This window comes from Hetaerina americana, unplaced genomic scaffold (genome assembly GCF_022747635.1).
Source record: "Hetaerina americana unplaced genomic scaffold, ioHetAmer1.1.p SCAF_4, whole genome shotgun sequence".
Lineage (NCBI taxonomy): Eukaryota > Metazoa > Arthropoda > Insecta > Odonata > Calopterygidae > Hetaerina > Hetaerina americana.
The window spans coordinates 29,519,991-29,592,079 of NW_027286985.1; positions in this window are offsets into that span (position 1 = coordinate 29,519,991).

Here is a 72,089-nt window from a genome sequence, read left to right on the forward strand (position 1 = left end):
GGAATGAAATAAAAAAAAGAGGAACGAGTCAGCGCATTTCAGCGGGGAGAGGAGGGGGGAATGGGGGGGTTTTGAGAAGAAAGATGCGTTGAGGGAGGAATTCTTTTCAGTCTCCGTTAGGTTTCCCTATCTTCCCCACCCCCCCCCTCTCTCTCTCTCTCATCTCCCCATCTTAAAAATCCTAGCTCCACCTCATCGTCCCCCGCCGGCGAACACTTGTCTCTAAATGTCACGCCCGCTGCCTTCCCAGGTCCAAACCCATTCCATAATCATAAACTTTAACACTCAATGTGATTTTGCTTCACATTTTGATCGCTTGTCAGTAACTTTTGATTTTGAGTTGATTAATACTGATTCTACTCGTAGTACAGAGAAAGGTGCGATTGGTCTATTATCCTTCCTGTTACTACCAGCTGCTCTTTTATGCATAGGGAAGCGTATATTACTTAGTTACAATAGTACATTTGCCTGAAGTTACAATGATCCTCATTACATGATTTATTTCATTTACGTTTTGTAACTAAAAATTTGGAAAAACTTAATTTTAAATATTGCATGCCTGGCATTGTACCACCCACGGTTCCATACACTAGAGATGGCTTGCATTGTACCATGTGTAAGAAGTAGAAGATGTCGCATTCAGAATATTTTTGTACGTTCATCTACATATACCTAATACCCCGCTAGCCACCATAAGGGTGTGTAGCGGGCGGTGTTAGGGCACCACTCGTAATTAAGAAAATAAACCGCATGCAAAAACCACAAATTTATCAAGTTCCTTTGAAAACATGGCATAAATTCTCCATAAGAGATTGTGTACTTTTCCACAGACTTATATTATAAGGTACAACGGGTTTCACCGACTTGTGGCATCATCAGGAGCAAATTTTTTTAACAAGCAGTGCAAGAGATATACCTTCAGGACAGAGTGGGGGTGGGGAGGGGTGGAAGGGCTTGAGAGGGGTGGAGGCGATCAGGTGTGTTGAAGGGTTGGTTTTTCCATTTCCAGGCTAGTTTCTCGGAAAAGAGTTGGAAGTGAAGTCTCTTCTCGCAAATATGTAACCCAGAGGAAGAACCTTCCTCGTCAATATTAGGAAAACCTCATCAATATTTCACCTCAAAATTACCAGTGTACTACTTATGAAAATAGTCCCCACACAGCATATAATTTCGTTCCGGCCGCAAGAGTTGTCAACCTAAGTCACCATACGTTAACCGAGGTGGAGACTAATATCTTAAAGAAAGGTTCTTTCTATCTAAATAATACCCCGCATAAGTTAGGTCCAGTTACAATATAAATTAATCTTCATCAAACTCTTGATCAATTCTGCCAGTTATCAAGAGATTTTAGAGCTTCATCGAACAGCCGCTCTATGCGTTCTACATCTTAGATAAAGGAAAATTTAAAATTATAATCTACAAGCATTTTTTGCCATTCAATCGATTCCCGTTTCAGTTCTCCTCCTTATTTCTTGGTAAATTCTTACAACCCATCTTTATTTTGCCCTCTCGTCCGCATATTATACCCTTGTTCGATCAGCGTAAGTTATCCAAATACAGTTGCGTTGGAATAATTTACTTGCACAATTACGTTCATGCGTATTCATCTCATTAAAAAATCATTAGTCGAAGATTTTATCCTATGAAGGCTTTCATTTTGATTTAATTATTCTGAAGGTTCACTGAAACAAAAAATGCGTATGTTTAGTTAGGAGATACCGAGAAAAAAAATATTAAACTTTCAGAGATTAGAGAACTTTATCACATGAAATATGAAGAGGTTTTTCTTGGCCTCTCTACGGTACTTTATGTTAATTTCAAAGTTGTTTAGGGTAGGAAACATTCTCGTTGTGAAAACATATCCTTATTATTTTGTGGGAGTAAATTAAACTTATTTGGAACACTTATGTAATTATACATAAAGAATATTACAAATATTATTTTGTACCCCACAAACAAACTCAAAGGAAAAAATTATTTAAAACATTTTCCATTCATCATGATAATTCCTACGCAGAGTGTACTATCCGTAAAATCCATTTAATATAAGATTTAATTGTATCCCTAATAAGCTCGTATTTAATTACTATTAAATTACTATTAATTTACTTTACTATTATTTGTTGCTTCAAACGTGTATGCATTTATTTTCACAGTCATATTTTATTACATATTATAAAAATCCCCTCATGTTGGATTGGGTTTTCTTTGTTCTTAGTTCCGCTAACTATCTCGTTACACAGCACAAATCGTTAGACATTCATCGACTCACATAATCATTGGAAGTCCTCGGTTAGGAGCCAGTGTAAGCTCGAATACACGATAAATGTACTTCCCGATTATTGTAAATAGTTTGTGTAATGCTGACCAATGCCAATATTATGAGCCCCTTTCCTCTCAAAAGTCTTGAACACAACAGTAGAAAACATCACTTGCGACAATGCTAACTATCCGAAATTATAGGGGGATCGAGATGGTGCGGGGGCTAACGTACTGGCTTTCCACCCACCGCGGGTTCAAATCCCGGCGGTGTTGAATATTTTTCAAAGGTATCTCGATCTCTACTTGAGGTGCTTTGTGGAGGGCACTTTGAGTGAGTACGCCGTCCGTCGGATGGGACGTTAAACTGCGGACCCCTTGGCGCCTTTCGTAAAGAGTAGGCCAATGCCGACGCCGGGTTTCTCTCCACCCTTTATCCTTCCCTGTCCATCCCCTATGGCGCAAATGACCTTAGCTGTCGGTCGCCTCCCCTAAAAACTACTAATACCCGAAACTATAAAGATGCGATAATACCAGTAATGACCAATTATCCTTACGATTGTATACCGAGCAACCCCTGCCGCACGGACTTGTAGACGATTCCAGGATAAGCTGTGAATGAGAAATACTCCTTAATCGAGTATTCGGAAAAATATGTTCTCAGTAATGTTTCCCATTTAAAAACATATTGCTTTATTGCTCCTCTTACCTTCTCTGCTAGAATTATGAAACGCTCCTCGTAATATCCGTCACCCTGTCGTCCTCGTGACGAGATGATGAATTGTAAACCTGCAGGTTTCGTTGCTTAGCAATGTTCGTAGTGCGTAAATGTTCGTAGTGCGTACTGTTAATACATGCACCCTAAGTTCGCGTTATTTAACGTATTACCGACGCTACATCTTTGCGTTCTGAAGCAATTTCCTCAACATGCCAAAGTATAGGGCAGGGCCTTCGTTTAAGACATCGCTGTTTAACGTACTTTACTTGATTACCGAGTAGCTTTTGGTTGCACCGGGCTCTGCTATAAGTCCCATATTCCCCGTTCTTTAGTCGTTTGAAACCTGTTTTCTCCCTGAAGCCTCCGCCCACAATATCCCTCATGCACCTCGTAACAATCCCCCTCCCATTGTTTCATATATGAAAACATTATCCTTCCTACCGTGCTTAATAAGCCCCTCCTCTATTATTTCCCTAATACCAACGCTATTAGCGACCCGACGCCCCTCATTTCATAAGAAACGCACCCTCAGGCCTCCTTCGACTTATTACCCTCTGGGGGCCATTAATGAATTCGTAGTTCCACGCTAATGTTTCCGAGCCCCCAAGTTTTGTTCTTCAAATATTCCCCTCCCCTCTTTCTCTCGAGCCTTTTAAGCTTCCGCGCTTCCAACGAAAACATTAAATTTTCTTCCCAATCACGGAGTGATTTAAAGCCCTTGAATCCCAGAAATTCACTCCTCTCCCTAAGAGCTCGTTTGCTTTGTATCGCCACCTTTCTTCTGTTTCTCCAGGTTAACGTGATTTATGCTCCGGGAAGGGGGACTAATGACGAGAACTCTTGCATGACGTTTTTAAACATTTTACCGTAAACCTGAATGTTTCTAGTGGTCTTTAATATCGGTGTTTAAGCAGTATAATTCGATGGTTGACCATATGTCAATAGATTTGGAGTCATGATTAGACCTACTTCTCAAGTATTATTCGTCTAAGCATATCTTTGAGCTGATTGTATGATATCATCTAGAGTAAAATGCTTAATAATCATTATTTATGTTAATTTATTGTGTGGAGACAGTTATTGGGTTTTCTCTTAGCTCATTAGTGATGTACTGTAGTAAGAATCATAAATATTTTAAGGCAATACCACCACTTTCTCTTTCATTATTATCGGCCTGAATTCCGAAGCACGTAATTTGGTGACATACCTGATGTTCCATATGTATTATGGGAAGAATCAACCCCAGCCGTGCCTTAATAGTGAGCAAAAGATATGGTGAGGGAAATTATAGAGGAAAAATAAATAAACAAAAATAAATTAAAAAATAAAATGATTTAGGGTGCCTCCCTCACTTTTATTAAAGTGCAAGTTACAGGGCTAACGTCGGAAGAGATTCCACGCAAAACCTGCTTGGGTGAGTGACATTTGCAAGGGTTAAGTTCACGTATACCCAAGCGAGTGATTGGCGGGCCAGTGGCGTAGGAGATATCTCTCGTAAGCCCTGGGTGTGTGAGTGCATAGCATATAGACTAGCATAAATCAATGCTATTTCGTACATCCAATCTAGAGAGTGCGTGATTAATTTCCATTTATTTTATTACGTGCGATTGGTGGGCCGCTGGCGTAGGGAGAAATCTCTCGTAAGCCCTGTCTGGGTGAGTGCTTGATAGGGGCGAGGGTCAATGCTATCTAGTACACCTTGTCAGAGCATTTTCGCTATCATATTTCGGTTTAATCGTTTGTTCTGTTCTAATCCTCCTTATATAATTTTATTTTTTAATTTATTTATTTATTTTTCCTCTACTCTAGTAAATGAATTCTATCCAGCTCAAAATTGTTTAAAATACGAAAACGAATTATATGGTATAAAATTATCAAATACTTAACGCAAAGGAAAATTTAACAAATAATTAATGTTTAAAAGTCTGATTGAAGTTGAAATTTAAAAAAAATCACCACAAAAAAATTGAAAAAATATCATTTTTAAATAGTTCGAAAAGATTGTAGCTATTTTAATATCATATAGCCTTTCTAAATTCCATCACTGGCATGTAAATTTCCAGGGTCCAGAGATGTATGGAAAGACGAGGCAAATGTTTTGAAATAGATGCTTGTTCTACTTTTCATGCTGTGCGTATCATCAAAGGACTGCTTCTTCCAGCTTTTTATTTTCCGGTTAAATATCACTGTTTTCCGACTCTTCGAGATTCTTTGCATTTAAATCAAGCTAGAGAGTTAATATCTTGTTTAGATTCGTCTTTTTTTCAAGTCAGACCCAGTCTGTTTAGCTATACCGAACTCATCGACCAAACAAGCGACATGGAACCCTGATTTCCACTTCTCAAGAAGCTTCACCTCGTCTACAATGTTCCAAGTTTTGTTTTCTTTTAGCAACACACTCTTTGTTTCATTTTTGTAGTGCAGTTTTACTGCCATAAAAACTTGAATTACGTTGGTATATGCTCCGGAAGTTATTAAAGCAAATGGAAATAAAATGGTCATCTATCGTACAAAACTGTGTCGCGACCGCGTAACGTGCGGCGTTTTGTTGAACAGGTATTTGCTTCATAGTATAGCTCTGGTAATTCACAATTTACAATACGATTGGAAAAAATGATGAATTATTTAAATAAAGTTTTCACTCATGCCCAGAGAAATCTTCATACTAAACGTATATACGGCAAAGTACTACAATACAGCCATCTCGTGACCCCGTAAGAAAAAACTGGCATTAAATGGCCGGTCTCCGTCCGGATTAAACGGATCTGGATTAGCGAGGGTTTATGCTGCATTGAGATAAAATATAATGCAGTTAATAGTATTTCTGCATGGAATTGTACGTAAATATGTTTCTCAACTTTTAAACGAAACAACTCTCCCTTAGCATGACACAAATTCCCCTAAAAATTCACCAAATCACTTGGCTCTACTTTTGAGACGACTAATATCATTCGAATTAGCTCAAAGTTAATCCCTAAAGACGCTTGAGTTATCTCTGCAGCAATGCAACCTTGGCAAGATTAATCCGCCCGGACATCTCGGCTTAATAATTTAAGGACCAAGAAAAAAAAAGAGGCCCAAAGGCCAGGAGCCAGAAGGAGGAGCAGACCTCTCGTTAGGATTAGCAATTATTCGGCGAACCGAGAAGAGCAGAATCCACTTTATCCCCGAAACACATAACCATCCAGAGCCTCAAGGAAAAAAAACACACGAAAGTTTGCAGGGGTAGGGAACGGGGAACCCTTCCCAGGACAATTAATTTGATTCCCATTACACCGTGAATTCCCATTCTTTGTTTTTTATCATTATTTTCTCCTCTGGATCCGGATCCAAGAGAGAGAGAGATAGGGGAAGAAAAAGAGAGGGAGATAAATATATTTCTTTAAGAAGTAAGAATGACATTTGGAACTGGAAGGTCGGGGATATAAGATATCCCCCACTCCGTTTTAGCATCCCTCATGATCCCCTCTTTTTCATTCCGTCTTTCTCCCTTTCTTTCTCTCCCTCTCCATATATTTTTTCCTATTATCTCCTTCCCCTCTCTTTTTACTATGCTATTATAATCCCCTCCCCCATTCTCTCATCCCCCTCTCCTCAGAACGTTCATAATTTCGACCCTAAGCATTTTTTTCTCCGTGAATATACCCAGCAATTCCTCCTCGGAAGTTGCAAGCCAAAAAAAATAAAACATAAGTCCCCCCGAAGAAGGAGACTTTAACACATCTCAAAATCTCATCATGCCTCATAACCCACGGCCTAATCTTACACTCCAAACCCCTCTCTCATCCCCCTTCCGTCCCTTCTCTCTCTTTCAGCCCCTCTCTTCGACTGCCGCCAGTGCTCGACTCGGCTCCATCTTGTGTTCTGTCCACCTCCCTTCTAACAGATAGACCTCATCTGGAATGCGTCTTGAAAATTCGGGACCAAGCTAAGAAAGATTAATTTTTTATCAAACATTAAACTAGGGTCTATGCTACTTACCTACCAGTTTAAACATTAGTTCACACTTGCTTGCGCTATTGTCTTCCTTCAATAGAACCTTTTGTAACTCATTTATATCCTTCGTCTCTATCTCTTATCATTAATATATATCCTCCATTCGTTAAGAGTTTAGATTTGGCCGCAAAAACGATCCAATCAGTTCCTCCTTCTCCTATTTAGTGTCGTCTATGGACTTATATTTTCACTCACTCTGCAAAATAACCCTCATTCATCACTCAGCCAATTATTTGATCTACATCATACTTCTCCTACACTTGCATTTCTTTCGGCACTAACCTTCTAATTCCTGCAGCTCCTACTGTATGCGCCTGAGCCATAGAAAAATATATTCCATAAATGTGTGTTTCTGACTTTATTACTGAAATATTTAGGCTTTTATGATTTTAGTCACTGATCGTGGTTTTCTTTTCTGATATAACGGCTTCCTATTTGCTTACTATTTCCCTATTGATTCATCTATCACCGGTCATCATAACGGGTATTAAAATACCAACTAGTAAAATCTTCCAATTACCCTAGTATGCCTTCTCCTAGTTCTAGTACATACATTGAATTACTTGTATTAGTTCCCTTGCCTTCAGTTTTCATTCCGTTGTGATCACTTTTTCGTTCCCTTCTCCGTGGATATTATCCTCTCCATACTTCTTCCTCAGCAGTAAGTCTAATTCCGCTTTCAGCAGTATGAATTTTCTCTCAAAGTGTCAGCACTCCACCTTTCACCTTTTCCTTTTATCATTAATTACCTTCTTCGTGTAAAGATTAAATGGGGGAATATTAGAAACCATTTTTCTACTTTCATTGTTTTTGTATATGTACGTATGTACTTTACCTTATTTGATTGCTCTTCTGTTCTCTAAATAAGTGTGTATCAATTTTTGGTTGGTTTAATTCATTACAGATTTTCTTCAGAATACGTGAAATTACGTATATGTTGTTCTAGTCCATGTCATAAATACTGCCTCTGAATCGACAGAGTCAATGAAAGACGGTTGATCTTTCGTAATATCCTCTTATCTTTGATAATTCTGAGGGCAGCCATTAGTTCTTTGATTTTCTTGAAAATCAAAATGATACTCACGGAAATACACGTAGTCTTTTATTTTCTCCTCCGTTTTTTGAAAACGTTTTTATGCCATTCCTTACATACATATGTGTAGATAATCTCACATTTGTCCCAAGTTTCAGTGCTCATTTACTCTAATCCCCATTATACACCACCAAGGTGAAGAGAATAAGACTCAATAATAGGAATACATGGAATCACTTTTCCCGCGCATTGCTTGTAAGTTTACTATTAGAAAAAATTGACATAAGCATTCCAACCGAACTAATAAAACTAATTTCTATTGAATGATGTCACCAAATCACCAAATTGGCTTTCGTGACTATCATCTTAATATCTTTTTTCAATACTTGTGAGGAGGCTTGCTGGTTAGATTAGAGAATATGGGTGTTATTATATTCAATCTAAAATCTCAGTGTTCCTTATGGTCCAATATTAGTCAAGGTACTAACAAAGCTCACATAACTAACGCCTGTTTAAAGCCCGGAAAGTTTATTATCCTGCGGCGCCTACGGCCAATCATTACATTTTACTACGCATTAGTATGCTAATTATATTAAGATTAAAGAGTAAACGTTGAGGAACAAATGTTTAATTCTCTAATTTTCCCTCAGAAATAGTTATTCAACAAACATTACTACGTAAGAAAGCCAAATTACTTGTATTAAGTGATTCGTAGTTGCCAACGACAAGGAGTTATTTACCATGTGAGTGCATTTAAATGTTAACCGCGACTTTCATTTTTAAAATCCTGGGTACAAAAATCAGCCTAAGTCTGGCGCAGCATATCCGCATTCACGAAGATTATAAATATACAATAAACAAGAGGTAACGTACTTGGGAGGTTGTTTGATAACTCGTAATGGTTGGGTGTTGGTCCAAAACTGATACTTCATTGATAGAATATCTATGACATCGATACATTGCCTGCTTAATAATAGATTTACTTGATCCAATAATTTGAATTTTTATACATTCCTAGTTGTGTGTTTTATTGTACAATCATGACTTTATCTGAAAATGTACATAAAATATTGTTTCCCTGGCCCCATTAGGAGCAGCCAGTGTAATTACTCATTAGAATGTACATAGAGTTACGTAAATACTTAAATACATCAAAGATGCACTTTATTCTAATGTGAAAGGGCACAAAATCTCATTCTTGAGTTGATTGCCTTTATTTGATTTATTTTGAAATTATTGATGCCAAAGACAATTTTCTGAAACTGCCGTTGGAGGTGGCTTTGCCTTGGCGTTTAAGCATTCAAAGTTAAGTGGTAGGTTATCCTTTCAGTACCACACAGGATGATACATATGTATGTAATTAAGTATTCCCCCAAATAGAGGTAAATGGAGGTCCATTGTTTCTGGGTCCACGGGCATCGAACATTCAAAATCTAGAGAAATTATTTTCACCGTGCCTTTCAAACCGAGCAAATTACGAGAGGCTAGCCGCTCAAGAAAGCATTAAGAAACATTCATTTCAGTAAAATGTAAGTGATTCAAGAATGATTAATAGGATAAATAAAGTCAAGACAAATGAAACCAAAGCAAAAAAATCGGAAATTGAACATAGAATATAAAAAATAAATTTGATAAGTTAGCTCTATAAAATTTCGGAAGTTAGCGTTTCCCGTTTGCTTCTATTTTTTATACTCTTTTGTTTGCGTAATGTGTATATGTGGGGAAAAATATATACACTGTTTTTTTCGGAAATGTTTCCCTGCATTAATCATTTAGGTCTACCTTACAAATTCATTGCGAGTTGAGCATGAGCAATCGGTGCGAGAAATACATTACAGATGTATTAAAGCCGAATGTATCTTTTCACTAGACCTACGAAATTATTTTACGCGGATAAAAAATGACAAGTGACATACTATGCCTTCCCATCCAAATCATGTTTCCATGAAATGACAGGATATCGATTGGCTTGCAGGTATATTTGCGTCAAAGATTCCAGGGAATTGATGGATCTTTTGTGCATGTATAGCATTAATTTTCTTATGAGAAACAAATTTTCCCTTTCTCACAGATTTATTGTAACGTACAACGCATTTCATTACATCGGATCATCTTCAGGTACAGGACCTGTACCTGTACTTGTATCTGAACCTGTTCTTGTACCTGAAGATGGTTCGCTGAACTATTGTAACGTACAACGCATTTCATTACATCGGATCATCTTCAGGTACAAGACCTGTACCTGTACTTGTATCTGAACCTGTTCTTGTACCTGAAGATGGTTCGCTGAACTGAAACGCGTTGTACGTTACAATAAATCAGTGAAAAAGTGCAAATTTGTTCCTCACAATGTCGAACTTCCACTTTATTTCGCCTGCATCTGATGAATACATTAATTTTCTCTTGATTAGGTTCGGGATTTTATTTCAAATACCAAAAAAACCAATACTTCTATTGACCATTTACGAATGAATGCATCTTTTGAAAGGAAGTTCCAGGAAACGGAGTGGATTAGAGAGCATGCTCTTTCTCTCGAGGAAACTTTCCATACACACTACCTCATTGCTCTCTCCCGTCAATTGGAGTCACTGGAATAGTTTTTTTTCCTGAAAGCGCATTACTCGAACAGAAAAAAATACATTCTCTTGTCGGAATCCACTCGGACCCCAGGTGCCAGAACGTTTTAGATAGTTATCCAATCTTACCCTCTTTATATGGTGACGTCGTGTACGTTTTATGGGGATACCTCATGTTTACCCTTAACCCATTATCCCTCTCTCCTCATTATCATCGCTCTACCCCCTCGTAAATCCGCACCACTTGTTCCCGTATCGTTTTCATTGCGACCTCCCCCCTACCCTTTTCCCCCCGCCGTCTCAACTGCGTCCCCTTCCCTACAATCCCCTCTTTCTCTCCTCTCCCCCAAAATACCCTTCCCTCGTAGCCCTCGAACCCTCACGCCGAGCCATCCACCCTCCACGCACACTCTCCGTCCCTTACTGTAACCATTATCTCCGCGCTCAGCCCTATGGGGGTGGTGGGGTGAGATTTGCGGAGTGAGGAGTGGATGGTATGTGTGTGCGGAAGAGGGGAGGGGTAGTCTTTCATCTCCGACCCCTAGAACGCCACCGACGTCAACCCCACCCAACCCCCCGACCACTCCACCCCCTCCCCCGTCTTTTCTTCCCACCACGCCTCCCTAGCGGTGGCTTTCCATTCCCCACACCGCCCTCCTCCTCCTCGCCCCTCTCCACACCATTTCTGCCATTCCACTAAATTAGCCAGGGAGCGATCCCACTTGGCTTTACACTCCCGTGATTCCCCACCCTCCGCCGTTCCTTTACCATCCCCCTCTCGCCCCTCCCCCTCTTGCTCCTCCCGACTCCCCCGAGCCCCCTATCGCCTTCTTCCTCTTGGGGGCTCCAAACACTTTTCTTTCTTCCTCTTCCCCGTTCCTTCCTCTCCTTCACTCGTGTGGGCCTTCCCGTCTTCGCTCTCTTTATCCCCTTGGCGCATTGTGACCAGGAAGATGATGTTCGCGAGAGAGCGTCGCGGGTTTTTCATGCGTCGTCGGTCGCGTTCGCTGCCTGCATGCATATAATGGGGTTGCTCATTGACGGCAAGCTCAACGGCAGGATTTTACGATTTCGGCATTGAAGCCCATTCGGAGGCTTAATAATCACGGTGACGTATACTGAAACTGCGTGACATTCACGATCCATTTTACGACCTTATATCGATGAAGCGATCGAGTTCACCAAATGTGCAGTGATTGTCTCAAATTCTTCCGAATACTATCCAAGCCACTAGATATGCCGTGATATTTTTGTACTTTCAGTCCAGTTCGTTTATTAATTAGCTAATTTGTTTGAGTGCTCAACTATACTAGATAATAGCTAATGGTGACCATGTACGATTGAACTTTAAGAAACCAGTTATGGTTAAATACCTTCTAAAGCATAGGAAAATAATGCATTTTAACCGGCAATGATGGACTGTGGAAAAAAATCGAATGTCTTCCCTTTTTTATCGTCTGATGTCTCTTATCACAGTGCAAATACACGTTACCCTAGCATTTGTGTATGGTAGATGTAGAGTAGAGAGTCATGTAGAGAGTCATGTAGAGTATCTACCCAAGACATTTTGCAATTTTTGGAAAAAAAATTCTTTTATTTGAGAATCTTTTCTTGTCCATATACCTAAAAAAACAGTCATCAAAAAGTATTTAATCGCGGGCCTCACTGTTCATATAGTTCCCCAGTCCTCCATTCAACCCACACTCTGAGCCCCTGCTATCTTCAACATCCTCCACATTCCCTCGTCCCGTTTCTCCCGCACGACTCGAGAAGTCGGGATCATTATATAGGATCGCCCTTTTAAATCTTTTTATCTTCTAGTCTCACAATTCCCAATGGAATGGTCTTTCTTCCGAGTCACATATTTCTTTCTCTCTTAGGTAATTTTACTCGCCCAATTCTACCGTATTGTTTCTCTTCAATAGCCTGGTGTGCTCACAGTTACGAGTGGGTCGCGAAATTACTATCCCAAATAAGCTTTGAACGACTTTTATCTTCTTTCATGGAGATATCACCTATAGTGAGGTGATGCCTCTTGGATTGAATTCATTGTGCGATTGTAAATTGAGTGCCCTTCATATTAATTTCAGAAATGCCAGACTCATTTATGCAATAGTATCACGACCATGTTATTTAACGCTAACAACCGGGTAAGAGTTGTCGTAAAGTATATCATATTTTAAATAGTTTTAAGTACATATATTAATACATATAATTTTGGCTTATGTTGTGTAAATATTATGTATGCTCTGGCATTAGTATTACGATGATTCTCTTGCAAAAAAAATGCCTTATCATGTATATAAAACTGAATTCAAGTCATTGTAATCATTATAACAATCTCTATTAACAACTTTTTCTTTCTCTAGAGCAAGTACAGGGTGCGTAACAGAACTTCCTTTTTTTGAAACTCAAAACGCTTTCAAAAAAGAAAGTTATATTGCCGCACCCTGTTTATCACTAAGACTAACAATCCCCCACTTTATTTGCGTTGATGGCTAATTAGATTATACTCATAAGGAAAAATAACACGTTGTGGAAGATATTAATTATTCTTCAAAAATTCAATGGGGATGTCTATACTTTCAATCGCGAAAGTTAATGAGGGATCATATATAGTAGCCGAAGTATGTCATTGTCGTCATAAAACTAACGGAGAGGTCGAATATAAGGGTTAGAACCAACTTGTTTATAATGTTTATCAGCGAAAGTGGGAATATGACATCTTATTTGAGATAGTATGAGAGACCTTACCTGTCCAATATAGGAATTCTTGAGAAAAATGATATTTTTTACTTTTGTGGAACATTATAAAATGGTAAGAGTAGTATACAATTATGTTTTCTTTGACAATATATATATTTGGTGGAACTGTGGTCATAAAGGGTATTTGCAGAACGGATTTCTCCAACCCCAAAGCGGGTACCAATATTTCGGACACTGTGGGCTCTTGTTTTGATCTTTCTCTCGTGAAGGACTTCGCGGGATACGCACTCACTAAACCCAACCGACCCTCTAGCAAAACCCCTCCTCCCGCCCAAATTGGACTACCGTCCTGCCTTCCCGAAGGCAACGCACGCCGTCCACAGCCCAACCCTCCCTTTTTTCCGCATGGATGTGAAGGGAACCGGAGGAGGAGGGCCTTGATGAAAGGATACGCCCCCCCGATCGCCATTTTGGGCGCTAATTGAGCGCAAATGATAACTGATTCCCCTCCTCCCACACTCAACTCCCCTCACCTCCTTCCTGGCGATTATTTCTCGGCCCTTTGCCGACCCCGCGCTCCCTCTTCGCTGTCCTCCCGGCGGCTGTGCGCGGAGAGGATGAAAGGGGCTTTCTGAGCACCACGCTCCCCCCCCCTCCAACGCCGTCTTCCCCTTGCCGACACACAAAAAGGGATAATGTCCGTGCGAGAAAAGGTCCCTCTCACGAACAGTTGAGTGTGTGGATAGAGAGAGGGGCTTTGAAGGGGGGGGAGCTTTCGGGCTGGTGAGATGGGACCGAGTTTCGTTATTCTTTTTTCTCCACGGAGGATGTGGAGGGGGCGTATTTGATTCCGCTAAGAAAGATATAGATACGGCTGTGTCGGAGGAGATGCGAGGCGCGCGGGCGCACATGTACTCACGCACACACACTAAAAACCCCTCCACGTTTCCAAGCTTCCCCCCCCCCATTTCACTCTTTTCATCTTTCGCCTCCGTTACGCCTTTCCGGAAGCAACCACGGCGGGCGATCCCCATGGCGTTTCCATGGGAACGAGAGGGGCAAAAAGGTCAGCGGAGCGGTAAAGGGATTGGGCCTCCAGGCATAACAATAATGATAATAAGAGGCGGAAGAATGAGGGGGGTGGTGCTGCGACAATGGGGGGGGGGGCTTCTTTCTAGTCCCCTCTCAATCCCTATCAACCATCCGGGAGATTCGCAACAGACGCAAGCCAAACCCGCTCCGCATCACGACCGTAATATTTAAATTTCTTCTCCTCCTCAGCCAAAGCGATCATATACCGAATGCGTCCCAATTTATTTTTTGGATCTTCCGGCAGTTTATTTCTCCCTGGATCACTCTCGTGGCTTTAGGGAAGATCAGCTCAAAGTAACGGATGAAGTTGAGGCCAAATACGCAGCCATGCATCCACCATCCGCAAACGGATCGCATTCGGTGTTTTATCTGGAATTGGAGGCCCGAAAATATTAAATAAATTTGTCGGTCAGATACACTGTTAGCGAACCATTGTTTGGGTATTTGCACAGTGTGTACCTATGAAAATAATGGTTATATCATTACTCCTACGGCAGAATTGCAAATTTGGTCCTAGACGTGCTCATTATTTCCTGCTTTAGGTTTTCTATTTTTGCTTTTTCTTTACCGTTGTGAATTTTTAAAACTTATTCTCAACGAATATTAAGAAGGATCTCTCTCATACTGTTTGTTAGCAATCCACGATAATACGGAAGGTCGCTAAACAGGGCTGATTGAAATTTAAAAATAAAAATGCTGGCATATTCACTAGTTATGCGTTTACATAATATTGATGAATTTCATTTACAGTAAAATGGACTTAGCATTGATTTTTTGGTCACCAAACGTATTTCAAAAGACTGAATTAGTCTTATTAGATATTGAATAATACTTATGCTGTTATTCTCAATGATACTTGCTGGGGAGAATATATTGGTGGAACTGCGACTAACTCCACTCGTGTACTTTAGCATTAAATTCCTGCGATGAATTTTTGAAGAAAGTTGTATTTATTCACCTTCACTTTCTACAAGTATATACATATATTTGACATCCTTTTCATTTTTATTGAAAGTTAATTCCGTCAGATGTTTAATTCCATGGAATTTCTAACTGTCAAAACATTTTACAGTTGGCAGTTATGACTCGAATTGATCCACTGATGATATAAATAAATACTTACTATTTCTCATGTTCAGAATACTCCAGCATGCACCAGTATCCTGGAGAGTCTAGGCTAACCCCATGGCCCGCGAAGAGATCAGCCATGCCTAAGATTTCAAGAAAGATTCAGGGTAACTGAGTTTTCTTCGAGAAAACTGAAGGAAATCGTTATGACACCAAATATGACGGTAGATTCCACTACTAGAATAAAATAAGGGAGATAAACCTGTACTTGAATATATAGATTCAAATATTTGTTTTTTTTTCCATTCACGATAAGCAATCTGACAAAACCGAACCCAAGACCTCAAAAAGTTAACTTGAGTACCAGTTTTTAATTAAATGGTTCGGCAAAGTAATTATTGCATGATTTGTATATGCAGGTGTGCATGAATGTGCATTTCCATGACCTAACACACAATCAAGTGTGTGTATAAATTAAAAATGCCTAATGCATTCTTTGAACCCTAATCCACCGCGACACACGCCATCGCACGACATACTTTTGAAAAGACAATTAGGTTCTTTGATCTTAGAACACTGAATTCAAAGCAATACCAAAGAAAATGAATGCCACACAGTGCTAGGATTAATAAATAATACGTCATGTGACTTATTCCATAACATAACTAATGATGGAAAGGATGGAAGGATAGATCGAAGAAAACATACGAGAAGATCCCTTTTGATTTAGTGAAACCAGAGCAAAGGAGAAAGAGAAACTAAGAATATGTATACCAGGTGTGATCAAAAAAAGACTGGACTGATTTTATTCCTCGCAAAACGTCAACGGAATCGAAACGAGACAAAGTGCGCCATCTAGCGACACATTTGACGACTAAAACGATATGCGTTGAGTTTGTTTACGTCGAGTTATTACACAGCAGCTGCGGTACGTGTCTTAACCTGTTCGTCGGCGCGTGCAACAGCAGCAATGAAGGAGCTAGAGGAACAGCGTGTGTGCGTGAAATTTTGTTTCGAACTTGGAAAAAGTGCTGCGGAGACATTTGAAATGATTCAGCAAGCCTTTGTTAATGAATCTATGAATCGAAGCCAGCGTTTTGGGTGGTGCAGTCGTTTTAAATCGGGCAGAACCTCGACAGATGAAGAATCTCGAACGGGGCGGCCTTCCATTTCGACAGGCCTCAACCATGTCAATTCGGTGAACGATTTGCTGCTGTAAAATCGCCGTTTAACTGTTGGGGAGGTAACCGAAGAAGTGAACATTAGTTTTGGATCCTGTCAGACAATTTTGACCGACATTTTGGGAATGACGCGCGTAACATCAAAATTCGTCCCGCGGGTGCTGACAGATGAACAGAGACGAAAAAAACGTGTGGAAATTTTTCAGGAACTCCTGGATCGAGCCAATGCCGACCCAGAGTTTCTTAAAACCATCGTAACCGGTGACGAAACCTTGATTTACGGTTATGATGTTGAGATAAGGCCCAGTCTTCTCCGCGACCAAAGAAAGCTCGCATATCCCGGTCCAATGTAAAGGTCATGCTGGTATGTTCCTTCGATTGGCAAGAGCTGATTCATTAAGAATACGTCCCTCAAGGTCAATCCGTCAACAAAGATTTCTACTTAAAGGTTATGAAGAGGCTTAGGGTCGCAGTGAGCCGAAAGAGGCCAGAAATGTGGAGAAACAATGCATGGCGTTTCCAACACGAAAACGCGCCGGCTCACAAGGCGCTGATCGTGACAGAGTTTTTCGCCAGAACCGGAATTTCCGTGATCCCGCGGGTACTCTACTCTCCAGACGTGGCTCCACCAGATTTTTTTTGTTTTCAGAATTAAAATCAAGATTGAAAGGGCGTCGATTCGACTCTATTGCAGACATTAAAACTAATTGTACGGCGGACCTGCAGAGGATCCCTAAGGCGGCTTACCAGGCAGGGTTTCAGAGCTGGAAGAAACGTTGGCAAAGGTGTGCCGTCAGCCAAGGCATGTACTTTGAGGGCGACCAGTTTGATTAAGCTGTATCCGTCGTAATAAACAAGGCATAAAATCAGTCCTGTCTTTTTTTGATCATACCTTGTATATTAATGCTTTTCTAAGGATGATTTAGGAAAAACGATGTTAACTTAGAAGTGTACATTTGTTGTGGTGATTGGGAATAAGAATATGATATACGAGGGTCATCCGGAAAGTAGTACCCGTTCGTGCCGCATGAAGTGCTGACGACGCGAGTAGCCGCTGGACGAGGTCAGATAGCTTCAGTGGCTTGTCTGCCTTCTCTGAGCCAAGTTGCGTGACGCTAGCATTGCCTGTGTTGTTTCTGTGATTGTTTACAATGTTTAAAAAAATTGAGAACGCCGCCAGTTGTGAAGTGAGGGCAGTGATTAAATTCCTCAATGCAAGAAACGTTCGCCCATGTGATATTCATCGCCAATTAAAGGAGGTGTATGGAGACAATGTAATGGACGAGTCGTCTGTTCGGCGGTGGTGTCGCAACTTCAACATGGGGAGGGGGAACACACACGACGATGAGCGTTCGGGGAGACCGTCTGTCATTACAGACCAACTGGTGAGCTCAGTTGACGAATTCGTGAGGAACGATCGGCGCGTCACAATTGATGACATCTGTGAGCATTTTCCCAATGTTTCTCGAACAATTGTTCATGAAATTGTTAAACACCATCTGCATTATGCAAAAATTTGTGCAAGATGGGTCCCTCGCGTATCTCAATGAGCTGGCGGCGAAGGACTATGCAGCAGGAATACAGAAACTTGTCACACGTTATGACAAATGCCTTAATTTGCTTGGAGATTATGTTGAGAAGTAGTTTAAAGTATCCTCTTTCAAATAAATTTTTTTATGTTTGTTAATATTTACTTTTGTGTCTTTATTTCACGAACGGGTACTACTTTCCGGATGACCCTCGTAGTAGACTTGAGCATACCGTTGGAAGGGATTGTAGAAGTATGAATCGATTGGAAATATCGAAGATACATTGCTAAGTTGGATAGTGGTCAAACCGTTGCCGAGAAAGTTGAGGACACGGAAAACCGAGGAGGAAAACATCGGGAGAGGCGTTGAAATAAGGATGTTGCATTTCATCAGCAGATTTTATAGCAGACTCTTGAAGGAGAAGTATTAGAATAGACAAAGGGAGAATGAGGAGAAGGTATTAAGGCAATTAAATGTAAAAACGGCCATACACTGAAAGCAGAGACAAGAGGATGAGATAGTAGCGACACGTATTATTGAAAATAATTATATCAGTAGGGCGTGATCTGGGATGGAAATATATATAGGTTGAAAACTTGTGTGAATAGATATGTGAAGATAGACAAGCAAATATTTGAACATTTAAATAAATTTAAATACGTATTTTAAACACCTAGGAAGAGTAATTACCTCCATTGGTTGGCAATCAAGAGTTTAGGAGCAGGGTTAACCAAGGAAAATCGGCATTTTTAATGGTTCAAGGATTGCTTACAAGGAGTAAAATACAAATGGACTAGAGAAAAAGGTTCAATTAATGTCTTTTTTAGCTTGTAATTTTGTGTGAAGAAGAGGTAAGGACCACGAAGGAAAAAAAGTACCTACTTTCATATTTAAAAAAGTAACTATGGAGAATAATAGAGAAGGTAAATTGAAAGTAGAGTGAAAATACAAAAAAGGATTAATAAATTTAGAGGAAAAAATATTGATGGAAGGCATAGCAATAAGAAAAAGGGCAACAAGGACAAACATTGAGAAAGGGCTGATTACAAAGAAGAACCACTAAAGGAAAGGCTAATTGAAAAAGGCGAAGAAGAAGAAATAGCATTTGCAAGTTATCGAACATAAAAGGTAGGATGGACTTAGAAAGATGTAAAGAAATACTAAGGTCGTAGAGGGTTGAAGACTCAGAAAATATATGTCCTAAGTAAGCTTTAATATAGAGGAAGAACTAGTAGAGAGATCGATAGACTTCTTTATTTTGGGACGAGATTGAGAATATGGCATCTCTTCCTCTACCTCTACCTCTACATAATACCCCGCAAGCCGCCGCAAGGGCGTGTGGCGGGGGGTGTTAGGTCACCAACCGTAAAAAGGAAAAATACCACATGCAAAAAAACAACACGGAAAATTACACCCACAGCAGCGCGCACACTCATGCAAAAATCCTTTCATCCAATACTCATGCAAACACATATACCGCAAAACAACTTACGTATAAAAAAAAAAAAAAAAAAACTGCACCCCGTGATGCAGCACGAAAGCCATCCTACAACACGGAAGCCAGGACAAAACAAGCAAGAAATTGAGACATCACTACCGCATGAAAATGCACCACGAAACACTCTACCCCCAAAGAGTCTGTAAAAGGCGACCCAACGTTGCAGGTAGCAGGAATTTCCCCCCGCGGAGAGGGACGAGGGATTGAAAGGAAAGAGACTTAAAAACAGATGAACGGAACACGAATGAGGTCATTCGGAAAGAATGGGTTATTATAGCAAAACACATAAGGTTAGTGGAAGAGCATGCATTTAAATACAACTAATTATTTTTTAGACGCTGAGGGTGAGGGTGAGGTCTTCTACCTACTAATCCCTCGTCACACATTTACAATGCTAATTAGTATACTATACAAGTATAATATCAGCGACTGGACCAAGGCAGAATTTTCATTGATGAATAAGCGCAACTGCTTATGTTTCACTTCGTAGACGTTTTCAATATTCACATTATTAAACCGATACAATCGTACCTTTCCTCCGTGGAAATGTACTGTCGAATCTGTACTTTAATATGAACTTTCATTCATTCAAATTTCACGTTACGGAGGAGGAATTTTTTCCAAACTTATGATTTATATCGATTCTGATCAATCGATATAGTCCTCGATTTGAATTTTCTGCATTGATTTCATTTTTCATGCATTTCAATATATGAACTTAGTTAATTCCTTGAACAAGCACTATTGCGACTCTCAATATTCATTATTCAATTCTTAAAACACTGCATGTATTTGAAACTTATTTTGAGAAAATATTAAGTATTGTATTAAAGAGATTTTTTATTACTTTCTAAAGCGTTTACAAAACATTGAGCTTAATTTCATGAAAGTATACTAGTTAAGATGAAAGCTTGCCTTATCTTCTCTGAATGAGCACCAACATTTTCCCATCCGTCATCAAAAACAATAAGAGATTTCAAATAACATTCACAAACTTGAACGCCTTCGTGGGAAATAGCTTAAACTCACTCTTCTTATATTGAGTTAAATGCAATCATGGCCGATGCATGGCTAAAGTGAACGTATCATCGGAATTCCCTTGATTGAAAAAAAAAGAAAATAATTAATTACATAAAACATGTGCGCGTCATTTTTTTCAGAATATGCCTCTCGTTTCCTTTGGCTCTGGCTCGTCCCATTTCCCTGAAAAAAAAACAGTCATAATAGTTCGACGGATACCGTGCGTTGATTTTTTTCCGACGCGTGGATGACTGGCTCACAATAGAGATAACATCTTCAGCGGGGCGCTATCTCCGCCCGGGTAATTGGCAGCAGGATCGGCTCCAGAGTTTGCGGTCTCGTCCTCCTATCCTCCGCCCCTCCATCCCCCTCTCCCCGACTCTCACCCCTTCCTCTTCCTCCCCCACGACTAGAGCATAATGGACGACCGCATCTCGGCCCCAGTTCCACGGGCGTGGTGTGGGCGAGGCGGGACGGGGCTGGGGGGAGAGGGGGAGGAGGAGACAGACTGCGCTTCCCCGGAGCACCGGGAGATGATCATCATCCGATGGGCACACACGGGGATTCAATTAGGGTGTCCTGTGCGGGGGAGGGATTAGGGTGGAATCGAGCCACAGGAGATGGGACGGCGCGATAAGGAACGAGGTTTGAAGGCTCCGTGATATGGACACATGCATGCCTGAGGGCTTGGGGGTTCGGTTGACGCTTTTGACAAGGGCACGTTCCCACGGGCTTCCAGGGCTTTCTCTCTGGAATATGTCTAGATTTTAGGGGGGGTCAGCGACGTGCGGTGCCAATCACTCGAAGCTGCTTTGTAGACGAAACTGATGGTATTGGTAAATTGCATGGTTGTAGAGTGTCTTTACATCCTATATTAACAACGGTGGCCAGATTATGTGGGTGAACATATGGCATTTACTTGTCTTCATCGTATATCACAGCTAAGATATCCTATGAGTCAAAATTCGCCAGAGTAAAATTCAAGGAATTGATTAATAATGATTTTTCATGAATTCATGCGCCCACGATACTTAAATTCGAGAATTGGTGCATTTATGTGGTGAATTTATGATTCAATTCTTTGATGAGCTATAACATTTTTAGACAGCTAACAGTTGGTCCAAGTTTAATATGGGCCACAAATTAAAATAAATCTCGCGAACACAATTAAGCTAATAAAGATTCTTGATAATCCCTAAGTAGTGTACGGCCTATCAACCTGATAGTCAGTCGTAATGTACATGTACATACATTATACTGTTACATGGATGTGTACACACAGTTAAAATGCGATTTCACGGTGGGCAATGGGATCATTTATTACTTGGCCAATGCCTTATCTCCCTAGCGCTGTTATTTGTGCTGTCTTCTACTCACAGTTTAAGTGGCAGGAGGCAGAACCTCGAAATGTTTACCATTTAATTCAAATTGTCGAAAGCGGTTTACGACTTTACTTTACACTTTCAGGCTTCTCTTCGTGAAATTGTTTGGTGTCCATATTAAATGAGTCTCTAATGTTCCACGTCATAGTAGTCACGATGCGCAATATCGGTACCCTCTTGCAAGACTCTAACCATAGTAGGAGCACTTTCACTTTGAGGTTAATAATTAGACATTGTAATGGTGCAAGTTGGAAGAGAATTAGAAATAGACTCAAATGCAGTGGAAAGACGTGTGCTACTGATATTACCTGATGGTTCAGTGCCCAAGTAGAACGCCATTAGTGGTAATCATACCCTACTGAAAACGATAAAACTCTTTTTTATTTTTCAAATTTTTCATTTTTCCAGAAGAGAATTTATCACATCACTTGAAAAGAGCGGTATGTTTTGCAAATAGCAAATATTGAGATATAAAAACAATCCCGTCCTTCCGGGACTATATCTAAGGAATAACGTCTTGTCACATTTTCCCTTTGGCGTTTTGCCGAGTTCAATGTGAAATACCAAATTTTACAACTTATTCAGTAAAAGTAGTAGTTACTATGGGAGACGACCGACAGCTGTCATATGCGCCTATAGGGATGGGTGGAAGTGAAGAAAGGGTGGAGGGAAAACCAGCATGAGCATTAGCGTACTTGTAACGAAAGCAGCCAAGGTGTCAATAGTTTAACACCCTATCTGACGGACAGCTCACTCACTTGAAGTGCTCTCCACAAAGCACTTGAATAGGGATCGGGATACCACAGAAAAAGATCTGCCGTCTCCAGGATTCCAGGAACCCGGGCTATCTGGGTTGGAATCCAATACATTATCCACCTCACCACCCCGATCACTCAAATGTTTAAGAGCTTAGGGTGAATTAAGGGAGGGACATAAATGGAATTACTAAACATTATACACTGTCATTAGTATGCGTAACTAAACGAAAAATTTAGTTCAAAAACTTATCCCGTTCTAATCGACATTCGTCTGCCTAAAATCCCCCAAAGACATTTCGAGACGGATGTAAGGGTATAAGGGTAAGGAACGAATCAAAACATATATTTAACAGGAAAATTCATTAGCATTATTATGTTTTGTATGTCTTACTCTGTTTTCTTCTTTCTTTCTGCAGTAAAAGTAACATTTTGAACAAGTAAGTTTTAACTCAATGCAACAATTTCAGGGTCTAAGCATCTAGCCTAGAGCGGAATTCGAACCCGGATGCCTCGATACCTTTTCGAGTGCTTCAGCCAGTTAAGCTATCGAGACATCCTCTTAAACCATGAAATTTTGGGGGCTTTAAAGTAACAATATGTTGTGACGAAATTCCGTTCATACAATGTCACAGGCATTTGTGGTCGTGCGCGACGCGCCACAGTCCACAGGGTAAAAGCCAACTTTAAACACCTAGGCTGTTTTCAATTTTGACAGATTCCAAGAAACTGCGGGAGAATCCGCAACAGCAGTGGTTGCGGCATCTCCAGAAGTTTCTTGGAATTTGTCAAGTAACAACTATTAAAAAAAGCGGCGATTTCTTAAGAACCCTACGATATCCATGCTCGGAAATACTGATGCCGCAATCGTGTGGTATTGTCTTCCTAAGCATAAAAGTATGATTATGCTCACGCCATAGAAAACTTTTAGCACTCCATTACATTTGATTCATTACTGGAAGCATTTACGGAATCTGTTAAATGACAATTGACCCAGGTTTTGCTGCATGGACATCATCATAAGATAATTATGATGATGCTTATGCTTAGAAACCCGGACCGTGTGTTATCTGAGCAGAGGTCTGTAAATTTTTCAGCAATAAATTATTATCAATAAGCCGTCCCACTCGAAATGTAATAACGATAATATCTGTTTACGCTCCTGCTTCATATATGTTCATTAACGTGGAAGGTCCTCTTAAGGGAATGCGAGGGCTGCATTTCCGAGAAATCGCCCTCTCCCAAACAAGAAACCCTCTCCGGCCAAGAAAGCCATACATTTTACCCTGCAATTCACTCTCCTTAACAAGATTATCGCGCCGGCTAAGGTTATTCCGAAGTCAATCAGCCATTTTCGCACAAGAGGGGGTGGAGGGAATACCCCAAGGGGAGAGCAGGACGTGCAATGGGCAGGAGAAGAGAGAGGAAGGGAAGGGATAAGGGACTCGAACGGAAGCCACGTCGTTAAAATGGCGCCCAAACTCGCGATATCCCGCCGGCGGGAAATTATTCAGGAGTGAAGCGGCGCAGCAGGAGGAGGAGTTGGCCCTGGAGCGAGCATCGCAACCCTTTCCACACACCTCTCACTCCACATTTCATAGACTCCTTCCCGCACACAAAGCCTTTGGCCCCCTTCTTCACCCCTTTACACTGGCCCAAAACCCTCTCTCTTCGACCATTCCCCACGTCCCATCGTCTCCTCATCTCCCCACTGACGCTCCCCCCACCCTCAAGATCCCTCCCTAACGAGAATCTCAGAGTAAGGAAGCCCGTTCCTTGAGCAGCGTAGGGGGGGGGGGGGCAGGAGGAAAAAAAGGGAGTTGCCGGCCACTTTAATGCGAATTCCGCAGTTTGGCGTGAGAGATCTGATCTCTCGGACTCCTTTTCCCTTCCCTTCCCCGAGCGTTTGCTCACGGGGGTGAGATGTGGGAGGGAAGGGGAAAGGGGTGATTGTGGGAGAGCGCAACTCATTCCATCCTCCAATCCAGGGCCGGCCGACCAACCACCCTAAGAACCGAGGAGGGGGAAGAAGAGTTTGTCTTAGGTTCCCCGAGGGAGGGAGGCTGGTTGGGTTTGGAGGACGGGGTATTTCAAGAAAAGACGGTGCTGTGCGGGTGGGGGAATAGTGTGTGGTTAGGGGAGTTGGTGAGGGGGCGTTTTAAATGTCTTCGCCTAAACCACCCCTCCCCCTCTTCCTCCTTTCCCTTGTGCGGCTTGGGGGGATGACGTAAGTAGGAGCGCGAGTTGGGAGATGTGGGGGCGTTGGGGAGAGGGGAGGGAGGGATTGGGGGTGGAGACTCGGGAGGAGTGGAATCGGCCGGGGATGAACAAGATGGCGGAAGGTAGGAGTTTCCTGCAGCGGAAGCTTTAAGAAGGAAGGAGTCCGAGAGAAGAAGTCTTGCCGCAAGGGCTTTCCTCTCTCTCTCTCTCTCGGCTCTCTCATTCCATCCCTCCCTCTCTTAGTCTCTTCCTCTCTCTCTCTCTTTATCTTCCCTTAACAGTTGCCGCCTTCTTGCGCACACCAAACTCCGTCTTTCACTCCCTCCCTCTAGCTATCTGTGCACCCACACCCCAGCGGCATAGAAAGTGGCGGAGGAAGGAAGTGGCACCCAAGGAGGAGAGAGAGAGAGAGAGAGAGAGAGGGAGGGAGGGATATGGGAGGTGGATCGGAGTGGGATTTTGGAACTAAGGGTAAGGTTACCGAGGAGCTTTGTGTGTGTGCTGGGTGTGTGTGTGTGGGTATATGCGTGCGTGTTGGTTCTGGGGAGTGAGGGAAGATTAAGATGAGCACGGAGAGAGGAGTAAGGTGGGTGGAGTGAGTGGAAAAGTTTGAAGACGAAGGGAGACTTGAGGGAGGTGGTAGGAAGGCATGTGATGATAATGTAACGAAAGTTTTTCGAGAAGACGGGTGTGCAGGGGTTGGTGCGGGAGGACTTTGTGGTAGAGGGGAAGGGGGGTGTGGTGTGGACGGAGGACCGCTAGAGGAGAAGATGAGAGATGAAGGGAGGAGATACGGGGAAGCTCAGAGGATGGAGAATAGGAAGGAGGGAACAAACATGGCACAGGGGAAGGAAGTACGGAGGAAAGTGCCAAGGAAACAATTGGAAGCAAGGGCGTAAACGGTTTAAAGTGAATGAGATTGTTTCTTTTTGCTGAGATAGAGACATATAGAAAGGAAAAATAAACGACGGGAAGAATCCTGGAATCGTTTTGATCACTCGAGTTCAAGAGGGTAATACCATTACTGCGTCCATAAATGTGATCATTGGAGGACCAAGGATGGTGCAGTGGTTATGTTATTTCGTTACGCGCGAAGATTAAAGAATGGTTATATAGTTCTTGTGCCTATACTGTTAATAATACATATTAATACTTGATTAAAATCAGTTCACGTACCTCAGGCTGAGCTTATTGCAATTCATATAATTTATTGTATTTACTATTATTTCATGAAAATTTTTTTCAGAATCAAGATAACAAGCCTTCAAATAATGATTTATTATACTAACTGTCAAACATTTTGGAACCTTCCATGGCAGAATTAGCCACTATCTTGATAAAACTATATTCTTTATTTTGATTTGCTTAATTGGTACAATTATGACTGACCTGAGTCCAGGGTCAATTATGAAACGCGAGCATATTTTCCAATGCTAATATCATCTCCAAGGATATATCGTGAAGGTCATTTAAGGCGCAGTACATCATTAGCTGAATTGACCGTCAAAACACTTTTCTTATAAAATATTTCATCTAATACTAAACCCTATTATCTGCTAACCCAATCTCTTCCCCTAGCTTTTACCGCACTGACTTGAAATTCAAATACCAATGCTCAGCTCTCCATTTTATTCCATAAACTATATGAAATTTTAGACATAAATTGCAGGTTTATAGAACATCGGGACATTCCGGGATAATTTCCTTTTGCAAGAGGAATGACATTATAAGTTTACAGAGAGAAAAAATATTCCGCTGTCAGGAATCTAAAAACTAGTATGTACGGATTGACTCGTTTATGTATTAATGATCTAGTGAGCGAACGAGTCATACTGCCAGGCCTCACTCGTTGAAACTCAGGAAACTTAATGGAGGGGTTTTTTTTAATGAAAATAGTGATTAGTTGTTGTGAAGATATTAATTTGTAAAATAATGTGTTTGGAATATAATATTTACTAGGTGAATATAATGAAATAATCTTCATTAAGTACACCAACCATTGAAACTTTGAAATCGAAGTGCATTTTTGGAAAATTTCCTTCATGTATGTTGTTATAACTATTTGATTGATGTGTGATTATGAGGATGTGCTGAAAGAGGATGAAAAATCGTGAATGGGAAGGTTTGGAAGAGAGGCAATGAGGGAAGGGAATGAGAAATTGGAGAGAGAGAAAGAGCAAAGGAAGAATATATATTAAGCACAACTAGGGAGAGAGAGAGCGAGGAAAGAATTTGAAGGAAGTTGAGCGGGCGGAGGAACTAAGGTCATCAGAGACGCCTCGAAGCTTGCAGGAGGTTTTGCGGAAGATGAAACGGGCGAGAAAGACGTGAATGGTAAAGCCGATGTTGATTGTAATTCTACATCACAGGGGTGATGATGGTCTTTGATGGTCTTTCTCACTGCCTATACGTACTCATCACGAATTAGGTTAACACAGCCTTAAAATTTCTTGCTTCTGCATTAGTAGGAATTTATAAATAAAACTTTTCCAGTTATCAGTCGTACATTGCTCTAGACCCAATATTCAAATCTACATTCTGATACACCTCGATCTTAAACTAAGATATTGTTGTAAATGTATAGCACTCTGTTGAATCTAGGCAAATAATTTTAGGTACCTACTTTCCTTGAAAAATTAGCCCTAGATAAAATTGAAAAAAACAGGGGTGTCCAGATATCAATCATTAGGCTAAATCGATTACCAACCAAGAGATTGAATCGAAATTGAAGCTACATTTCTAGCAAAGGAATATAAGATTAATGTTTTCTTTCATCTACTTTTCTAGTTTGTTCGTTGGTCAAGTTTTCACCTCCATCTTTTATTGACCCTCAAACGGACTATTCGCAAAAAGGGGATGGAAGCAACGATTAAAGATACGACGAATCACTTATTAGAGGCAAGCTGCGTCCCTCACGTCTGAAAATTGGAACCCCGCCTTATTTCGACGCACGTCCGTAAGCGCGAGTGATTTTCGACGTCCGGTCACCCTTCCCCCCACCTACCCACCCACCAAATCCAACGACCTCCTTTTTTCAGAGAAAAGACGGACGGTTAATCAGATAGCTGGGTCGTCTCCCGCTCCCCCCCATCCCTCGCCACACACGCATGGATTCGCCGCCCCCCCCCCTCAAACTCCCCGCCCTCATGATCACTTTTCATCTCCAATTTTCAAAAGCCAATCCCCAGTCCCTCGGCCGCTCCTCCCTCCACACCACTCCACTGCAATTTCACCGGCCGAGGGAGCGAGTACGCGGCGCTCACTTCAGACGACGACGTTGCGCCGCCATTAAACCGTTTAACGACCCTCTGGAGTAACGACCCTCCCGGTCTCTCCCACATACACACAGACACTAACACACGACAAAAGCCAGACCCTCCCTCCCCTTTCACATCCCCCTTCCCCACAGGGTCCGAGAGCACCTCGGCTGCACAGCTCAATATAAGGTGGTGCCGCACACTCTCCTTTCTTCCCTCGTTCCATTTCACCTTTCCCGCGTCCCCCTCCCTAGCGTCCCACCTACCCAACTCCTCTCTCTCTCGCCCCACAAGCTCACAACCGCGCTCTCCACCCTAGCCGACCCCTTTCCCCCGTCCCCTTGTTATCCCTCCCGCCGCTGCCCACACCCAAGTCCACCAAGAGGCAACTTGGCGTGCAGTGCACAAGTTGGCTGTCTTTAACGTCTCCCCCTCCTGGTCTTCCTCCTTTCCTCCCACCGCCGGCGAAAAGGGACACGTTTCCGAGGCGGGGGCATCGAGAGGTGCGAATGTTAGGGAGGAATATTAAGAAAAGCGCTTCCGTGGAATATATTCAGCCTCATATTCTTCATAGTACATAGTAATTTAGTTGTCTGTTGAGGAGAATAAAATTGAAATCATCCCGTAACAATTGAAAATCATGGGCAATTAGCGGTTAAGGTCGTGAAGTCTTCATTCTAGATTTAATTGACGTATAACTATTAGTAACTTGACAGTATGGATAAGATTATCTTTGGATCTTCGTGGGTAAAGCTCGAACAAAATCTGTCCAAACACTAAAGGATTGAAGATCTGGTACTTGTTGGCGGTAGAAATAGAATTAAATAGTCAGTATTACTTAAAATGGAGAGGTTTCCTATATATTATATCTGAATAAATCAACATCGAGGAGCCCAGTATATTGTCATTGTTTCCTCTAACTTAGTTTAATGCCCATCTTTTTACTAACAGTTACTATGTTATGCGTTAAGTATATACTCACTTATATACAAGTACTATAGTTGTATATACTCACTTATATACTATAGCATCCGTACCTGCGGTTTTAATGATTTAATTAATTGAATAATTTTACATATGTATTGCAATTAAATATTAAGAAAATTTTAATTTTGGATTCGATTGCCTGGTATTCAACCCCCTGCCACACACCCCAGCGTTGGCTTGCAGGGTACCTTTTAGATGGAGTTGTATTCACTCTCATCATATTTTCAATAGAAATTGCTTCATGTTTTCTGTAGCGAATGTATCGGGTTTTTAATTCCACTGAATAATAGTCGGAATTATTTTAGAAATTTATTTCCGCGTACATCTTATCCCACTTTTTCCGAAACCATTAAATTGTAAGATATTTCTTCCTGAGTGGATACATATAACATTATGGAAAGTTTCAACCAGCAAATAGTCTCGTTCTGTTTAAATAATGCGCGATTATAATTACTTATTTATGACCAATCAATTCAAAATTTTTATTTTTCAAATATTCAAAATTCACTAATCATGCCAGACAGATTAGTCAAGTGGTAACGTTCTAGCTTGCTAATCGAAAGATCGTTAGCTCGAATTCCGTCTCGAGTATAAGTGTCGTGTCAACTATGGTTGTTCGGCATTTAGGAAACCTTATGAAAATCCAAGGTGGTTACCGTAAGTGGCGCAAGAACAACCAGAGACGTCAGGATAAAAAATAACAAATTAATTGAAGCTAATCGCTAAACAAGCTCTATTCATGACATTATTATTAGTTTTATGTAACTATTTGGAAGTGAATCCATACTATTTTATATAAATTAATAATAATGCATGCAAATCAATGCAGAAAATAATTAGTAGATATTAACAGCTTCCAAACAAAATGTTCCTGGACTTATTCCTTCTATCATTCATTCCACCATGGCCCTATTGAGACTAACCAAAATAATCGTCTATAAACGACAAGGTAAGAGATATCTTTCTAAAATACGAAATTCTCGATGTTTCACGGTCGAGGAACAATCAATAGGTAAGTAAGTTTTCGTTGTTTTATCTCTTTTAAGAGGGATGTCTTTCGTTCTTTCAAGTTTACTATTTCGCAAAGATTTTTACTGTCAGCTCCAAACAAAGTAACCAATTTAGCGGGAAACGATAAGTGAGCCGTAAAAAAATGAAGCATGAAATTACTGAGGCTCACGTGTCTCTTGGAAGGGTCTCGTGCACCGTCTAGTGCGAGCATATAGTAATTGGTGGGCATTCGGGCCACGCTCCGCACCACCGCTGTCCGAGGCTGGCATGTGCGAGCGGAACGAGACAGTCGAACCTTTCCACGCCCAGGTACATACGTACAATGCATGCGTCAAGACCACCAAGCGCCCCGGACTGGAAACGAGTCGGTAACCCATGGCAGTGTGTCCCTGCGTTTTTTGCCGCGATGAGATAACAACCGCCTATACCCCCATCCGCGCCCCACCCCCCCAAGCAAAAGGGTCAGTTATTTCGGGATCGGTGGCTAAAGCAATTTTCGTTCTGGTTTGAGTACGTATAGTTAGTTGTGCAGGAGCTTTGATTGTGTTGTATTTAGTGATTACTATTCATGGAAAAAGGCAGTTCACATGACTTCAGTTGAATTAAGTGTGGTATCGGCCATTATGATATGAGATGCTTTGAGATTAAAATCTAATTTTTTATTTCTTCTTTCTGTCTCTTCAAGGGATTGAATTCAATAGTATAGAGGTGTGAATGTGGTTCGGAATCATATTTTAAATCATAAAAATTTAAGTAATAGCATTCACAGAATAGACGAAACTGTCTCTCTTGTCAAATGTGTTACTCTTGCTACATGCTCGCATTTTATATTCTAACGTGATGAAACGGCATTCGCAATTTTAGGCAGAATAAAAGTTCCACACATGTTTTGCGCAATGGAAGCTTTTATCAGCAAACGTATGTTATATACGAAAACATAAATCTTATCCAAACCATGCTCCTCTGATTGATATTGATATGTTTGGCTGTACCTTTCCACCTGGCTGATTGCTAAATAAAAATTGCGTAAATATTTATTGGCGGCTATTATATAACACAATTAAAATAACAAAAATGTAAACGAAGTTAATATGTAAAAATATTCAATATATATTATATATTAAGATATATTATATATTCATGCCATCCTAATTGAGTGTAACCTTGACATGGTGGAAGAGGTTTTCCGTCCCGACAAACCCCAGAGCTATGCTGCTGGGAGCGTTGAAAATTTCTCCTGATAAGAGCTACCATATTATTTCTGGTCATGCGATTTCATCGGTCTGGATACTGAGCTGCCACTCTTGATCATGGACATTAGCGCGATAATTTTGGACTCGTCTCTGTACCACTGTCTAACCTTTTACTTTATTTATTACTGTAGGTCCATGTGCCAGCCGGAACTCCCGATGTATTTGCGTAGCTGTTGATCTTTTTATTTACAAAAATGAAATCACAGTGCTTCCTTTGCAACTACCGGGAGCAACGATTTTTATGGGCATTGTTTATCTTCATTCATCGACAGGCAAACGGCAACTGACTCAATAGGATAACTTAAGTGGTTTCGGAAATAACAGATGGCGTTAAATGCTTACAGTATTATTCTGTTAGGCCAATATTTAATAATAAGAAAGAAGCCTTTCCTTTTCGAATATAATAAGTAATTCTACTTACTTGAATTAAACTTTCGATGGGCCTTAAACTCGTAAATTACGTAACATTATGCTTTTCCGAATAACTGAGCCCCTTTTCCTTCGTTAATATGCGATGTAAATAACTTTTTGAAATATTATTTATTCTTCAGATAAACAGTTTAATAGATTAAATATTGTTTTTCCTCTCTATCCGCATTCTTTTCTGTTTTATATTGCAATCATAATCGTCCAAAATCTATTAGTAAAAAACTACATTACTTAGAAAATTAATTTATGCTGTTCCTTCATTCTCTCCCATTTCATTACTTTAACTAACATTCATGGGTTTTCAATAAGAAATTGAATTTTTAGGCTTTTGAATATTGGTACCAGTGTAAACCCTCATTACATTTAATTTTCAATAAAGAATTTAAATCACAAGTTGTACGCCTCTAATCGTGTAATCGATTGCTATGCATATTGAGAAGAAATGGCGATAGGAATGAAAGTCAGTGGGGAATTCGTAAAATCAGTTAGGTTTGCTGATGACCAAGCTCTAGTTTTTCAGTTAGCCAAAGAGTTTCAGAGCGCTACTCAGTGAATCGAAAATTCAGTGAGATACATATGAAATGAGAATCAATATAAATAAAACAAAGGCGATTTTTCAGGAAGGGGAAAGCTAAGTTAAAGGTTAAAATAGGAGGGCAAAAACTAGAGCAGGTGAAACAGTTTACGTATCTAGGAAGTGTTTTGGACATAATATTCCAAGAAGTAGGGACATAAGAACAAGAATTGCATCAGGTAAAGAGGCTTATGAGAAGTGCTGGGTATGGTCGCGAGGAGAGGGGTTTGTGGAGATAAATCATAAAGTGACAGGAAAAACGGATGGAAAGCATATAAGGGATGTTGAAGATTGTAATAGAGGGGAGAATGTTAGGGAAATGAGGAAGGGGCAGAAAAAGGATAAAGACGTAGGATGGAATGAAGGGAGGAAGGAAGTATACGGAGATGAAGAAGGACTTTGTTGTAGAGTAGAATATTGGGTAATGTTTTGCTAGGAGAGACAAGATATGTATTTTGGTAGTTGTGCCCATCAAAAACCTACCTTAACCGTTAGAATACCATAAAAAATTATGATGATGTACCAATTGCATTGTTAATAAAATAAATTCGACAAAATGAAGTTTGAAAAATAGATGTAACATATAATTAATAATTAAATGCATCTTTTTAAATTTTAGTCAGTCAATTTATTATCACGGAAATCACCCCCCTCCCCAAGAAACAAACAAAACAAAATTTTGGCGTGGTGGACGGGCTTGTTCATTCTTGTAACCACCTTGAGTTGTGATGGCTGGTGCAATGATAATTGGTCCTGGTAGACTCACCTATGCCAGATAGTTCGAAGCATTGGACCCAGACAATAGGTAGTCCGCGCAGCTTCTGTTCCTCAGTGAGGCGGCCGAAAAGGGGTCTAACTCTAGTGGTGCGACTATGTAAGGGATGGTGTCACTTAAGAAATATAAATGACAAAAGTAGCGGAAAAATATCTCAAATGGTTATCCCACGCTACAATGATGGACAGATCTGGGTACGAGTCCCAGAAGCTACAGGAATAGGTCAGCTGTGTCAAGTTTGTCCTCCCTGGCAGCGGGAGAAGCAAAGATGTTGTGGTCGTTATCTCAGCAAATCCTTGCAATGCAGGATCGACAGTAGAAGAGGAAAAGAAGGTAGAATACTTGTAAGGAAAAAACAGTCAGGATGTAGTATCTTAGGATGATGTTAACTGCAATAAAATAAAAGAATATAATGCGAGAAATGGAGTGAGTAAATAAATATGCTTTAGAGTTGTGGAAGCTGAAATAGAAAGGTAGAGGGTGAGGGTACTACTAGAGCAATCTTTAAAACGCTTAATCCACTTGAAAAGGGATGTTTTCTTCAGAGCATTATCACCGTAAACCACTGTCAACATTTCAATGATTTGTTGATAACTTTTACCTCACTTCACCCAAAACTTGATGTTGATTCATTGCTCCGTGATTTCGTCAATTACCATTTTCGACAAACAGTAAACACAAGGACAACAGAAACTAAAATAATTGACATCATACGCACAGCTCGACGATCCGCCAAGCAGAGACGGCTCATTGGGTCTCAGGCAAGTAGCGTTGCTAGTGGATGGGGCTATTTTCCATGGGGATCGAGATGGTGCGGGGGCTAACGTACTGGCTTCCTACCCTGAGGGTGCGGGTTCAAATCCCGGCGGTGTTGAATATTTTTCAGAGGTATCTCGATCCCTACTTGAGGTGCTTTGTGGAGGGCACTTTGAGTGAGTACGCCGTCCGTCGGATGGGACGTTAAACCGCGGACCCCTTGCCGGCTTTCGTAAAGAGTAGGCTAATGCCGACGCCGGGTTTCTCTCCACCCTTCATCCTTTTCTGTCCATCCCCTATGGCGCAAATGACCTTAGCTGTCGGTCGCCTCCCCTCAAAACTACTACCTCTACCTATTTTCCACGTCATGGCCGACATATTGCACCATTTCGCGTATTTATTGGCCAGTCCTCGTACTTAAAGATTTAGGAGAGTATAGGAGAAAGATATAATAATATTTCTGAGGGAGTCATTTGGCAGAAATATTTTGTCAGCTTTGTTTCCGTCATATTATTTCCTATTCCAATAAAGAAAAAGACAGCATCATGTGTGGGCTACAGAGCAATAAGTTTGATTTTGTGCGCAGATAATATGGTTCTCAGGATCATCAGTAAGAGGATAGATGATTGATATGGGAGTGACTAGTTTTATAGTATTTTCATTCAGAGAAAATCTATATATTGCCATTACACCTCTATTCTCTTATATTCTTATATCCTCTTCTGTTGGCTCCCAATTAGTTTTCCTTACATTTCACTTCTTAAAAAATAGTTCCCTACGGTACTTTTAATCAAATCCAGTTTCTTCTTTTCTTACTCTGCAATATTTCTCCTCTTCTGCTCTTTTTCACTTTTAGAATTTTTTCCCCTTTTTGCATTTTTCTAGTATCTCTTCTTCAGCCCATATTTAGCATTCCCAAGAAGATCTTTAGTCTCTGTATTCGCAAGTCCTCTTTTGTAAAGAAAAATGTTTCTCGGGTCTGACACCGAGTGATGTTATTCCCTGCCGGGACATTTCAATGAACCCCTCTATTTGAAGACGTTAGGCGAGTGATTCATTGAAACATCGTCTGTGACAAACCTCACCTTTGTTAATGATATGAATAATTCATTTTCATTATCCGTCGGAAAAGTACCTGAGCCATCTTTGTTCATGTTTATTTTTCCATTCATGTCAACATTTTCGATGTTTCCGAAATCCTATCAAATTTTCTCTCCTGTTTATTCTGTTACTTTAGTATTCATAAACATCGGGTACCCCGTCTTTCCGTGGACAAGCGTTTATTCAATTTCGATTGCAAGTAACCATGCTACGTTGTGGGATCCAACAGTTTAATTTCTCTTCAATATCAAGACCTGGTGGATGTATTACATCATTTCTTTGGGAGTCTAATCCGTTTATTTCCCTTTCATTAATATTGTGGCCTTGAATTTTTCATTAAAATACTCATGTCCACTCATTTTGATAAAAAAATCCCTCATGGTGTGTCAGACTTGCACTGAAGGACGCTTTCGTGGTACATAGTAATGAAGTGCAGTATCGATACTCGACTTTGCATTAAAATACACTCTTCGGTATAAAACTCTCAGAAAGTAGAGATTTTAAAACATTCTTTTGGAAAAAAGGCTTTCAGTAATCTATTTTTTGAATATACACCATATCCACTGAGTTACGGGTGGTCAAACTCATTTTTGCGAGACCCATTTGGCATGCCTCCTCACTGCATTTCAAGGGAGCATCTAACCATTACGGTATCCTGTTTAGTATGCTATTCGAGTGCTTCTGTGGCTCAGTCAAGGTCTAATATCCAGGAAAAACCTGAGAAAAGGGAAATTAATGTAAAGTACGAGATATACATGTAGATAAGTATAGATTTAATAACTTCCTCTGGTGTGTCCTGCCAAATGGACTATAAATCAATTAACTAGCCGCCCTCTACACCGTCACATTACAGTATTCATTACTTTGCATTTTTGGTATTTTGGGTGATCTTTCGTTATTTAGGAACGCTTTTTCTCAACAAATACAAGGCAATATGTACTTCTCATCTAAGTCTAAATAATAGGGTCTTAATATTTTTCATGAAAGTCTCCATCATTCTTAGAAAATATTTCCCGATATCAATGTTTTAGGAACATATAGGCTATTTATAAGGAAAGAGTGATGTCAAAAATATCGAAGGGCAATCATATAATTATGTATTTCAAAGCAACAATTTCAGAGTGTAAAAATCCTTCACCTTGACCGGGATTCGAACCCGGATGAAATGCATATTAGCGGACGACTCCGATAAAAGTTACTCTTGCGGCATCTCCCGCAGTTTCCTGGAATAATTATGTATTTTAAGAAAGACACTACTAGTAGTTGGCAGGTATATTAACCATCAGAGTTAATCTAATATTAAGAGGAAATTATTCATATGCCATTAAAACTATTGCTCAAGATCCTTGCCTTCCGTACAAAATTAGTAGTAGAAATATTTAGGATAAATATTATGAGAAAACAATTGTTTAAGACAGAGAGACAATAATTATACAAGAGATACAAATAGTATTAGATAACATCTTTTGTCTTATGCTATTTCCTACTTAAGCAACTAATAATTTCAACCCTCTTCATGTTGTTATCTATTTCTTTTGTGAGCTCCTTATACTTTCTATTTCATTTCTATGGTTTAAAAAGTATGGTAGCCTTTACTCCCATTTTTGCACCTCTCCTCTCTTTTCTGTTAAAACTTTCAATATCCCACCATTTTGCAATATATTTTCCATCCAATCTTCCTATGCCTCGAAAAAATCCCTCACTTCTCCTGCCTTATCTTCCACCATTTGTTTTCTATAAATTTTCTGCTTTGGTCTTCAATCCTTACAGAGATTTGTAGATTGTCTCGATATGGATCGTTCTTGTATATGCAGTAGACGTAATATACGAGGGTGGGCTGAAATGTAATGCACACATGCTTGTAGAGCGCGAACAAAAACAAATAGCATGATCGGGTTGAAAGTACATTAAAGTACAATTCTTAAGTTTTAAAATCATATATTTACGTTTCAACTTAGTCACCGTAAAGGCAAACACATTTCTCCCAAAGTATAACAAGTTTTTTCATTCCGTCACTGAAAAAAATCTTCTGACTTTTCTCGAATTCCGGACTTGGCAGCTGCCTTCAACTCATCGTCCGAGGTGTAATGATTACACTTGAGGTGTCTCTTGATTTGAGGAAAAAAATAAAAATCGCAAGGTCCAAGATCGGGGGAATAATGAGGGTTGCTCGCAGAATTCCAATCGACGCTGTTTGCTCTCGTCTGTGAGACGGCGTGGTACCCATCGTGCACATATTTTGCGGTATCCCAATTGTTCAATAATAAAGCCCACACGATCATTGGATATTCCAATATAGTTTGCCATACACTTTTGAGTGATTCGCCGGTCATTTTGAATCAAATCTTCGACTAGTTTGCGATGTTTATCGTCCTTGGCAGTGATCGGACGTCCGATGCGTGTTTCATCAACAATTATGGCTTTTCCAGGCTCCCAACCACGAAGTTTTACTACCCATCGATTTGCAGTAGACCTACCAACAGCATCGTCACCATAAACAGCCCCTAAAAAACGATAAATCTCAGTAGGAATCACTTTTTCAGCAGTTAAAAATTCGATAACAGCACGCTGTTTAACTCGCGTTGACACTAGAACTACCACTTGAACTAGAATACGCCTCCATACTTCCGCTTCTCAAAATACACTGAATGAATGTAGCGACCTCAAACTTGCTCATGCGTGTTGAGGGGGAATGTTATTTCCACATGCCACAAGGAGTGCTTCTGAAGGTCGTTTTGTTTGTGGTCTACAAGCATGTGTGCATTAGATTTTAGCCTACCATCGTATTGTTATGCCGAAGTATTGATGTTTTCCAGCATATTTTCCTCTCTATTTACTCTTAAAAATCTCATAACGCAGGTCACGGCCTGCGTTATGACGGAAACGGTAAAAGTTCATTAAGGGAGTGTGTAGTAAAGGAAAGATGCTACATTATATTGGCATGCTCCTTTGATAGAAATTAAATTATGATGGCATTTTTGTTTTACCATATGTTTCCAAATGTGTCTTTCCGCGTCTTCATTGATGGCCTTATGAATCCACAGTATTTTCAAAATTTTCCTCTAATACTATATTTGAAATGATAAGCCATCTCCTTTTTTCTGCCTCTGATGTTCATATCTCTCATCCGTATGATGCCATACACCATAAATACTTGAAAACTTTTTCTTCGTGTTAATTTTTCTGGCAGTCAACAATTTATTTACTTTCATTACAAACATTGGTTTACTTTACTCTTAAATACGACGTTTGCTGGTACGATTCATATTGAAACATTATTCTGATTCCCCCAATCCTTATTTATTTATTTTTCATCATTCCAAAAACAGCCCTTCGAAATTTATATCGGACTTTGAACATTGATATAATAAATTTACAATTACATACGACAAAGCCCTAAATGGAGGAAAAACCACCTTGGCGGGAATGGAACTCGCGACATCTGGGTTGGTAGACGAGGACGTTACCCCGCCGCCACCGGGCCCGGTTTAGTTGCATTCTTCTCGTAGTCTAATTAAGGCTTTGTGAAGTTACCTATTAAAATATGAAGTGGAAGAAAAAAATTATGGGTAATCAGTTATGCGGAGTCGTCCATTTGTCTCCTAGAATTTTCACAAATAGCAATTTTCTCACAACAAATTTCATAAATTTTATGCGATATTGACCAACTTCATTCATTTAAAATCCCTGATCCTGTACAAGTAAGTAAATCCCGCATCGAACAAGTAAGGCTTTCACACGTCTAGAAATTCTGACGTTTCTCGTCCCAGAGTTATTTATTTTTCAGAAACCCCTAATGTTTTACCTCTGAATTCGCAAAACATCTCTCTTTGGAACTATTTTCCTTACGGACCTCTTCCACTTCCTCACTAAAATACCTAATAGGTATCACATTTTTCACTTTTCGGATTCCTTTACTTTGTAAAATAAATAATTCATTTAATATTTTCTGCGAAAACATAGGATTTCGCAATAATATTTATTTTGTCATTAGTGAATTACGTTTGTGTATAATTTCAGCCAATCTAAGAGGCTTTTTTGTGTTCTCAATCTATAGGCTTAAAAAAAACAAAGAATGAACAATGTACGATGAGGATGGCCATAGCACGATGTCACATAATAAACTCTTGAGCGTGGGTAAAAATTCCACACGAAAAGTTCATTTTTTTCCTTCCAGCCATATAGAACATTCATCACCAAGGGAACAGCAGAGGGGAAGGGATCAGGACACGAGTCTTCGTGAAATCGGCATGCAAAGCTTTTCGATTCTCTCTCCACCTCCCCCTCTATCACGGGTTAAACTGGGCGCTGCCATTCAATCGACGCCACTCGAATGGATTCAATAGCGATCCCACCCGACGGCGGTCGCGTCGATTCGACCCGGTTCTCCATTTCGGCCGGGGCCCGTGAATCCTTACTCCCTTTGCCCACCCGAGCGGTCGTGGCACGCGTCGTGCAGACGCGTCTGTCACGGCGAACTCTAGATTCTTCACGCTCTTCCCCTCGTCCCATTCGGTCGGGGCCCGTCCATCGCGCGCGGGCGGTTGGGGGATCGCTCGAGTGGGGAGGGTTCCGGTGCGCCGGGGCCCACCGCCGGGGGTCCGCTGGTGGCGTTCCCCCACATCGTCAGGCATGAGTGAGTGGGTCCTCTGGGCCCATTATCCCAGAGAGATACTGGAGTCTATGAAATCTTCACGGGTGTTGAGCTGCAATTTGAAGTCCGGGGCCCCCGGTGGGTGATGGGAGCTCGGGTGAAAACCCGTGGGAACTCTTAGTGGAGTTAGGTTTGGCAGTCGTCGCATCGTCATTAATCTGCAAAGTTTTTGGAAGGCGGGTATTCTTTTGTCTCGTATATCCGAGCGAGAATAGTTCCTCGATTATGGAATATAGTATTGATTGGGTCGACCATGCCATTTTCAACGTTAATAACTTTCTCTGCTTAATTATTCCCAGACTTTAAGGCATCAAAAAATACTTTGGTTCAATATGTCATCATAGAAATTAAATATAAACATGCAAAACGTGAGTAGTTGCATAAAGCCTCTAAGATGGCGACAAAAAAATGCGCAGGATGTGTTTCCCATCTTCCTCTTACTTTTCACCTTTTTTTTTACCTACCTAAACAAACCTAGTGCCAATCAAGTTTACGATCTCAGCTATTTCGTTTTCCGAAAAAATGAGTTTTAGGGAAGGAAGATCGTTGGTCACTGGAAAAAGCTACGGGGAGAGATTCCAAGGAAACTGCGGGAGATGCTGCAACAGTAACCTTTAACGGAGTCAAATTGTTGCATTGCTACGAGGAGAGATTAAGCTACCATACGACGGCTCGTAAATGGTATTGTATGGTATTTAATCTCCACCATGTATTCCTAATACTGTTGCCAGGCCCTGATAGTTGCGCTTAGATATATATCATTTACTAACAAATGAATACCATTAGTTCAGCAAACTTCAATTTGTAAGTTTTTGAGCGTCGTTAAATTCTCCTACGGTAGAACGGTTATTACCCTTCCGCCTCGAAATCACCCATGAAACTGACTAAATTCTGTTAACCTATGAATTTTGTATTCAATCATGGCACCCCATACACGCGATTTCCTGAAAACGTTGACACTTTGACCCCCAGAGAAACTTGAAAACAAAGTTAATTTCTCGGAATCTCTGAGGGATTAGGCTCCGATGTTAATATTCTAAACAAAAGTGTTGACAGCCGAGAAAAAAATGAAAAAAGGCTAATTATTTTTCATATTAAACATAGTATGATGGTAATTGCAGTAATAAGGGTGCAAGACAAAAAAACATATACTTCTATAAATCTAAAATATAAATTTTATCTAAGAAATGAAGTATTTATTTTGCCTATCATAATTTATACACTTTCTGACATCTCATAGCACTTTTCATTGAAGATATATATTTCGTACTAAACTCAGTGACTAATAAATAGTCGCAATAGATATTATAAATGGGTATAGGAAAGATATTAGGGGGTTGTACCATTTATTACAAAAACATTTCAGCTACTGATAATGTGTTGACATTAATATTAACGTAAAATATTTATTTGTGAAAGCAATCTATCTAAGTATTAGTATATTCTCCTATAATTTACTTCTGCTAGCACGATGCTCGAAACTTTTGAGAAAAGTAGAAAGTGAAAACATATGTAGGTATTTATTTTTTTATTTGACATGTTTGAAAATAATTCAACAATAATTTTGACCTCTAAGGATGATCTTAGACGCAATTTTTATCACCTGTCTCTTGGTATATAGACATGCCAACCGTAGTTATTCACAAAAAATAGACATAATTCGCAACACCTTGTGCGCAATTCTTGTGTTTTTCATTATACGGGCTTTATACTCTATTTTAAGTTCTCTTTGAATGCTATTTCCTTGTGTGATTTGTCCGAAGGACTTACGTCGTTGCAAATTTAAAATTAAAGTTTCCGGTTTGTATTCGTGGAATTAAATTGTTTTTCTCGATAAAATGTACCATGCAGCAATTTTTCACAATTTTGAAAATGTAAAATTTTGGACTTGGTTTCAACTTGATAAGTTTTCCTTTAATAATTCTTAGTGAAATATTTACCCCAGGTTTCCAGTAAACTTCGCCTTTTTGCTAACGAAGCAGTGAAATATAGGGAAATATCTATTCATGAAGATAGAGTATAATTAGCTATCAACCTAAATACAATCCTAACTGGTTAGAAATATGGGAGCAAGAATTAAATTTGAATAAATGTTTTTCAATAAATTTTTGGAAGAAGAGTATTTCACACGAAAAAATACCATACAGAGAATCGACATAATAAACGCAGAATCGGTAGGATACTTGAGTGTAACGATAACTAAGGATATGGTAAAACATATTAGTGAAATTTGCGGAATAACAAATAAATAGATAGGATTCATAAAAAGGATAGTTGGGAATTGTAATAGGAGGGTGTTGGCCCCACCTTGAGTATGCTGCAGGTGTATGGGATCCTCACGAGGTAGAATTAATTTTTGAACTAGATCGAGTGCAACGTTGAGCACCGTAGGTTTGTGAAAAGTTATTATGAACAAGGTAGCAGTACCCCGACACCATTAGGTAGAAGAATTAGGGTTGGAGCAACTAGCTTACAGTAGGTTTAAATACAGATTAAATTTACTGCTTAAATTTAGATAGGTTACTTATCTGAGGATGTTACAGACATATTACAGGCCCCAACCTATTATGGTATATCACATCACCAACGTAAAATCATGGAGTTAGATAGTAGAACGGATAGCTTAAAATTGTCGTTTTTTCCTCGTACGATTCCAGATCAAAATACTCATAGATACGATCGTAGAGATGAAGGAGAAATTAAATTTGATAGTGTATATATTTTTTCGATATCCTCTATGCTATTTTTTTATTTAATAGACTTTACTTTAGTACTTTATTTCAAGTAGTTAATATTTTTAGAGTGCATGACTAATATTTGTGGAGAGATGACATGATTGGGATGGCTGGTGACCTAACAATCCCCGCCAAACACCCTTGCAGTTGCTTACGGGACATTGTGTAGATGTAGGTAGATTCAATGACTGATGTTTCAGCTTAGCATTATTCGACAGGTGATTATGAGTCTCCAATGTGTAACGAATCACACGAATGTTTCTATATCTCATCCTTTGGTACATGTATTAATTTCCTATATCGATAATCAAATTTTGTTGCAGGGTTGTTGGGCTGATGAACTATGTCAACATATTTTCCTCGTAATTCTCTTGCTAGTTTTTTTACGAGACGCCACAGTTATTCACCTCCGATTGATTAAAATAGGACAGATAAAACCAAATAACAATTTGAAAAGGAAAGGTGTTCAATCATTGTCAAATTCAAAGCTCTTGAAAGTGCCAAGTGAGTAATCAGACCGATTCGGTCCCCCCGCGGAGAAAAGGCTTGCAGTCGATGCGTAATTAACAGTTCAACTTGAACACGACATAATGGACCTGGGCTTTTCGCAACTATTTCACTACTCTGTGTACCCTTAACGTATGGCGTGACTATGGAACCCTTACTTACACTAAGACTGCTGTCGGATTCCGGCGTGCAAAATCGACGTATGGGTGCTTTATGGCACCACTGGGAATGGTGGTGTTGTATCGGATGAAGGGGGAGATGGATTTGGTTGTGTGCTATCCATGGTTCGCAGTTGCCGAGCGAAGGGGAAATGGTGGCGGAACGAATGGTGGATTCGGTCGGCGCGCGGGCAAGTCACGTGCTCTTTTTACGGCCGCTGCGTCACACACATATACAGGAGTGGTGGCTGCGGGAGAGGAAGGAGCAGGGGGAGAATTAATGACGAAGACAAGCGGCTATTTTTGCCTTGGGAACAGCGGCAGCTCATTGACACATTCGGATTCGGATTCTTACGGATTTGTTGATACATAATTTTAAGTTAAAATACATATCGGAATTTCTCCGTACAGGCAGTAAAACGGATGAAGTAGAACCATCTATTGTGATTTCGAGGTAAAGCCTGTTAGTTCAAATATCAAGGAAAATAATTGAAGTTTTTAAATAGATTTGCAATGCAATTTAGAAGGTTAGATTCACTAAGAAGTGAGCAGTTTATTTTTAATACCCTTTAGAGGGAAAATGTCCATGGAGAATAACATCCAATTACTTAATTAGTAAATACCAAGAAGTGGAAGCATAAACATTTTTGATAAATGTTATTTTTATCAGTAATATTTTTGACAAGTCAGACGGATATTTGAAACCATTTAAACTAGAGACTTGTGCATATTCTTATAATATTTTTCATACATTATAATAGTTATTAAATAAAGAGTTAGGAAGAAGCGTAGTAAACATAAAACAAGAAACGGATAGAATATAGCGAGTAGAGGTTAAAGCAGAACCGACGAACTTGGTTCATTCAGGTATGCATGCCACCGAGCAATCACAAGGAGGAAGAAGTCGATAGGATATACGATCGCGTGGACGATCGCGCGTAAGAGGACATAATCGCGTGTGCTCCTGCAGGGAAACATATGATAGTGATGGGGATTGGAATGTGACGGTGAGCGAAAGAAGAGATGGTGATCAGGAGGGGAACTACGGTTTAGGCCCGAGGAATGCCCGCAGGGAGAAAGCAATTGAGTTCTGCAGGAGATAGGGGTTAGTCATCACCGACACTTGGTTTAGGCACCAAAAAAGACGTAGTTATGCATGGATAATGCCAGGTGACTCAGGAAGGTATCAGCTAGATTATATGCTGGTTAGACACAGGTTTAGGAACAGTGTGAAAAATTCGCACAGCTTCCCGGGAGCGGATGCGGACTCAGACCACAATTTAGTTGTTATGAAATGTAGCGTCCGTTTCAAAATGATAAGCCAGGGGCGGCGGGTTAGAAAATGGAACGTAGAAGCATTAAATGGTTTGAAAAGGAAGGAGTACAAACAGGCGGTATAGGATATCATGGAGGATGGCAAAGAGCTAAGTGCTATCGAAGAAAAATAGGAAAGGATCAAGAAAGGGTTCTCGAAAGCCGCAAAAGACACTATTGGAACCGTTGACGCTAAAAGGACTAGGAAACCATGGATCATGGATGAGATGATTACAAAGATGGATGAGAGAAGAACATGGAAGAATGTAAACACAGAGTTCGGCAAAATGAAGTACAAAGAGCTATACAATAAATTGAGACGGGCAACAGATAAAGAAAAAGAAGCATGGTGGGAGACGCAGTGTGGGGATATGGAAAGTTTGCAGAGGAAGGGTGAAATTGGTGCGCTGTACAGCAAAGTTAAGTCGCTATCGGGAAGTAAGAAAGGGAGATCTATGCTAAGAGTTAGAGATAAGGCGGGTAAGATAATAGTTGACACAGGAAAGATCCAAGAGAGATGGAAGGAATATATAGAAGAACTGAATGCTCAAGAACTTAGGTCAGCAAGGTTAGACATAGAAAGAGAACGTGATGTAGAGGAAGATAGCTTAGCTGTAGGTATACTCGACGATGATATTGAAAGGGCATTAAGGGAGATGAAATTAAATAAGGCCATGAGGGTGGACAAAATTCCTGTGGAACTACTAAAAGGTTTAGGAAAATGGGGGAAGAATGATTTATAAGGACTGATTCGTAACATGTATGAGGAAGGAAAACTTCGTGAGATCAGTGTTAGTTCCTATTCCGGAAGAGGTAATGGCTACATAATGTGAGGACTACAGAACAATAAATTTGACCCCATGCAGCTAAAGTTGATCTCAGGATCATCAACAAAAGGATAGAGAGTAGGGCAAATGATTACTTATGGAATGATCAGTTTGGGTTTAGGAAGGGGAGAGGTACGCGTGATGCCATTACAGTAATGAGATCAATAATCGAGAGGAATATAGAATACAATCAGAACGTATTTGCCTGTTTCGTAGATTTCGAAAAGGCATTTGATATTGTGAAATGGGAAAAAGTCTTAAGTATAATGCAGAAAATAGGAATGGATTGGATGGGCAGGGGGCTAATCCGCAACCTGTGCATACATGTCTGAGACTGCTCAGGTTCGTGTGGGGAACGGAGAGTCTGGATGGGCAGTGTTAGGAACGGGTGTAAGGCAGGGTTGTTCATTATAACCAGTGCAGTTCAACGTATATGTGGAGGAAATGATTAAACAAGCATGGGAAAAGCTGGGGGTAGAAATAAAAGTCAGAGGAGAATTCGTAAAATCAGTTAGGTTTGCTGATAATCAAGCTTTAGTTTATCAGTTAGCCAACGGGTTGCAAGAATTGCTGAGTGAATTGGAAAGTCAGTACGATATATATGGGATGAGAATCAATATTAATAAAAAAAAGTTATGCGGTTTTCCTGAAACAAAAAGGCTAAGCTAAAGAGGAGGGCAAACAGCATAAGAGGGCCAAAATTGGAGCAGGTAGAACAGTTTACGTATCTCGGAAGAGTTTTGGACCAACATGGTCAAAGTAGAAGGGACGTAAGGAGAAGCATAGCCCTCGGGAAGGAGGCTTTCACGAGGAGGAGGGAGTTGATGACAGGGATGGTTAGGGTGTTAAGAAAAGACTCGTCAAAACTTTGATATGGAGCGTAGCTATGTACGGCGCGGAAACGTGGTCATTGAAGCAGGAGGATAGACGTAGATTGGAGGCTTTTGAAATGTGGGTGTGGAGAAGAATGGAGGAGGTGAAATGGATCTAAAGGAAAACAAATGAGGAAGTACTTTGTATGGTGGGCGAAGAGAGGGGTTTGTTGGGAGAAATCCTGTGGAGGCAGGAAAAATGGATGAAGGGTGTGTTGATCGGCAGTGGGATGTTGAAGACTGTAGAGAACAGAGAACAACGTTAGGCAAGGTAGCTTCTCCCAAGTTATGAACATTTTCGCACATAATCAGGATATACTTAATTCTTAATTTCAAATTTCATTGAATTTTTTGAAATAGGGATTCTCCTTATCTTTTAAAACTGAAAGGTAATTTGCAGGTAAACTCGATTTTACCGCACTCACCAGGTTGCCTTGAGGATTCTGGGAGAAGAGAATCCTATCCCCCTCTGTACCCTCGTGATTATCATTTTGTAGGAGCTTTTACAGTGATTTTTCTTTCCCGAAGCTGAAACGAATAGCACTTCCGATCCTCATAACATCTTTTAACGGCCAGCTACCATAACCCGCACTTTACAACCCATTTCTACGAACACGCAATACGTCTCGCGTTTGTCCGCGCTCTAGACGTAAACTTTGTCATATTTCAAGACAATGTAAACTTGGGAAACGTTTCTTCATATTCTTGAGTGTCTCAGGGGAACTTAGTCAATATCGTGCCCAACTCTACGTTTATTGTGCATTTCCAGCAATTTAAACTCCCGACTGATGGCTGTTAGCGATACTGTTATGACAGATATTGAGTCTTGATTTATACCGCTTATTCTGCGTTGTCAATTGTGCATTTCAATGACCAAAACTGTGATGTGCTCTTTAAAAACTAGGTCGGTTTTAATCACTTTTTTTCTCTGTAAATTTTCCATATTTTTCTCTTTGCGTGGACTTCAATTGTAAATGTTATCACCGCCATAGTCCATTGAACTCTGTTTGAGTAAGCAACTTACCATGCGAGAAAATAGTCATGACCCAGTATTGATTGCGTGAACTGAAACTAAACACGCGTAGTTCAACGCGTGCGAAACGCGATGCGTGTGAGTGATGCGATGTGAAGGGTGGGAAAAAAAAGGTGCCTTCGTGGATCGGCCCACGCCACATCTAACTCAGACCGTTCTCACGTGCCTCGCCTACTAAATCCCTCCTCAGACGTCCGTGAATGATCTCGCAACCCTCTTCCATCCCCTTATCCTATTCACGTCGCGCGTCTCTCGAACAGAGCACGCTCCCGTCCACACGAAGCACCGAAATATCATTAATAATTTCATCCACCGACGTCATGACTCTTCACAAACTTCGGCGAAAAGAACACATCCAACCATCCATCTATGCAAAGAAGAATGGAGGAGAGAGAGGCCTTAAAGTCCCTTCGTGTATCTTAACCTTTCCTCGTCCTCAATGGAGGGCGATAGTGAGCGCCTCTCTTCCTTTACCCCCCCCCCCCCGCCGGTAACACCATTAAGTCAGCGAACGCCCTCCCCATTATCCTGCCCCGGCGCCCAAGGGGCATTAAAAGAATATATGTATGCTTATATATGTGTTTAAGGGTGGGGGCGTGATGCCCTGCGTCGAGAGGGGTAGGATGCCTTTTAAGTGAGGCGTAACAGGTTCGTAAAAGGGCCGCGAGAGTGCGCTGAGCTCGTGGACGAGTTTGTAGGCCCTTCCAATTAATGTGTTTATCGCAGAGGCTTCAACTTGTTCATTTTCTTCTCTCTCCAACTCTGAGCAGCCGCCCTTTTCTGTCTTCCTACCCCCTCCATCCCCAAATGGCACTCGCTGAGCAAAAGGGACTTCATTCTCCAAGGGCTCTCCTACACTGTGCTCTCTTCACTGCGCCATCCCTCACGTGACCTCCAAGCCATCATTGGAGTGCAACCCTTCATTGTGCGTCTCGGACGAGTGCTGTTTTATTGTGTCCGGAGACACAGCGTGTTCCCAATTAGTGAGAGTCTAACAGAGTTCTCTGGGAGCGAGTCAGTGGTGGGTTGTTCAACCTCGGGTATTTTATCACTGCTGGGAAATATATTGAATACAATATGCAATGCAAAGAAAACATACAATATTTGCATGTTTTGTTTGCATCCTCTGCATCTCTATCTTTATGAAATAGCTGTGCGACTGATGGAAGAACTTGGTATGCGGTTTTTTTAGGAAAATTGAATGAAATTTATTTTTACGTTTTCCGCCACTCACAATTTGCAAATGCGAAAATGAAAGAATACGAAGCTCTCAACAAAAATACTGGGAACAACATTAAGGTGAAAAAGATATCCAATATTTAGCAAGAAAAAGTCCATAACTTGAAAATATCGACTTAAGGCCAGTTTCATCAGAATTTACATTCGCAATTTCAAGTTTTGCATATCTAGATTTGCTGGGGATGATAGGTTCTGAGAGCAATCGGATACTAATAAAATATTTCGGCCTTCAAATTGTGTGAGGTATGTTTATTGAACCAATTAAAATAATTTTATTGTTATTATTTTCCACTGGAGCCCTTCTTTATTTGGCCTAGTCATTTATCCTTTAGATTCTCCCATGGGGTAATTTGCCTTCCAATTTATCTTCAAATGTTTTCCTCGGAAATCATCAACCGCATTGAAGTATAATCTTGTGCTTTCCCGGCGAATCGCTATGGAAAAGGCTATTTGGGTCCTCCACTCGGGACGCCGTTTCGGAAAACAAGTCTTTTTCATTTTCAGGATTGATGAAGAAAATCGTCAGCCCTGAGGATGGAAAAAGACTCATCGATGGAGGAGCTGACCCGGTGGAAGACCCGAATAGCCTTTTCCATATCAAGCGTAGTGATTATCGTATTCCTTTGTCTCCCCAGTCTCTGTCCAGTTTCCTATCCGAGCGTTGAGGGCAGGAAGGGAGGAGAGAAATCTCGTTGTCGGTATTAACCTTCACCTAAACATAGACATCTAAGGGTCCACAAATTAATGGCAGGAGGAATGAAGGAGAAATGCCCTTAATTTAATCGCCCTGCTAGCCCACTCCTAGAGATCGGAACACTAATTAAAAATTCGCCACTGCTTCCAAAATTTGAAATTAGTGTCCTTGTCATCGCACCACTCCCAAATACCGGCTCTGCTGCAGTTTAGCGCAAAAAAATTGAAACCTTCGCATTTGGCTCGATTTACCACTCACATGTATAGCAAAATTGCATGCTGGAATTCATTTGAGGCACTCAACGTGAATGCGTAATGAAAGGTAATCGTTATTGCCGTCAGCGTTGACAAAGATGGTTTGGCGTGGATGATAGAATGCTTGCTTTTCGTCCCCGGCCCGGTTCAAATCCCGGTGTGGAATAATTTTTCAATTGTATTCCAAATCTTGCTTGTCTGGAGTATACATCTACATATTACCCCGCAAGCTGTCGCAAGGGTGTGTGGCATAGGAGTATAAAGATTCCATCAAGTGTAATATTCCGTTTGTGGGATGGGTCGTGTAGATATCTTGGTGTATTTCGTATAAAAGGCTAATTGTAGAAGCTAGGTTTCTCTCCACCCTTCCTTCACTCTTAGAAATGCTAGATGATTACGTTAACCAAATATCTTAAGATACCCTGACAATATTACCTGGAGGTTATCAACCATGAATAACTACTTCAACCATTATCCATGTCTTACAATCACGTTGGGTACCTGATGTAGCATGAAACAATATAATTCATCTGTTTAATTCGACGAACAATGAGAGTAATACGTTTTTACACATAACAAATATACCAAAATTTAAAACACTTCAAGATGTAGACCTCTTCTTCGATTTGCATTTAGCACTTTCAATCCGAAGAATCTGTCGAACGCAATGGCCAGAAACCATTTCTTTATTTTTTTACGGCCCCCGAGGAGGAAGAGAAACGGGTCAGCGGTCTCGCTCCATCCGCTTCCCTTTCATTCAAATCCATATTTTTCTCGAAGCGGAAGGGGAGAGGAGGAGGGCGAAAATATATATGCATATAATACACACGGCGGGACAGTCTTTTTTTTTAAAGCTCGAGCGTCGATCGGAAAAAGAACGCGAACGGTTTCGTGCGAAGGGGGCCTTTCAATAAAAAGCGATCGGCTGAGTTATTTAATAGAGGAAAAAAATGAATGGGAACTCGAAAAGAGAGAGAGAGAGAGACTTGAAACCGCCGAGTCATCCTCGCCGCCGGGAAGGGAGGAAACATCCACATTATCCACTCCGTCGGAACCCGGAGGGGAAGAGGAAGGTCTTCCCAGTCCCCGGGACGGTCGCGTATTTTCTCGCGTTGTTCGGCCGGGGCGGGGGAATCAGTTTTCCTGGGACGGGAGGAGAGGGGGATCGGCGGTGAGATGGAGGATGGATGAAAAATAATTGAAGAGAGCATCGGAGGAAAGCGGAACGGAGTAGGGAGGGGACGGAAAAGGAATTTCGGGGGTTGGGAGCGAGAGTTTTCCATTCGGGTCGGAGGTGGTCGGGGAGTATTCGGGAAGCGGGAGGAAGGAGGAGGAATGACGGAATATACCGAGGCATGTCGTCGCCTCTCTTGTCACGCCAACTTATGGCTCGTGGAAGTGAAAAATGCAAAGCGAACAGGGATGTGGGCGGGAGAGTGGGAGGAGGGGGAAATGGAGAGTCCACCACCGCCACCGGATTCAGGAAGGAACGAGGGAAAGCGTTTTTTGCTTTTTTTTAATATGGGGTCCGGGATATGTGTGTGTGTGTGTGTGGGGGGGATTGAGAGTGGTCTTTGGGTAGGTTTGTGCGGGGACAAGAGAGAGAGAGAGAGGAAGAAAGAAACAGTTGAGGGAGGAGGGGCGGGCACCGTTTCCGGGGAAATGAGTGAGGGTGAGGCGGGGGTGTCTGCGTGTGTGTGTAAGGGCCGAGTGAGAGGGACGGGGAGGGGGGTTTTTGGGAGGGAGGGGGGGAGAGGGAGGGAGTAGAGAGAGGAAGGAGAGAGTGCGGAAATGTGCGGCCGGGTCGCGGAAGCGTCGACGGCCACTAGAGCCCGGTAAGAGATGGGGAGTGTCGGCCCGTCGCGCGCGCGCGTGTGTGTGTAGATGTGTGAAGGAAGACCGGGGGTGTTCAAACCGGTGTGAAAAAAGGTCGACCAAGGAGGCGGGAGAGGGTGGAGGAGACGTGGATCGAGAGGTGGCAGAGTGGAGGTGGGGGAAGGGAGACAGGTGAAAGTAGAGTCGAGGAAATCCCTCGAGTGTCCTCCAGTTCCCAGTCCACGCGGCCTTCGTCCCTCTTCCCTTTTTTTTAATTGTTCCGCCCAACTGGGAGGGGAAGGGTGGGAGGAGGGAGGGAGAGGGAGAAGGTGTCTGAGCCCACGACGCCATTCCGTTCTCGTGGAAGGAAACGATTGCGGCTCAGGAGAAGAGGCGTTTTTTTTCGCTCTCCTCGCATTGATTTAGAAGTGCAAAGAACGGACGTTGCCTCGTTTCTTGCGTCAAAAGCCGAGAACGATTGAGATGGGTGCTGCAGAAAAATTAAATATCTCCAATAAATTCCGGGAAGCATCACGACTTGGGAGTTTTATGCAGTCACGCCCTGAAGTTATAAAATATAAAATGGGTGTAGAGGCGATAAAAATCGTACGGTTTTTTCCATGACTGGAAATCTGGAGTAAGATATTCTAGCTTGAATCTTGAATTCCACCGTTGACCTCACCGGACATTTTATTTTGGCCATAAACATACACAATAGCAACTCTGCGCTGTGCTGTCTTTACGCACATTTTACTGACATCGTTCCCCAAACTTCACACCACGTCTAAAAACCTACGAACTATCTGTAATATTTTATATTCATTTACCCGAAACAGGGACTTGGGTAAACTTATTATCTCCCCCTACAAGAGAGTATACATTTTTCATGGGAGAAAAAACTTTAAATCACTTTTTTTGCCATACAAATATTCCTTGGGGGAGATATAAGCAGTTGTTGCGGTATTTTATGTAGTAGTAAGTAAGTGCCTTCGTGTTTCGAGTCCTGTCAACTGCTTAATTCATTCACCTAACTAAATATTCACCTATTTTGGTGACCATCAGTCGTTTTGAAAACATGGGACTAGCAAACCAATTTTGCCTGTTTATTGAAAGACTAAAACATGTTAATATCAATCTGTGTACATATTCAAATTACTTTAGACGGTAAGTTGTGCATTTGATGTGGGACTTCGCAAAAGTTTCATTATGTTTTAAAGATTTGTATTGCAGTTTGTTCTCGAAAAATTGTTCACCTCTTAGATTTCTCCTTCAACTCTATGAAATTTACGAACTATATAAACAAGGAAGTTTAAAATTCTGGTACATCTAAATATAATCCCCCAGTATGCGTACACGTTTTTAATGTCAACGCCATGAATCCACGGCCGCAGAGGTGACATCTGCATATATTTCCATCTGCATATACCCTACTGGAAAATCACTCATGGTCCATGGTTGAGGCTTCTTGGACCCGATATTTTATTACGTTCGACCTTCTAAGATTTTTTGAACCCCGAACGCACATTTTTCTCAACCATTACACCTAGATCGAAGGCCTCACTCAATTGACGATGAATTTTGTTGGGTGTTTAAACATCGAAAATGAATCAAACGGTTTTAAGTTTTTGTGAAGAGCAAGTTCTTGTAGTTTACAAGTTTTTCTAGATTACCAGTTTTCCTGGTTTAAAAGTTCTTTTAGATTAGTTTTTGTTACTTTACGCCATCTTAAGTGCTGAAAAACTTCTCACTCACTTCTCCATCTCAACCTACTTCGAGTCTTGAGAAAAAATGCGATATCTCAGATCTTGAATGCACCTCGAAATAAATTCTCTGAGTCGATATGCACGAATTACAACCATACTACCTTGATCAAAAAGTTCCCGGAATAGCCACCGTGTGGCGCTCCCATCGTTCCGATTTGAGTTCTGTTTTTTTTTGTTAAATTGGTACATCTGTTGTTGATATTCCCTTTAAATCTTAGTGTCATAACTTGACATTTGCAAAAGTTACGTAGCCAAGAGTACATCTATCTCTGTGTGTGTTGGCGATTTTTTACAATTGCAGAAATGGATTTAAATTTGCAACAACGAACTTGTATTAAATTTTGCGTAAAAAACGGATTTAGTGGCGCACGGACGTTGGAAATGTTGGAAAAGTGTTTCGGCAACGATTCTCTAAAAAAACGGTCGTTTACCAGTGGCACGAGCGGTTCAGAAGTGGTCGTGAGTCAATCGAAGATGATGAACGCAGTGGCAGACCATCGACATCGAAAGTCGGTGAAAAAATTGATAAAGTAAAAGAAATGTTGGTCAATAACCGCAAATTAACCATCAGAGAAATAGCGGAGGACTTGAACATTGCCTATGGATCCGCCCAAGACATTGTGGTTAATGATTTGGGTTTCCGTCGTGTAGCAGCAAAGTTGGTGCCAAAAGACCTCAATTTCATGCAAAAAAGAGACCGTGTTGACGTCGCAAAAGACATGATTTGCGAGGCTGAATCCGATCCCACATTCATCAAAAGGATCATTACTGGAGACGAGACGTGGGTTTATGAGTACGACACGCAATCCAGACATCAGGCAAGTGAATGGCGTTCACCAAATGAGCCGAGACCAAAAAAACCACGTCGTTTTCAGTCAAAAAAGAAGGCAATGCTGACGGTTTTCATGGATTACAACGGTGTAGTGCATCATGAATTTTTGCCAGAAGGCCAGACAGTAAACAAAGAGTATTATTTGGGCGTTATGAGACGTTTGCGTGAAGCAATTCGCCGAAAGAGACCAGAGATGTGGGCAGAAAACTCGTGGATTTTGCACCATGATAACGCACCGTCGCACAGTGCTATCATTATTCGTAATTTTTTGACGAAAAATGCAACAAATACCATCCAACAGCCACCGAATTCACCTGATTTGGCTCCCTGTGACTTCTTTCTGTGACAATCGAGTTAAAAAACCATTACGGGGAACGCGTTTTAGCAGCCGAGAGGAAGTAATGGAAAAATCGCAGGAAGCACTGATGGTCATACCGAAAACCGAATATAAAAAATGTTTCGAGGATTGGATCAAGCGCTGGCATAAGTGTGTTGCAGTCGATGGGGATTACTTTGAAGGGGACAATATAGATTTAGATAAATAAACTTGTATTTTTAATTTTCTGAATAAATTCCGGGAAATTTTTGATCAAGGTAGTATGATAAATTTACTTGAAATTCCCTGTTTTTCATACTTAGCGAAACATGGCATTCATTAGGTACAGGATGGACAAGTTACAACTAATATCTATATTAAAAATGTTCACATAGTTATACCATTGAACAGCAATATGACCGTTTGATCTTTTCTATATTTTCATATCGCTAGTAAAATACACTATATTTTCACATACATAACTAGAAATTAGACAATAGATGTGAATCTTCAAAATATTGTTTTAATTTGTATCTCATAGTAGGGAGTATGAAATCTCTAAGAAGTTTGGCGTGGAATTTTCTCCCAAGCTTTCATTGATAATTTAAAGAAATAATAATCTAATAATTATATATATTTTAGTTATATTTGATTTTTACATTTTAAAATACTGCTAACCTGATCAGTAATAATCACTATGATGTGGAAATGAAACTGGATACCAGCCAATAGTTTAAACATTTACAAATGCAACACAGGCCAGTAGTAATATGTATTCTGAACTATGTAAATGAAAAATACAAAATGAATTGAAGATCTTTGAAAATATACGTAGATTTTTCCAATGAACAAGGGTGTCTCAACTACTCTTATGGAAGAAATGTGACGAGGCAAGTCACACGAAATGATCTGTGGCAATGACTTCTGGAGTCTCAAATAATTCATCACATGGAGTATTTTCAATGGAGACGTTTCTGTTTTTAAGTCCTCAGCCGAGGATGAACATTTGAAAAGTTAAAAAGGTTTTCAAAGCATGCAAGACAATTACACCAGCAATTATTGAATTGCTGGTAGCAATTGCAGGAATTATGTTCCCACCCATAGACTTGACATCAAAACGGCATGTCTGAGCGATGCCAAAAATATGGGCACGAATATTTGCACAGGCTGTGACAAAATCCATTGCGTATTGTTGTGCGTGATACATTTTCTAAGCCTTTTCGAGGAATGAATTGGACTTGACACCCAAATATTTAAATTACGAGAAACTGCGAGAGATGTCGCGACAGTAACTTTTAACGGAGTCATCCGCAATATGGGCATTACAATGCAACGATTTCAGAGTGTAAAAATCATTCGCCTTGACCGGAATTGTTAGAGGACGCCTCGACCGGACATCGAGGGATCCGGGTGCGTATCCCGGTCAAGGTGAATGATTTTTACTCTCTGAAACTGTGTCATAATAATGCTATTAATATTAATCGTAAACACTAGCTAAGTACAGAATTTCTTGCTTTACTAACCAATGATTATTTTCGTTTTATTCGTGCCATTTTATTATTTAAAAGATATCGGTTTAATCTCTTGAATGACTATTTTCTAACATACAACCTGTTTATTTTGTGCATCCAGAGTTATGAATCTATAAATTTACCTTCTTTACTGTCGCGCCTGAGTCCCTTATTGCATACTTTCAACCGCCGATCTCCAACTTTCTGTTTTACTTTGTGGATACTCGCTTTAGTACCTTGCTTTAGTTACATCAAGGATAGAGTCCTTTCTTTGCCAAAAGGATACAGAGCATAAGAGGCAGTATAAATTTGACATAGATTTTACGAAAACAGGTTAAAACTAATGCAAAAATTTCAGAGTGTAAAATGCATTCGTAATTTGTCAAAGGTTATAACTATTCCGACTAGGTGGGCTATTTGTTATGTTAATATACCTAATAATAGAGAACGTTTTGATAGTAAGTAAGAACATAATAGTAAGAAATCAAAGTCATAATAGAAATAAATTAAAATGTCCGACCGTGCTAGGAAGGAAGGGGGTTTTGGGTCGGGGGTGGTCTGGTGTGTAATCACCCCCTGCCACACACCCTAGCGGTGGCTCACAGGGTACTAAATAAACTAAACTAACATTTTAGGATCTCATAGGTTTTTATTGGAAGGACACTGCCTCATTATGTTTCTGATCTTCATTAAATACTCCTTTGTTTGGTTAATTTTATAATGATTTAAGTAGTGAATAATGTAACCCTAAAACTATATGACGGTTTTCAAAATATTTTCTGATTGTCTTGTTCTTTTTCAATTGGTAATGACGGACGTGGGCTACAATGCCCGTATTTCCCAAGCGGTAAGTGGCAGTTGTCAGGATCTTATCGCTAATCAGACATCTGTTATCAAGTGTCCCATTTTGGACGTCGGAAGAATTTAAATAAATGACAGTCACGGTGCTTGGCACGCGGGGCGTGTGTGTTTTGTCGGCGTTCCGTATGAAATGATTCCGCAAGGGCGGTGGCATATGCGCGCGTGCTCGACTGCCGTGGAAGGCGGTGAGGGGAAGAGAAAAAATGAGGTACCATTTGCGTGTATCTCGGTGCGTGAAGATTAGACGGGGCGATTTTTCTACCATGTCCCAACCCTCCACTCCCTCACTCGTCCTCCGACACAGCCCCACAATGCAGGACATTTGTATGGCGAAATTCCATCGTTTTTTTCCTCATTCCTGTCATCCACACTCCTCGTTTTCCCCATCCATTTGAAACAATAATTATGATAAGATATATTTTTCAACTCGCCGCAGCTGTCACAAATTACCGCTGGCCGCCTTAAAACATCGTAGGAGAAATTATTTTGCTCCACCTTTCTCCCTTCCGCCCTCCACTCTCCTCCTAACCTCCTCACACTTCTTTATCGTGCTCTTTTGAGGACATAATTTCGTTCTCTCCTCGCCATAATTGGCACTCCGGTCACTCGGCAAGGTAGTTGGCGGTCGAAGCGGGCTTGCCGGCCGGGACGACGGGGAGAATGTAGTCCTCAAGAAGTTGTTAATTCGCCCATTTTGTCGGTTAAAACGATTTATTGTGTGGTATTAGGTATTCCAGAAACCAAACCATAGTATTTAAGAAACCAATTACATAGTTGCTCTTCACTTTAACAGGAAATAATTGCGGAAATCCTTGAGAATATTACGACGTGTTTCTTAATTATGAGATACTTCAATGTGTGTTTGTTTGTCAGGAATCATGTTTAGTAGCTACCTTGCGTGATTGACTGCATACAATTTCCAATTCTTCTCAAACTATAGCTGAATGAAATGTTGAAATGTTACTTTAATTTGTAAAGTGGGAAAGAACTTCTGACTTTAAACTAGGTATTGCTAAAATTAGTGGATTTTTAATGTGTTATCCAGAAAATGTGGCACACATACCGTCATAAGAATTGAAGTTTTCGTTTTGTTACAGTTAAATGTTTAGCTTTACTTTTTATTTAAAACAAATCAGTCATAGAAATTAAAGTCAAGGCAAGTCACAGACAGGTAAGTTCATGGCAGCGATACTCGAAATGGTCTCAGAACTGGCGTTAGATATACAGTTATCTTTTCAATGGCCAAATGGAGCATATTGCGATTTTAAGCGATTTGAAATGGAAATGAATGAACATTTATTTAAAAAAATCTAATGGCCTGAAGATGAATTTTTCGTGCCTAAGATAATTCATTTTCAGTAGCAAAATCAACTGACATGAACAAAACTCAATGTTTCTTGGTTTATTTATTTCATAGTTTAATTACATAGCGAAACCCTTTCGTTTTTCTTGATTCTTTATCGATGCATTAACATCAATTATAAAAAAATTCGATGACAATTTAGCAAGTATAATTTTTCACAATTTATATTAAAGATAGAAGTCGAACGGGGAATTCTATAATGCTATATTACGTTGAAATCTCGAATTTCATTTTTTTATGAGTGCTTCAATACCTCACTATGCACCTACTTGGAGTGCAGGGAGTAAAAATAAATACTCTATTTTTTTTGCACGGGTTTTAAAAATCCAGACATCCAAGTTATCACAAAATGGTAATAGGGTACATCAAAAGCATTGTTAATTTTCACATACACTTGAGCATACATTTTCAGAATACAAGTACGAAGTAGTGAAGGTGAATAGATGTATTGACGCCTGCGTAAAAAATTAAGTTCAAAATAGCTATATTTAAATGCCCGTTACAATTTCAAATGTATATGCATAATTCAGTAACACAGTTCCATTTTATTTATCAAGCGAAAATTATACCAAGCACGCGCGCGTGCTTGTTGTGTGAAGATAAAGAAACGCTTTGATTTTTCTCGCCTAAGAATTTTACATCAACTCCCAACTACTATAATTTTGTGCGGGCCTTTTATAATATGTGAGGGATCCATAAATCTCAAGGGAAAAGGGAGGGACTCATTTAAGCCTTGGCCCGCCTTTCTTTTTCCTCCCTATAAAAATTTCGAACGCTTAAAGGGTTAGATAGCAATTTTGCATTTGAATAAATCTGAATGCATTGCTTACAATCTTGCCTCAGGCAGTGACTTTTTTGGCCATTAATAATGGTCGTAAATAACCCTCGCGAAAAACCCTGAGTTTTTTAACTTTCTGCGCCAGCATTTTGGGTTGCGAGGAAATAAATACTGTGAGTTAATCATTCATGCATTAATTCTAAGGCTCGAAATATATCGCAATTTTTACCTTGTCTAGTTTGAAAGGGTTGAAATTAGTTCCTATACAGGAAACAAATGTTTATTTTTCGGTCAATGTGAAAAACCCTCAGTTTTCTTTTTCATTATAATCTCTTCAAAAGCTCCTTCACGTATTTCTATTCATTTCGGAGTTCATCTTGGTACATGGTGATTTGAATGGCTGCTGTAATGCAATACAATGTCTTCGACAACAATCACTTCGACCTGAAGACGCTCGTTGGAACACGGGCGAAACTGTTGCCAGAAAAACAACCTACGCGGTGACATCCCGAGAATGGAGAGTCTTTCATACAATGTCTCTTTTTGACTTTTTTTTCGGGGGTGGCTTTTCAATTCATCGTAATTTGTTGATACAATGACATCTTAATTTAATTATCTCAAAATGTCACTTTCACTGAACGGATCCTTCACCGAGTCGGCCGGATGAAAAATGTATCATGCGGGTGTAACATTCACGTGAAATGGAAAAAAAAACTCGGATAAATTTTTACAACTTTATCTTCGTCCGTATTTCGCAAAAATCATATCGATTAAACCTTCCAATAAAACAAATTAAAACACACAACCTGGTTTTAAAATTAAAATACAATCATCTCTTGTGCCGCAACATATTTTTGACTTCTCGAGCTTGGAAGGGGATCAGGGGTAGCGTAGCGAAACAAGCGAGAAACGGGAAAATATATGTCGGGAGGGTATTAATATTGAGGTACTCAAAATATACGAGTTCGTATGAGTAGGTATAAGGGTTTGGAATTTCGAATGTCTTGACGAATGTTGGTGCTAGGTTATTATTATTTCGAGCAGGAGGGTGTTGAGGCAAGAAAAAGGCTACCATACGTATAGTGGGAAGAGTAACGGGTAAAACACATTGGTGACAATTCGTTTTCGCTGTTTTTGATTTATTACAATTTTCATGACCACAACAGTTTACATTCATTTTATGCCTTTTTGAATATTATTTCCTACTTTAACTTTTCATCCCTAGTTTGGTTTTACAGGTTATATAAAAAATACGGTGTTTTGCAATAGTTATTTCCCATAATTTTTCTATTGCTTAACTCCCTTGCCTGCAGGTCCGTACTCGAGTGGTGCCGGAATACCCATGCGCACAAAATGCGCATAGTTAAATGTGTGGAAGGTTCGAAGAGTCAGAGGGAAGATGAAAATGACTTATTTTTTCCAGATACAACATTTTTATTTTTCAGTACAGTCTTTATCTAGGCTTATTATGTATTTTGTCCAACGTTGCTTCAGTTTGTTGATCCCTTCCAAATAATGCAATTGTTCAAACTCTGGAAATTGGCTTTTGTTTTCGAAGTTATCTCATCGTTCGAATAAAATTTTCTCCTTTCCAGCCATTTCTTTATATTGGAGGATAGGAAGTAGCCAAATCTGGCGAAGTTTTGCGTTCGAAGGGTAGAAATTGTAATTTTTATCAATTTTGAAGCCACAACTACAAGAACAGCGAGCGGAGCGTAGTCGTGATGCAAAATTTCGTTTTTTTTTGGGCCAATCATAGACGTTGTACTTACACCTTGGTTTTCAAACGATCTAGTAATAATTAATGTAATGCACATATAACAGTTTGACCGTTTAACAGAGAGTGAATGAAGAGTATACCTTGCGAATTCAAAAAAAAAACAGTCGCGATAACCTTCCCAACTCCAGGGACTGTCTTCGCAGTTTTTGGCTTGGATTTACCGCCGGTAAACAACTTCTGACTATTCCTTGGCATGTAGCGGTGTGTATGATTTTCGTTCTCGGTGACGAAAGATGCCTAAGTCTTGTGAATTTCTCTAAGACAGTTACAAAACAATCTTGGAATATACTATATTTTTGTGTTATTGTAAACATATATTACGGATAACTCTCTCATGCCCAAATGTTAACTAATATTATATACTCCACTCGAGATATCTGCAGCATTTTCAATTTATTGCATCTTCACTCTTTTATCACGCTTCACCATTTCCCGGGTTAAATGAATTGTGTCGAGCTTAACTATAAGTCCAGAATGTTCAGCGTCAGTATCAACTCTCGTGGTCTGTGTTCATATGACCACCCCGAAAAATTAAAAACATGTACATAATCCATGCACAGATTAAAAGTTGTAGATTTTATTTGTATTAATAGTTTTCTAACGTCTTTAGGGTTTGCGATGTAATGTTCTTAATCCATTATTGAAAATGAAATGTTGGAATTTATGTTTTCAAATATTGTCATCGTACAGTGACAAAATATATAAAATACGAGTAATTGTGTAGTAGTATCTCAATTACCGTTAATTATTTTACTGATCTGCTTTATGTGAAGAGACTACCCTGAATAAGAATTTTAGAGAAATGGAATTAACAGTTCCGAGTATAAATTCAAACAACGCCATCTGTTATTGACTAAGAGAACTTTACCTCTGAAATGATTGTTTCCGAGTCTAAATGCATAGTTAAATCATTCATTTTTCTTTCATCTACTTCTGTTTCATATCTGTTCCGTTGTTTTTTGTAACATCTAGTCAGGCAGAGGATCCTGCTAATAGAGAAGCATACGTATGTATTCCTGCAATCAAATTTGTGATACCTTTATACTTTGTCATAACTCACACTCTCTCACTGAAACTCCTAAGTTCATTCAAGTATGTATGCGCTAAATATTTTTATATATCTGATGCAACAATAAAAATTATTACTGTAACTATTCGCGAATATGAAATATTCGTACTTCCACTAAAAATATTTAATATCAGGTCATTAACTGAATGCAAAATATACTCTTTCCTATGTGTTGGCAAGCTACTTATAATACGTTTCATTAACTCTCGCATTACAGATGGTTATTTTTGAAAGTGATCGTCCCACAAAAGGAGATAATAAAAATTCCAAGGTCTTTTGCATATATCTTTGAGGTAAGAAAAATCAACCTCCGTTGCCATTTTAATATTTTTGGTCGCCAGTAATTAATGAGTAGGAATGACAATCGCACTTCTCAGTTCCTACGTGCCATGACTCGTAGTTGAAGCGAGTGAGGTATTATTCGTCGTATTATACTTCCACGGCTTAGATAATATGATGTACATAATTCAACGCGGGTCACCTTTCAAAGTTCACAGTGGCTGGAATCGGAATTGGGAGCAAAGGAGGAAGAGAAGGAATGGGAAAAGGGGGGAGATAGAACGAGGAAAAGGGTTTGGGAGTAAGACTGAGTAAAATATGAAAGTTAAGAAATTTAAATGGAGAGCAGTTTGGAGAAAAGTACTATCAAAAAGTATGAAGAGTATTTTGAATTGTTTCGGAGGACGTTCACTGTCTCGTGACTAGAGGCCCGCATCGCGAGTCGCTTTGGCCTTCTCCAGTTACCCCTTTTCTCTTATAACAGTCTCTCACCCCCATACGCCTCGAATAAGCTTTCCTACCCCTCTCAGTCCCTCACACATTTATCCCCCCGTTCCTTCCAGCCCTTGTTCATTTCAAACCCATCTCTTTCCCCCACCCATCCCCTTTTCTCTTTCTATTCCTCTCTCCAGAAATACCAAAAGACCCTGAATCAAGCCAGGGTCGTTTATAATCCTCCTTTTCCTATCCCTCTTCCTCCCCGAAAGTCCCCGCGGTGGTCAGACCATTATATATCCCCACGCTACAAACGCCTTCTGCTGTTACACTATTTTTTTTCGCCCGCTCTCCTTCATTTATCGTTAGAAACCATCGCCCAATCCCTTCCTTCCACTCTCCCTCTCCCCCTTTCCTTACCTCTCGCCTGTTCAAAGGGCCACCCACGTGTGGATCATTTTACGCTGATTTCCATCCTCATATTAAAGCTGATGGCGTGCAGATATGAATAAAGAGTGTAGCGTTTCTATGTTGTTCTTGACTAATTTATTCTAGCCCTTAAGTTGATCAGCGTTACGTTAATTTACTATTTTTGGGGTTCGGAGCATAGTTTTTCATGAGAACTTTATTAAATTTAAGGATATTTTTAAAGATTATTTGAGAATTAATAAATACATTAGAAGGAAGCATAAACAAATGTAATTTAAAATGTTGATTCCAATTTATTGGCTACCCGATTGCCAAACACTTTCCAGGATTGATCCTTTATCTTCACAATAAAATATTTCGCAAGAACCTTGTACTATATTAAAAAAATTTATGAGCAATTTTAATTAATAAAAATATCAATATTATCGAATAAATTATATCTGATAGGAAAAACCGAAGTTATTACCGTCTCTATATATGTAAATATAACTTCCATTTCATAAGTATTCGACCCATGAAAACTATGTGACAAGCTGTATCCTCCCGTCTATGCCAAAATAAATCAAATTTCCAAGCATTCTGAACCACGCTATAATATACATATTTAGAGCGACCGGTTTCAAACTCTCCCCGTAATTACGATTATATGGGCTCAAGCAAAATTAAATTCCATATTCAGACATGGTTAGTAATGAAGTAAGCGATAATATCTAGACAAGTTCGTTTTCGAGTAACTCTAAACTGAGCTCTTAATTTGTTTCTGTGTTAACTTTTTATGTTAGGTGTCTAATTTATTACAAATATAACGTATAACTTGAGTGTTAAAAATGAATTTGTCGAAAGGGTATTCTTATTACAATTATTTGAGGTTGGTACCAGAGCAAAGCAAACGGATGGTGATCGAGAGGACTTCATCAGGGCATATCTACGTACCTTACATAGAACTTAGTCAGCCTCATGGTTATTTTTTTCGAGTACACACATTTTTAGCATCAGTTTTTGCAGGAGTAAAACAAGTTTTTACCTTAGAATATATTTTCGTTTCTAGGAGGTAATTTATTTTTTCTCCGACATTGCTTGGCCCATCAGAGACCAAATTCTTGTTGTGTTCATGCTGATACCCCAGAAAGAGAAGGCAAATCGTTTGAGAACGAAAAAAACCAGCAAATTTAAAGCCTCAAAATATTCTATAATGAATAAATCCTGTTGAAATCTAAAAACCAAAAATAATTTTTCAAAATAATTTTGAGGTTTAATCTCAAAGATAGTTCTGATTTAACCGAACGGAATAATTTTAACAAACGTTGACATTTAACTATGTTTAAATATAGATTTCATTTCCCAAACCGAGTTCCCCAAGTCTGATAATATTTAATATTATATTTCTTTGTGGTCTATATGTTTAGGCTAATGGGTATTACATTTGTTCACAGAAACTATCAAAAACCGATTGGTAAAATATATTAAAACTAGGGTCACAGTGGTATGCGCTTTAGTCTTTTTTATGTATCGTATAAAGAGTTATCTAAAAGTGTGCTTAACGTACTCTTTGGTTACCGCGCCGTTATTAACCTTAGTTTTCCTTTCCTTTCCTTCGCGTGAATCTTCATGTTTCGACCGGATTCCGTGGAAAGTTGCGTAGGTCGATTGCATAATCACACGGAACGCGGAGGTTTCTTGGGACGGGGAGGTAAGGCGGTAAACGTTTCGCCCTATCTCCCAACAAACGTCCATCTAACTTGCTCTTTCCTTGTGCTGCCACCCTTCCACCTAAAGCCCTTTACCCTCATCCTCGACACTGGGCCGTCTCTCCACGAATCCCCACCCCACAATCCTCCGAGACGTAGCGTCCTCAGCAGCTCCTCACGCTAGTTGACTCGGAAACGGTAATTACTATCGCGGCAGCGGCTGTACAGACGATCCACCCTTCCCAATCTCCTCCCCGTCGACTCCCCTCGGCTCCGAGGGCAAAACGAATCCATCGCTTTGAGCATCAAGTGCAATAAACCGGCCGTTATGTACAAAACTCCACGATAAAATCCTTCCTTTGGGGAGAGAACCCTTCCCACACTCTGAGGGTCCGTTTCTGACGATTGAGGACGAAAAATCCAAGTTTCATCTGCCGTTGAGAGGAGTTATTCATATCGAGTGTAGTGAAATAATAGTAGCAATAATTAATTCGAACCTATCGCGGCAAGTGATAGACTATGTAAATATAAAATGAACTTACCTACGGTCATGACGCAATGAAACTAATGACTAGTTACGATTTTTGGAGATACTTCATAAAATCTGTATCCTATGCATGACTCACAATAAACCAGCACTCAGGTGTTGATAATTAGCCGTATCGTCACCGCGTCATCACAAATAAAAATTTCGTGAGTCATCAATGATAAAGTTGAAAATGTCAGTTGTCTTCTAGTGACCCGTATTCACTGTTAAATGTAGAGCTTCATGGACCGAATAATACTTTTGTGGGTTTTCCTCTGTTTATGGAATCTGTTTTTGTGTCCGCTATCTTCGGAAAATATGTATTTGTAATGAGACTTGGGGTGTAACATCGGTATTAAGGATCCTTATAAATATTTAGTATCAAAAGTTTTGTTTGGAACATCCCTAATTATTAACAAACGGTCGAAATTTTTAGAGAACAAAATTCCTTGCTAAGCTCATGAATGGTAGATTTTAATTCAAGATGAATACTCACCCTCATTTACTGCCACATGACATCGACCTCTGTTTCCTTTAGGTAAGCATTCTGTCTGGCGACAAGTAAGATTCGGTTGTATCAAGACCAAATGGAAACTCACGTAGTTTGTGGGGAGGGGGCCAAATAGATATTTTTAAACCCAATATTATGACTTCTTAAACTCTCTGTTTTACTCCATCTACGTTCTACCGCATAAAATGAGATTTCATTCGTTTTCCCGCCCACCCCTTACGTCAGTGAATAGTTTTCAAATCCAATCCTTGGTTTACCAGTTTTCTTTTGTCTTCCCAGCAGCCTTTTCAACTTTCTTCTATTGGTAACATGCTTTCTGGGTAATTCGGATAACAATAGGTTCATTGTGAGTGATGAAGTTTCAATTCAAATTTTGAAAGTTATAAATGATAAATATGTCTACACATTAATTTATTATGCTCAAACAAAAAAGATTATTGTAATTTCTTTATTAGTTTAAGAACACATTTAAGATATATTGTAATCTGCCAAGCCTTATGGCCTTAAATGAGAACCCACCAAGAAATACTCTTATCACATATCGGGCAGAAGTATTGAAGCAAACTGGTAGTTGAGATCGGGAGCAATATTTATACCGTACTATTTTTAGGCAGGCGCCATGCATGTATTCATATTTGTAATTACCGTATTTAGCCAGTATTTTACAATTCACAATTTTGACACCATGCATGAAAACGCCAAGCAAAAATACTGGTGGAACAACGTGAGGAACAATTTGTAAAGCCAATGTAAGGAACCAATTTTTGAATTGTTATGAAACCCAAGGTTTTTCACCAGAACTATTGTGGAGTTTTTTTTATAATCAGTATAAAATGGATTTAATTAACAATGGATAAGTATATGTTTCTAAATCTCAAGAAATATGTGTCGTTTGTAGAGCATTATAAACATTTTTCACGAAATATTAAAGCTATAGATTTTATTTTCAACTCGGTCATAATTCACGTCAGATAACTCCTTAAACAGCACAATGGATAAAAAAATAGGCCATTTTTTTCATTTTATATTCTATGAACTCTCTTCCCATTCAATTCTCTGTATCTTTTTCATACGAAACAAGCACCGAAAAGTTTTCAAATTTCCATCTCATTGGTTCACCAAACCAAATTTCGCACAAAATCCTAACATAAATCTATTGATTTTGGGGTTGTAAAAGAATCCGTTTATTCCATCCGTCCATGAAATATGTAATTAAGTATTTTAGCTTGTTTAAATCCAAAATGTTTAACCAATTGAATTTTAAACGTGATAAAAATTAAGTTTAAAGGTGAAGTAACTCAAGAGACAAATTATGATAGATCAATGTCTCAATGCCAGTGGAATTGTTCGAGTTGTATCAGACAAAGTGATTTGGTTAAAAAAATAAAAATTTACTTCCGAATTTGGAAATCAACTTTATATTGTTTTATGATCGCCTTTAAGAAGTAAAAACACCATTCTCGTTAAATTATGCCATTAAAACCGGACTGCATTAACTCCGAAAATTTCGATGAACTAATATACTTGAAGTATTCTGCATTGTCGGGTTTCACCGCGTCGTTGTTTGATTCAGACAACAGTTTCGCCGAAGTTGCATTCGGCGAAACTGTTGTCTGAATCAAACAACGACGCGGTGAAACCCGACAATGCAGAATACTTCAAACCACCGCCGCGAAAACCCACGCAGCTATAAACTAATATACTTGTCATGGTAAAACGATTACTGCGTCCTTTAGGTACTGAGTCATTTTGAGAGCTGTAGGGTTAATTTGAATGTAACTTTCACATTAGAAAAATGTGTGACTTCATTCACTATCCAGCTTTGTCATAGTTGTATCCATATTAGAAGAAAATCATAATCTGTTGCCTGAAATACTTCTTTAAAGAGGCAGATTTAACGATTCACATTCGAATGTTACTACAAGAGCGAACGGACTAGATATTTAACCAAAATTTTTACTCGAACACACGTATTTTGAAAGCATGCGTGTACGACAATCAATAAATATTAACCCTCAACATTTTTCATCCAATTCTTCACCTCAGTTGATGACGACGTCAAACCACCTAACCAATCTTTTCTTTTTGGCGCAGTGGGAGGAAGGAGAGAAAGGCTTCGGGGAGATGACGAAAGACGCTAAACGGAGCCGTCCGGGTGGAGGGGTTGGAAGGAGGAAGACGGAATCATTTAGGGCAGGTACGCGACGGAAGAGTTGCGGGAGAAGGAACTAGAATGCAAGCAGTAAGGAGAGAGACGGCAGGCAGGAGTTGGGAGGGGGGAGGGGAGTTTCGGTTTGAACGCTCCTTTTCAAAGGTCGGAGGGGAGAGGAAGGAGAGGTACAAGGAGGTTGGTGGGAGCGAGTTTAGGAGTCGGTCGGGGTAGAATAGGCCCCTCTCCACCTCCACACTCCTCCTCCCGCCCTCCCCCTCTCGTCCCAAAAGAGGCAGCGGCGGCGGCGGTAGAAGCGAGAGCGCGATCCCTTATCGCTCCGAAGTCGTCTTTTGTCTTCTGTATTATTCGCACGAATCTCGCTTCGGGTAACTACCGCAAGGGGGAGTGCGGGCGGGAGAGAGGAGGAGAAGGAAGGGTTTTTGTTGTGCGAGTGTTTTGGAGTGAGCGGGGTGAGGGGATTGGTGGGGGGATGGGGTGCGGAATGGGGTGAGGAAGGAGTCGAAACGGGGGAGTGTGGGAAGAGAGAGGGAGAGAGAGAGTGAGGGGAAGGGAGGAAGAGGCCAAAGGATTGGGATTGGTGCGTGGTGTGAGGAGGGCGAAATGAGCTCTATCTCCCTCTCTCTCTCTGAGTTGGATTATTATTTCGCCTCCGTGGAGGAGGAGACGGTGAGGAGTGCCTACGTAGGAGGGGTTCCTAGGGGAGGGTTGGCGTAATCCCTTTTGAGTTGAGCGTCGTGGGGTGTGGCGTGGGGTTTTGAGGATTCGGTTTGGGGAGTGGGGGAGGCAAAGGGAAGATGGGGGAGGGGGGGAAGACAGAGGGAGCAGTATAAAGTTTTGCATATTCATCATTGCCTCCTCCTCCCAACAGTTTCCCTTCTCCCTCGTTACCAACTCTCTCCGTTTCTGTTTCCCACTCGTCCCCTTATCGCGCCGGGCCCTTTTCGATCGGCTCCTTTTGCAGGGCAGGCACAGAGCCTTCATTATTAAAGACCCGAATGGGTTGGAGGGAGGGAGGTTGGTGGAGGGAATGAGAAATAGTCTTTGTGTGTGTGTGTGTGTGTGAGAGAGAGAGAGAGGTGGGAGTGAAGGGTGGAAAATAAAATGGAAATGGAGGAGGAAGCCACGAGAGAAAAGCTGAGGAAATAGGGAGGAGAAACTCTTGGAGATTAGCATAGGAAAACAATATAATTTGAATTGGATCCGAGGGCCGTATTCATTTTTATTGAGGCAATAATATGGATTCATCAGCCGAATTCGGTATTATGTGTGTCCACTTAATGCAAGGTATTTTCCGTCATCTCGAATTTTCTCCTCTACACGAATCAAGTACTTACGCGCAGTGGGATAATTTCAGTGGCATTTTCGTAAAATCTACCAAGGAATTCAATTAACTACGTTAAGCGTCTAATGACTGAAATAATAATGTCTGCGCTTCCGAATCAAGCATACAAGATCAAACTTCCCAGTTTTACTGCGCATTTGGAATCCATTAGGGCTGGTATTTACATAATTTATCTTTCGTTAATTTTCTTATTGTTCGGAAACAATTTTTTTTGTCACATAGTATGAATATGAAAGTACATATTACAAAGCTATTTCAACGGTTATTATGCAAATCAAAACAAACTATGTTTCTTATATCTAACCTTAGAATATCTGAATGCGTCAGAATATATCGTATTTGCTAACTACACCGTTTATATCAGCATAAATAAGTCATTTTGAGGTTTCATATGTTAGCATTACCATTTCCATGAATGTTCTGTTTGATCGATGCGTCTTTTAAAGATTTCTGCATTCTGAATGGTCTATTTACTTGTGAAGAAAAGCAGTGAGGGACAGAAGTTATACTTATTACCTTTCCTACAACTTTTAAATGGGAGGCTTACTCATTAGGACCGAAGGAATTAATCTTGAGATATTTTTAATATTACGTGACTCCTCATTTCAAATTAAGCTCTTGTCATTTACATTTTATGATACCTACATATTGTACATACATTTTCAACAAGAATAGATAACTTAGTGATAAGATAGTGGATTTCCATTGCATTTAAGTAGCGAGCATAGTAAATGAAAGAAAAAAATATGATGTTGAACATTCTAGTTCAGATATTCACTAACGGTATTGTATTAACTAACGGGTAAGATGTATTTGGAATAGGCGTAGTCGAACTAACCCCTGCCTATCCCTATGCACGTGGAAATTAAAATTATCCATACCTATCAAATTTATTGTTATTGTGTTTATTTATTATTGTATTTGAAATGCACATACATATACTTGTACTCGCTCCAAGTATGTCACAGATTCAGATTTTAAACAAAATCCTTAAACACGAGTGGGAAGAGGCAGTTCCCCATCCTCTTTCCTCTATATGGAGAATCTGTCTTGGCTAAATTAAATCACTGAAATACTTGCTTCAGTTTGCATAACTGCCGTTAAATTCAAAAGATTTAATTTGAAATAAGGAATAATAGGCTCGGGTAAATGGCGGGAGTAACTGCTAGACGACCCTAGGCAGAATGTCTACGCCGAAGGTCTCAGGTTACCCCGGTACTGACCACGCCGCGTTTACCCCGAAAGCTAGGTTTGTACCTAACCTATCCCAAGTACGCGGGTAACGGGCGGACTTTCTAAGTAAATGAGGTCACGTAGTGGTTGTGGTTCGTCACATAGGTAGGTCCTTATGAATAGTGCTATCTTACTCCTTTTATTGAGTGCCAAATATCAGAAATCGGTGATTCAAAGTGAATTTTCGTTAATTTTAATAGTCTAAAATTATATTACATATTCTTATATTATGTTTCCTTTGTGATACACCTGGAGTTGTGCCTACCTCTTATAAACTCAACCCATAGGTGACTACGTTTACGGATAGACTAGTTACGTTACGGCTTTCTTGACATTCAAAATTACAGCAACTATTCGGGTATTCCCTGACTCCGATATCATGAATAAAATTGCCCAACTGTACTTCTATAGATTTTATTTTCCTAAACCCGTGCTAGTTACGGCAGATTATGTTCCTATTTTGGAGAAAGACTATTATATTGTCAACAATTATATTTTGAAGATTTTGCGCGATATTGATGCTATAGAAGTCGGTCCCAAGTCCTCACTATCGTCGCCCTCTGGAAGGGAGGTAATGCTAGCTAGCAACCACTCACGAGTTATTGAACCTCCTTTTATCGGCTTCGATAGAACTGTCCCTTAATAAGGTGTAATGTATTCCGCAAGGTCATTCAGTATTCTAGCAGGCGTTTCTTCAGGACCTGGGGTTTTATTTGGTTTTGTATTTTGATCATATTTCGGTTTTGTTTTTCTGTTTCTTTTTAGAATATCAATACGTGCATTAATAATGCAACCATTTCAGAGTGTAAAAATCATTCGCCTTGTCAAGGCGAATGATTTTTACACTCTGAAATGGTTGCATTAAAATGCACATTAGCGGATGACTCCATTTAAAGTTACTGTTGCGGCATCTCCCGCAGTTTCTTTGGAAAATGTGCATTAATATTTTTGGTGCAGATGTTCTGAAAGAATGTCCTAAAAAAATTGGCCTAATTCGTGCTATCTGAAACAATTTCGCTATTTTCTGTCTTTAGAGAACATATATTCGGACATGTCCCTTGTATTTCCATGACTTTCGGCCACAATAATTTTGGGTTATTCTCCGAGTATTTGCATATCATTTTTCTTTTAAAGATACGTAAAGCTTTATGGATAATCTGTTTTCGTTTTATTCAACATTCTACTATTTAACCTTTTGACATCTTCACTACATTTCCGTAATTACTTTTTCGCATGATTTTAAATTTGAATGAATCTTTACAATCTCCTTAACGGTGCCCTAACCTCTCTGTTACACCATCGTGGTCCTTTATTATCACATTGACATTTGTATTGAATAAACTTCTCTACCTCGTCACGCACATAAAAAAAATTCCAAGTGTGTTTTCTGTCAGGGCTGTGAGTTTCGAACCCGAATGTTTGCAGTTTGAGTTAAAAATTTCTCAAGAGTCTCATTACTGGCGGTAGTAAAGCGAAAACATTCATTCGAATCCATTCCACAGTGACCCACTGGAAGGTTGTTTGGCGATTGCTGGTAAAGTTAAATTGTACTAGTGGCAAACCCTATGAAACGTCAAAGTCACACTTAAGGGAAAAGGAAGAGTTTCTTTTTCAGTGGTAGATGTGGTTTCCCACAGTGATCTGGTAACTGAAAATTTACACAGCTTTTGCGATGCTGTGAGAGTCCAAAATCACTAGAAATTGATTCTGAGTCCAAAGTGTAACGGAAAATATATCCACTAGACTAACACATCCCCAAAAGTATTCAAATTAGCTTTAATCAATGAGGTACGCATCGAAAAAGCTGATGGACATTTCCAGCTACACTAAGGAAGTATTTTTTTGCTCCATTTGATTGTAACTTTCGGGTGATTGGTACTTTTTTAATTACACAGTGATTACTGTTCTATCCATTATTTAGT